Here is a 64,723-nt window from a genome sequence, read left to right on the forward strand (position 1 = left end):
CCATCCAAACACCTACTTCAGCTCAATCATAAAGCACAGCAGAGTTCAGTGTCCAGCCTGAGGAAGCAAAAATCCAGTAAGATTCTGAAACGAGGTCTGGTAGGCTGCTTCCTTGTCAGAGTCACACCACAGCAAGATCACACCTCTCCCACCCTTACACACCCCTAAAACAGAACAGAAGAGAATGGAATAGAGCAGACCCACCAGTGTTTAGTTATTTTGTCTTGCTCAACACCAACAACTTTTATGGAGAAGTTAGCAGGAAGCCCTGGGAGCTCCCTGTGACCCTCACATTCCTGACTCCCCATCCCCCTCAGAGGAATGAGGCGACCACCAGTCACCCTTGCCTACCATCCTGAAGGAGGGAAGGCATCCATTCCAGCCTGGGGTGGCAAAGAAAGGAGGAGGCCTGCACTGAGCCAGGCCTGAGGCCCTGGGAGCACCTAGTGGCTCCAGCAGGCTCTGGGACATGGCGGGTGCAGAGGTGGGCATTCCTGTGGCCTCGGGGACTCACAAAGCTCTGGTGACTGCTCCAGCTGAGACATGGTGGCAAGGAGCCTGACTCCTTGCCCATTTTTCACTTGGGATTTTCGCTGAAGCTTTTTCCTCAATTTTAAGACTTCTATATGGTAGGGTGGAGTATGGTGAGTTGCGATCTCCTAAATGCATGGATTTTGTTGTGGGGTGATAGGGATTAGGAGGTTGCATTGTCCAACTTCCTACTTGTCTATCCTCTGCAGAACCACACATTGCCTCCTATTGCATATTTTTTCTTCATCATCCAGTATCCAAAGAATGGCCCCCTTTTTTCTTTCATGCTCTCCTCCCTCGGAAATGAAGACTTCTCGAGACGGTCACCAAGGGTCCCTAATGCTTTCGTGTCCTTTTCCTGTCATCAAAGTTTTAATCTTCGAGGACTTTTTCTCAGAATTTTCATATGCAATGTAGACCGTCTCTTCCTGGGCATACATTTAACTCATCTGTAGGCCATCCATAGTCCTTTTCTCTTTCCCTACACTGCAGAACAGTTCTCTAGATGGCCTTGGGCTGATTCAGTTCTCCTATCATGTCTCTCCTGTAGATCTCAAGAATAATTGTAGCATAGTATACTGGGAATGCAACATCTTGAGACAGGGAGGAGCTGGCTGGGACAGCCCAGGCTCTGTTCCCATGCCCCCACCTCTAGAACAGGATGTCCTTCAGTCTTTAGCCCAGTATGTCACGTTGCCTTCAGGTATGAAACCCAGGCTAGGCTGCTTTCTGGGGTCTCTCATCTGCTGTGCAAGTGTGGCACACTAAATGGAGATTCCGTCAACAATGGGCAGCTTTCCTGAGCTATGGGGAATCAGCTCCCAGTGAATCTAGGCCTCCTTGCTGCCTATTTGTAAGTAATAAACCCACTTCATGTCACTTGCTAGAGGTGAAGGCTGGATTCTGTCTCACTGGATTCAGATAAGTTACTAACCCGTGCACAGTGAACCTGTTTAACAAAGTTGGCACAGCAAGCATGGTTCAGTCTGACAGAAGCATGGCTTATTAGTGAAACAGGAGGGGTGATACCCCACAGTTTCTAACACACTGGTGGAAAGGCCAATCCGGGTTGCAGGGTCTGAACATGCATCTGGAAGTTTTCTGAGGACGGAACAGTGAGAAGCGGAACAAAAGTCACCCACAAAGATGTGAACGACCTGGCTGCATGAACACAGGCACCAGAAAGGGATGTGGAAACATGACTGCAGCTCATAATCCTCTGGTTTGGGGACACTTATGTAACCACTCATTACTGGGGCCAGCAACTTCCAGGAGTGGGAACTCAGCAGCAGCCTGAGGCACTTGAGAGGGAACAGGAAAGAATCTCAAATGATCCCTGAGGTCTCTGAGTGAGAACGCACATGAGATGTGGGACCTGACCAAGAGGGAGACTTTCTTTTCAAAAGGCAGATACGGAGAAAGTCCAGGGAAGTCCCACACAGCGTGGTTAGTGTGGTTGTTTGATAAAGAGATAATGCAGACCCAAATGTCTGGCTGGATGGTGCAATTAGGGGTAAGGTTAAGGTCTCCAGGTACCCACCAGACAACAGTGGTCCTATACTGCTGTCAAGCATAAAAGGAGGAAAGAAAGAAAAAATTAAATTGATGACATGAGGGAGTTTTAGGATGAACACAGTGACTGAAGGTGCTTATCTGCTTTGGATGAGGCTTTTTGTGCCATTTTGTGTGGCAACGACTGCGGTTCCTACCCCTGAGTGCATTATTATAGGCATTGACATGTTGGCTGCTCTGGTACAGAACATCACTGCTGCCTGAGAGGCTCTGCCCCTCACAGCCAAGAATTTAAGCCATAACAATGGGACATATCCACTCCTGCCTGTCACCTAAGCTACCCAAGTCCCAGTGTGTTATTCAACAAAAGCCGTACTGCATAGTGAGTGCAGAATTGCACATTGCTTTGTTAATTCTGGATTCGATACAAAACATTCTATTGCAGTGTAACAGCCCAATTTGACTGGTCAAAAAGGCCTCAGGGCATGAAGACTAACAGTGGACTGTCGCAGGCTGAATGCCAAGGCTACTTGGCATTTCTTGGTTTACAGATGGCTCTGGAAAACTACAAGCAGACAGGGTCTCTTGTGGTTTCCCAGATGTAATTTACAGATGGCCAGCCAGTGAATGGCCATCTCTTGACTTATATAGGACATAGATGTTCTGCCCAGGCCAACCTCACACAATGGTGATGGCCATGCCAGTCACCCCTGCTACCATATCTTAATACATACTTTTTGACTGACGGGCTGTTCACTACCAGGTCAGGAAAATGGCAACTGAGTGACTGAACTATTAAAGGACCTCTGCGTGGGAACAAAGAGTACAACCAGCTCGCTGCCTAAAAGGGAGAAATATCTGTCACTTGTGTGGATGCTGGGACTATCATGGCCACCCATGAAAAGAATTTATATCATCTTTTTGAATACACTGCAGGACTTCACTCTGACCAGGGAACAGTCTGATAGTGGGATAGCACCCCATCTGAGTAGGGCAGTAAGGACACCAAACACTGCTCTCCAGTGCCAGGGAAGCACAGACCTGGGTGCATGTTGGGAGACACTGGGCTTGGTGAGGGTAGAGGCGGATCAGGCAGCTGCTTGATTAGGCTGCACCTGTGAAATCCCAGTCACAATATTCTCAACCATTCTTTTTCCTTTCTCCCTTTAATCCCTTTAGAATGCACCTCCCAGGGGTGGATTGTGGTTTGGGCCTCCATAATACTCCAGACAGGGCTCACAAAATCTCACCTGGAGCTGATGCTCCCCCTGTTAACTTCCCTATATGGAGTCTCATAGAGTAATGGATAGGACCAAGGAATACCACCGTGCACAGGTCCCTCTATTGGCTCCAGGGACATCTGATCTTTCTAGTCAGGTGAGTGGTGTTTTCAGACATGTCAAGTTTTTACAGGGTGTTTCCTCCCTTTCTGGACTGGAAAACAGAGGCTGACAGGTCTGAGTTAAGCAACAAGGGCAGTGGGTGCCAAAGAGATAGTAGCCTCTGGACTGGGTGCTGCACCAACTGAGACCAACTCCTATCCAATAGGTAGAGAACATGAGATACTCCAGAAGGGGTGGGGGTGGGGCACCAACCTGTCATTCTATTTTCTCCACAAGGACATGGCAGCAGAGGCCTGGAAGCACAATGCCTTCTTTAGGTCCTCCCAAGCTGTGGTCACCATGGGTGATATGGGTTGGATCTGTGTCCCCATCAAATCTTATGTTGAAATGCAATCCCCAGTGTTCAAGGTGCCACCCAGTGGGAGGTGTTTGGGTGTTAGGGGATGATCCCTCAAGGCTTGGTGCTGGCCTCACGATAGTGAGTGAGTTCTCATAAGATCTGGTTGTTGTCGAGTGTGGCACCTCCCTCCACCCTCTCACTCCTGCTTTTGCCATGTAAAGTGTCTGCTCCCGCTTCAACTTCTGCCCTGAGTGAAAATTTCCTGAGGCCTCCCCAGAAGCAGATGTTGATGCCATGTTTCCTGTGAAACCTGCAGAATCATGAGCCAATTACAATTTTTCTTGTAAGTTACCCAGTCTCAGGTATTCCTTCATAGTGATGCAGGAATGGCCTAATACAATGGGTCAACTGATGAACTGTTGGATCAGCCACGCTGTAACTTATTCTCTCACAGACCACAGAGGCCCTCTCATCCTGCCATGAAAAGGAACCAGAGGTGCCCTGTTTTAACTTAATTGGCCTAAAGTGGCAAAATGTCATGACCACAATTAGTAAAACCTTGGTGGGTTAATAATTTAATACACTACTTTCTTTTTTTCTTCTTTTTTTTTTTTTTTTAGACGGATCTTGCTCTGTCACCCAGGCTGGAGTGCAGTGGCATGATCTCCACTCACTGCAACCTCTGCCTCTTGGGTTCAGGCGATTCTCCTGCCTAGGCCTCCCAAGTAGCTGAGATTACAGGCACCACCTGTATTTTTAGTAGAGATAGGGTTTCGCCATGTTGGCCAGGCTGGTTTTGAACCCCTGACCTCTGGTGATCCACACACCTCAGCCTCCCAAAGCGCTGAGATTACAGGCATGAGCCACCGTGCCCAGCCTGACACACTACTTTTATTTGATTACACGAAAGATAAGTGTCCCAGTGGCAATGATGAAAACAAGGACTGCAATAATGCTAGCCCTTTCTGAAGGGACCTTATAAACAATAGTGTAGGGGTGAAACTGAGCTCATGCAACTATGACTTAGCTGCAAATGGCTGTGCCTCCATACCCTTGAGTAGGCCACTGAACAATAAAATGGGATAAAGGGTGCTATATACACCTGAGAGCTACATATTTCTTTATGGGCGGTCTGAAGGTGACCCAAGAATGGGATGAGCAATGTCTGTGCCTGGAAATCTAGTGGATGGTGGGGTCCTGCATGCTGGGGGTGCCCCTATATACCACTCCTGGGAATGAGATTCATCACTGGGCCGGCAGACTAAAGCTGTACACCTGGCCAACTAGAGATATATCAGAAGGTATAAGTGACTCTGGGTTTACATTATGAGATCTTCAATAGCATGCATAGGAGTCAGCACTCCTAAATAAATCATCATAAGCCTGTCCCTGACAATGACAGATGTTGCTTCCTTTCCTGCCACTGTTTTGGTAGCTCAGCAGACATCCTTCAACTCTCTTGGGAAGATTATTTTAGACAACAGAATCGCTCTAGACCACCTTTTAGCCCAACTGGGAAGAGTGTATGCAACTGCCAACACCTCCTGCTGTACCTGGATAAACAACTCAGGTACTGCTGAAATGCAGATAGAGAAGATCTGATTGCAGACAGTGGGGCCACTGAAAGAATTTTCTCTGAGCCCTTTAGCAACTTCTAACCTCGATGCTGGGATCCCAGGCTGTTACTGCCCGGGCAGGCCTGCTCGTCCTCCTTGTGGTATAGTCCCCTCGGGCATAGTGAAAAGTATTGTAGCTACGGTTTGCAGGTCACAAGAATAATGCAGAATGTGCTGGATCAGCTACATCTGGATATAGGGAGGGTCTGGCTGAAACAGCCAGGGCTCTGTTCCAGTCCCCCCAAAACAGGAGATCTTTCCACACTGTAGCCCAGTATGCCATGCTGTCCCTGAGGTATAAAACCAGGGCGGGCTGCTTCCCTGTGTGCCTCAGTTGTGGTGCAAGTGGGGCACAGGCAGATGAGATGTCATCCACCCTGGGGAAGTCCCTGAGCCTTGGGGGATCAGCTGGCAATGAATCCTGGACTTCTGTTGTCCCTTGCTGGTGATCTATAATAACAGGTGCACTTCATCTAACTCGTGTGTGGAGAAATGATCTGTTTCACTATACTCAGAAAAACTGGGAACCAGTACATAGTGAGCCTGCTTCACAGGCACAATATTTACAGACTCATTAGTGCTCATAAAAGCTGGCAGCAGGATTTTGGGAGAGAGCTCCGCTGCAATCTGGTGTTTCATCTCTTGGGAAGTTAGGGTTCTGTGGGTGTTATGTGCTCTTCTTGTTTATCACACATACAGCATTTCATTACATGCAGATTGTGGAGGCCCCAGAAGGGAAAAGTCCCCATGGTGTGCTCCTTCCTCCATCCTGATACCAACCTACACATTTTCTAAACCTTAATGTCAGTCAAAAGGGAGGAGGTTAGCGAAGAGTGGGAAGGCTTCACATGGAAACAGTAAACATGAATGCTAAGATTAATTCTAGCACCTATTAGTAAGCCTAAAGCCTCCATTCTCCCATACACGTGGGGCCATTTTGATGTGGATACATACCTCCTACTCATTAGTACAAAATCCTTTGCACCAGCCAGTTACGGTGGCTCATGTCTGTAATCCCAGTACTTTGGGAGGCCGAGGCAAGCGGATCACCAGAGGTAGGAAGTTTGAGACCAGCCTGACCAACATGGAGAAACCCCGTCTCTACTAAAACTACAAAATTAGCTGGGGGTCGTGGTGCATGCTTGTAATCCCAGCTACTCGGGAGGCTGAGGCAGGAGAATAGCTTGAACCCCAGAGGCAGAGGTTGTGGTGAGCCGAGATCATGCCATTGCACTCTACTCCAGCCTGGACAAGAGCAAAACTCCATCTAAAAAAAAAAAAAAAAAAAACCTTTGCACTGAGGACTTCAGAGCCACACTGGCTGAAAAGAGTCAATTTGCAAATCACATTTTCTACAGAACACTAAATAGGGTATCTGTTACTCTTCTTATATTACTTAAGGTTTAGTGCCCATTGGTTTGTGTTAATGGTCCCTCAGGGAACAACACACAGTCCTGTCCTTGGAACCACAGCTACAATTGCATTCCCCCTTCTTATCTACATGGACCTGGGGCTCCATGATTGAAATCATCTGCTCTGGCTGCCTGCCTCGGCATCCCTATCACACTTAGAAAGTCATTGAAGCCAATTCAGTGATTCCTCAAGTCCAGCCAGAGACTGTAACCAGGAAACAGAAGTGTTTCTTTATCAGCCCGCCCATGATTGCTTGCTGCTTATGTGCATGAATATAGGCCAAGACTAAATAGCAAAACAATCTGGTTCAACAGGTCAAGCATTCTGGAGGATTGTAGGCCACTTTTCCCATTCTTCAGACCCTACAGATTGGCTAACCCTCCACCCACTTCCCACTGCCTTCATCCTGGCCAGTGCCAGTGTACAGACGTGCCTCATTCCCCAATAGCCTTGAGTAGCCAGATGACAGAATTCTGGGCAACTAGAACAGTAATCTCTTGGTCAAATGTTTAGTGAGGCTGCAAGGAGATAATTCTGTGAACTTTTACTTTTCAGGAAATCTGGAAACCTACAGTCTGCATGCCTGATCAGCAAAGAAGGAGCTCTCTGTGGGCACCAGAGACAGGGACCCAATGTGGAGACCTGCAAGCACAGGGCAGGGTTCCTGAGCATTGAAGAGAATATGCAGGAGAACAGAACAGAAATGGAAAGAATATGCGAGTTGTCTTTCTCGGTGTTATTCCTGTGACACATGGTGACTGAAAGAGGCTGAGAAGATCTGGACAGGAAGTCTGGAATGGTCAGGCTGTGATTCAGAGAGGCGCATGACAAGGAAGGTGGATTTTAAGGCTGGAAATCTGAGGGTCAGTCGTCCAAGTCACTTAGAGACAGAATCACAGCACAGCCCTGGCTGATGGCAAACTAAGGAGGACAAGAGGACTGGAAAGAATTCTGCTAACAGGCAAGAGCTAGTAAGGATGAATTTGTAGCAGAATTAGCAAGTGGAGAGGATGATTTTTGGCCATTTTTCCTATGCTTCAAGAAAACAGGAGATAACTAGAAGGACTGGAGAACAGGGTTGCCAGAACTAGTGGGAAGCCCCCTAGAAATGGTGACATCACCCACCAAACAGACTCCACCAAGGCCACACCTGGCCTTATGTCTCCTTCACCTTTCTGGCCCCACACAGCCACCAGACAGCTATACCCAGCAGCTTCCCACAAAGCCATAGAGTGCCCAGAGTGAGCCCCAGCAGAAACACAAAAACATCAAGCAGGTACTGCTCATGCCACGGCTGCTGGAAGACATAGGGCTTGAGGTGAGTCGCCCCCCCTGTCTGGAGGACGTGGTCAATCCAGCCCACCAGCCGCTGTGTGGGGCTGAGCGGGTGGGAGCGCAGGATGACGCTGGCAGCCACTGCTGCAGACTTGTACCTGTTGAGAGAGACAGAGAGCGGGCATTACTAATGTGATCTCACAAGAGTTAGACTGTGTGATCCGTTCTATATGCTGCACGCAAGACTAAGTTTCAAGGAAATTTTGTTGCCTTTGACGTCATTTATCTGGGTCCCCTTGAAGTTTAATCATGACACCTACATGCAAAGATCCATGCATAATGCTGAAAGTCTTAAACTTCAAAAAAGTGACTAAGTCCACAAAGACTAGTCCCTACTCCAAGGAGGTTTATGATGTACCCTAGGAAAATTATATATGATGTAATTATTATATATATACATGTAGCACCTCCATTGTGCCAGTCTCTAGATGGGGTGACAAATCTCACTGTAGGGAATGTCAGGCACAGGCTAAAGCCTACACATTCCTGCAGCATCAGAACGTCATGTTGACCACGGCTGACTTCCTGGGCTGCAGGCTGCATATTTGTACCACATACTTAGTAGCACCCTGTACTTGGTTTCACCATGTCGAAGTTCTCAAACTTTATAATAGGAGGCTCCACATTTTTATTTTACACCATGTCCCACAAATTGTGAAGCTGGCCCTAGTTATGTACAATGTCTAAGGACCATCCCAGCTCAGAATGGTCATTTTGGGTCTAGGTCATTGAAAAATCCAATGAAAGTTACAAACACATTTTTCAGAAAATGACCATCAGCAATACATAAAATTGCAAATATATACAACTGATCTGAAGTTAACCAACCCATGGAAATTAATGACTCTTCTAGGGCTAAGAACCACGAGCTATGTGGTTGTTTTAAGTCACCTAGTGAGAATTGCTGAGTGTCTCCTAATACATGTTAAGCTTTGAGGTCTGATTTTGGTTTGTGCCTTTGAAACTCCAATAAATTATTCACTTATTACATGAGGTGTATTTTTCTCTTCACATGAGATCACTGTGCTGGATATGTAGTTAGTTACCTTGGAGGTCACTGGGCCCCTTCTATTGCCTCACTTAACTAAAACTCATTAACCATTTACTTTGTGGCACACCATGTGCTAGGCACTAAGAAGACAGCAGAAAACAAGAGACACATGCTGCTGTCCTCATTAAGCTAACTCTCCAATCTCTGGTTGGAAGGTGAGGGGGACAAATAATAAATGAAAACATAAGCCAGGCATGGTGGCTTATGTGATCCCAGCTACTCAGGAGGCTGAAGCAGAAGGATCATTTGAGCCCAGGAGTTTGAGACCAGCCTGGGCAACATAAAGAGACTCTGTAAACAAACACATAAATAGCTGAGGTAATTACAGACCTTAAGAAGTGTTAAGAAGGAAATGATATAATGGGGGTGGGTGAGAGAAGAGGTTACTTAGGACTGTCGGAGGTGAACTCTAAGAAGAAATGGGTTGGAGATGAGACTGGAATGTGACGAAGGAGCCAGTATGTGAAGAGGCAGCACCACAAACAAAAGGCCAAGGGGGAGAAGAGTGTGGAGTATTTGGGGAACAGAAAGGCAATCACCTGCCTCAATTGGAATCCCGCTGACCTGAATTCCAATTGACCTGAAATACAACTCACAGAGACCCTGTATACATGGTCCAGGTTCTCCAAAATGAAAAAGTAGGAAATGATTCTTAGCATCTAACTTAAATGCTCTAGTCTTGCTCTCAGAGGACACAGGTCAGCTGTTGGCATCACACACATATTATCCCATGTCCCAGAAAATACAGTTTTAATCTAAAACAAAACAAAGCAAAACCAAAGAAACAGACTCCCACAGTACCCTTAGTGTTTTTGCCTTCATTCATCATTATGACCACAACCCCAGAGAGCTGCATACCTCTTGTCTTCCATGATTTGTTTCATCTTAAGAGCCAATGTCTCTGCCTTGAGCTTCTTTAACTGAATAGAGACACCAAAGTTTTTGGCTTCTACTCGGACCATGTTTTCAGGCTGGTCTCCAAAGAGAGGGATCCCCACCATGGGCACACCATGCTGAATGGCCTCCATTATGCTATTCTGCCCACCATGGGTGACAAACAGACGGATGCTGGGGTGAGCTGTTGTAAATAAGAAAGAGAGTGGGACACTTCAGGATGAAAAATTCAAGATATCAGGCAGAGATGAAGGGGATAAGAAGGTACCAAGCGGATCTAGCAGTGTGTTGGAGACATTGTATCTAATGACTGTGCTTGGGACACATCCAAGGTTACAGTTCCAAGATACAAGATTCCAAGCATTGTTATTAAATGGAAACATCTTCCCTCAGGCAGAAACTCAGCTAAGGCTTAGAATTGAGTGACTTCTGTAGAGAAGAGTGCTAAGCAAGGCATCCATCTCTATCTGTCCATCCATTCTTCCTTCTCTCTGTCTTCCCTGTGCCTCTCTTTGCTTCTCTCATCTGTATTCTGTGTGTCTCTCTGTTTCTACCTCCTCTGTCTATATTGAGCCCTCTTTTATCCACTAACAGCTAATTTCCCTTTTCTTGTATTCCTGACATATTTGTTGACAACACAACTCATGTGTCACTCATAAAACTTGTATTGACTGTATGGTGTCCTCAATTATAAGAGAAGCCCCTTGAAAGTAGACTAGATCTTTCACCTCTGTATTTCCAGTTCCTGTCTTTCCATGCCAGCATTACTTAGAGCTAACTAAAGTGATTGTTGATAACGACAAGCACATCTCAACCTGGGTCACTCAACTGCAATGTGCATCAGACTCCTTGTCTCTTCTTTGAAATGGGAGGCATATGCCCTACCCCAGAATTTTAAAATATATATTTACAGAAGTAGGACCAGGAATCTACTTCTTAAATTGCCCAGATTCTTTTGAGCCATAATCTTGGTTATGAATCTCTGCTCTAGTCAGTGTCTATGGCAGCACTTGGCATGGAGAATACCTGTTGGGGGTGAGGCAGCTCTCTAGTCCCAGACAATTCGGTAGACCAAATCACCAACTGTGAAGTTGCTAAGCCTGGCACACAGGTATGTTGGCACATCCTAAAAACATCATTGGCATTAATCTTGTGATGGTAGAAATTGCTCAGACCCTTAGTAAATTAAGAGAATGTGTCCATATTTATGTGTGGATGTGTGTTTGTGTAAGTCCATGTGGCCAAACTGGTGCTCACAAAGTCACTAAAGTGAGTGGCAACTCTCCCAATCCCTGGTATATACATTCAGAGTTGATAGGTTGTCTTTAATCTTATTTGGGTGACCTTGTCCAAGACCAAATGCAGTAGGGTTAAAGAGACTTGACAGGAATATCACATAGGACTGCAAACATCAGGTCTGGGATAGAAAAGAATGAAGGAAAGATGGCTGCTTTGACATCTGATCCCATTGGAAGTATAGCTTTGTTTCCCAAGAACTCCCACTGGCTGCTACTTTTCTGTCCACTGAGCCTTACCTGTGCCATTCAACAGTGGGTACAAATGTCCAGCTAAAGGTCAGAGCCCAGATGAGCCCCAAAGACAAGTCAGTGGAAGGAGAGGGGCAGTCCTGGGCAGCCCTTACCCAGGAGGTCACTCTGAGGAAGCCAGTCCACAATTTTCACATTTGCAGCCAGGTGGACATCTTTGGGCCAATGAGAACACTGGCACTTCCATATCACCCCTTGGGGTAGGTAGGCAAAGGCATTGTTCATCTCCTTGAAGATTTCCGGATTCTGACAGGTGTTCACCATGGAACCCAAGGTCACAAGGACAAATCCAGAGTCCCCAAACTTGGCAATGAAGTTCTCCAAGTCCTGGAGAAAGATTACCAAGGTAAAGAGGTGACAAAATTATTGGTAAAAGTCTAGTTGACCAGAAAATGAAAGCCAGACTATTTACTAACACAGTGCCCTGTCCTCACTGTCCCAAAGCTATTATTATAGCTCCTAAGATAGCGCAATACTAGCTGCACTGTGGTCATGTCCTTTGTGTTGGTGAGAACATCTTTCTTCTTGAAATTCTGACCCTACTATCAGGGCCTTTCTTGACCTTCCACCCATTATAGGCTCAGGGACTCACAGGAGTTTTCCAAGGTCAGACTCGAGGTAATAGTATCTGGAAGAGTACTAGTAGGTGGCCAGGGTCCAACATGAGGAGTGGGATTTCTGGAGGCTGGAATAGAGAAGCTGGGAGAATACCTCCACTGCAGGCAGAAACGGTGGCAGAATAGGGTAAGGCTCCTCTCCATCTACACAAAATGTATTATTTTAGTGTGTTTTCCTCTAATGTTTTATGATAGTCTAGGTCACTGATCTTTTTGTACATACTTCATCCTCTACCTCAGTAGTTCACCCACAGGACTACAGATTATAACCACAGAGAAAGATTTTTTAAAAGCAGCAATGCCATAGGGAGGTGGAGCCAGATGGCAGAAGAGAACCCTGAAGTGATTGTGCCCCCCACAGGAATACCAAATTAACAACTATCCACAAGAAAACACCTTCAAAAGAACAAAAAAAAAAAAATCAGGTGAGCAATCACCATTCCTGGTTTTAACATCATACCGAGGAAAGTGGCACTGAGAAGGTAGGAACGACAGTCTTCAATTACCATGTGGTGCAGAGAGAGAATCTGTGTGCTTAGGGGATGCAGAGCACAGAGGCTATAGACTTTGCACTGGAAGTCAGTGCTCTGCAGTCACAGAGCAAAGCAACACAGGGAAGAATTTAGCTGGCACCCATGCATGGAGCATTCAGATGAGCCCTTGCTAGAAGGGAATCATCCACCTCAGCAGTAGGGACCTCAGTGCTGGTTAGACCAACCACCGCAGGCTAAAATGCTCTGGAGTTCTAAATAAACTTGAAAGGCAATCTAGGCCACAGGAACTAAAATTCCTTGGTGCACATGACCTGGTGAGACACCAGCCAGGGCAACCAAAGGAGTGCTTGTGTCACCCCTCCGCCAACTCCAGGCAGGGCAGCCCACAGCTCCAGGAGAGACTCCTTCCTTGAGGAGAGGAGAGAGAAGAGTTAAAAAGTCTTTATCTTGCAATTTGGGTACTAGTTTAGCTACAGTAAAATTAAGCACCAAGGAGAATCCTAACATCTCCACATCTAGGCCTTAGCTCCTGGACAACATTGCTAGACATGCCCTGGGTCAGAAGAGAACCTACTGCCCTGAAGGGAGAGACCTAAGCCTGGCAGGATTCACCACCTGCTAATTCAAAAGCCCTTGGGCCTAAAATAGACATCAGCAGTAGCCAGGCAGTACTTCTCACAGGCCTGGGGTGGGGTGGCCACAGGTGAGACTTCTGCTTTAGGAAGGGAGGGAAGAGAGTAAGTAGATCCCTACAATTCCCAATTCCAGGACCCAGTTCCCAGACAGAATTCTTAGACTCAACCTGGGCCAGAAGGGAACCTGCTGCCTTAAAGGGAAAGGTATAGGCTTGGAAGAATTCACCACCTGTTGACTAAAGAGCTCTAGAGCCTTGAATAAACATCAGCAGTAACCAGGCAATAGTTATCATAGGTCTTGGACGAGGTCCAGTGCTCTGTTTGGTTTCAAGCATAATCCAGCAGAATTTCAGTGGAGGTGGTCATGAGAGTTTGTGTCACCCCTCTCTCAACTCCAGGCAGCTTAGCACAGGGAGAGAGAGAACCTCTGTGGGTATATAGGAAAGTAAGAGAAGAGAATCAGAGACTCGGCCTGGTAATCCAAGAAATTCTCCTGGCTCTTACCTAAGACCACCAAGGTGGTATTTCTACAAGGCTGCAAGAGTCAGCATGACTGGGCTTGGAGTGCCCCCTAATGCAGACACAGGTGCAGTGACCAAAGACTTAGATCACAACACTCAATTCCCTTTGAACACTTGGAAAGCTTTCTCAAGAAGGATAGGTACAAACAAGCTCAGACTGCAAACATTAGAATAAATACTTAACTCTTCAATGCCCAGACATTGATGAACAAGTTACAAGCATCAAGACCATCCAGGAAAACATGTCTTCACCCAATGAACCAAATAAGGCACCAGCAACTAATCCTGGAGACACAGAAAAATGTGACCTTTCAGACAGGGAAATCAAAATAACCGTTTTGAGGAAGCTCAGTGACATTCAAGATAACACAGAGAAGAAATTCAGAATCCTATCAGCTAAATTTAGCAAAGAGATTGAAAGAATTAAAAATAAAAAAGTAGAAATTCTGGAGTTGAAAACGCAATTGACATATTGAAGAATGCCTCAGAGTCTCTTAAGAGAAGAACTGACCGTGCAGAAGAAAGAATAAGTGAACTTAGACAATATAATAAGATATAAATAGAAACAACAAAAACTTAGCGAACTGGGAGATAAAGTGTAAAATTTCTTTACTGTTCTTTTTTGCTTAATTGTTTGTTTCTTTTTGCAATCAAAGTTAAGTTGTCATCAGTTTAAAATAATGGGTTATAAGATGTTACTTGCAAGCCTTGTAGTAACCTCAAATCACAAAACTTAAAACAGATACACAAAAAATTAAATTCAAGAAATTAAAACACACCACCAGAGAAAATAATTTTCACTAAAAGGAAGACAAGAAGAAAGGAAAGAAGAAAGAGAAGATCACAAAACAACCAGAAAACAAATAACAAAATGGCAGGAGTAAGTCCTTACTTACAAATAATAACGTTGAATGTAAACGGACTAAACTCTCCAATCAAAACAGAAAGAGTGACTGAATAAATAAAAAAAGAGACTTAACATGTTGCCTCCAAGAAACACACTGCCTATGAAAACACAGACTGAAAATAAAGGGATAGAAAAGATATTCCATGAAAGTGGAAAGCAAGAAAAAAGAAGGAGTAACTATACTCACATCAGATAAAAGAGATATCAAGACAAAACCATGAAAAGAGACAAAGAAGGTTACTATATAATTTTATAAAGGTTGATTCAGCAAGCATATATAACAATTATATATATAGGCACTGGAGCCCCCAGACATATAAAGCAAACATTATTAGAGATAAAGAGAGAGATAGACCCCAATACAATAATAGATGGAAAATGTAACACTTTCAGCATTGGACACAGCATCCAGACAGAAAATCAACAAAGAAGCATTGAACTTAATCTGCACTACAGATTAAGTGAACCTAATAATATTTGTAGAAATTTTCATCCAATGACTGCAAAAAAGACATTCTTCTCCTTGGTACATGGACCATGTTTAAGTGTAGACCATACATTAGGCCATAAAACAACTTTTATGAAATTCAAAAAAATTGAAATTATATCAACTGCCTTCTTAGACCACAATGGAATAAAACTATAAGTCAATAACAAGAGGAACTCTGGATATTATACAAATGCATGGAATAAAACAATAGGCCCCTGAATGACCAGTAGGTCAATGAAGTAATTAAGAAGGAAATTTAAAAATTTATTGAAACAAATGATAATGAAAACAAAACATACCAAAACCTATGAGATACAGTGAAAATAATACTGAGGAAATTTTATAGCTATAAGGGCCTACATCAAAAGAGTGAGACTTCAAATAAACCATCTAAGGATGCATCTTAAAGAATTGAAAAATCAAGAGCAAACCAAACCCAAAATTAGTAGAAGAAAGAAAGATCATAGCAGAAATAAATGAAATTTAAAATTAAAAAATAAAAGATCAATGAAATGAAAAGTTTGGTTTTGAAAAGATAAGAAAATAGACAACCCTTTAGCCAAACTAAGAAAAGAGAGAAAATCCAAATAAAGTCAGAACTAAAGAAAAAAGACATTACAACGGATGCTACAGAAATTCAAAGGATCATTAGAAACATCTATGAGCAACTGTATGCCAATAAATTGGAAAACCTAGAAGAAATGAATACATTCCTAAACACATAAAACTTACCAAGATTATTCCATGAAGAAATCCTGAACCTGAACAGACCAATAACAAGTAACGAGACTGAAGTTGTAATAAAAAGTCTCCTAGCAAAGAAAAGCCCAGGACCCAATGGCATCAATGCTGAATTTTACCAAACATTTAAAAAACTAATACCAATCCTACTCAAACTATTCTAAAAACCATAGAAGAGAAGGGAATAAAAGGCCTGTATTACCTTTATACCAAAACCAGACAAATACACATCAGAAAAAGTAAACTACAGGTTAATATCTCTGATGAACATTAAAGCAAAAATCCTTGACAAAATATAGCAAACCAAAATCAACAACACATTAAAAAGATCATTCATCATGACCAAGGGGGATTTATCTGAGGGATTCAAGGATTGTTCAACATATGCAAATCAATCAACGTGATTCATCATATCAACAGAACGAAGGAAAAAAACCATATGATCATATCAATTGATGCTGAAAAAGCATCCAATAAAATTCAAAGTCCCTTCATGATAAAAACCCTAAAAAAACTGAGTATAGAAGAAACATACCTCAACACAATAAAAGCCATATATGACACACACAAAGTTAGTATCACACTGAATGGGGAAAAACTGAACACCATTCCTCTAACATGACAAGGATGCCCACTTTTACCACTGTTATTCAACATAGTATTGGAAGTTCTAGCTAGAGCAATCAGAAAACAGAAAGAAATAAAGGGCAGTTAAATTGGAAAGGGAGAAGTTAAATTATGCTAGTTTGCAAATTATATAATCTTATATTTGGAAAAACCTAAAGACTCTACCAAAATAACTATTAGAACTGATCAACAAATTTAGTAAAGTTGCAGGACACAAAATCAATATATGTAAATCAGTGGCATTTCTATATGCCAACAGTGAATAGTCTGAAAAAGAAATCAAGAAAGTAATTTCATTTACAATGTCCACAAACAAAATAAAATACCTAGCAATAAAGTTAAACAAAGAAGTAAAAGATCTCTCCAGTGAAAAAGGATCGATGCAATTATTTGAAGAAAACATTTTAAAAACTGGAAAGCTATTCCACATTAATGCACGGGAAGAATCAATATTGTTAAAATGTCCATACTACCCAAAGCAATCTACAGATTCAATTCAGTCTCTATAAAAATACCAGTCACATTCTTCACAGGAGGAAAAATAATCCTAAAATTTATATGGAACCACAAAAGACCCAGAATAGCCAATACCATCCCAAGCAAAAAGAACAAAACTGGAAGAATCACATTACCTGACTTCAAGCTATACTACAAGACTATAGTAACCAAAACTGTATGGTACTGGCATAAAAAAAGAAACATAGACCAACAGAACAGAATAGACAACCCAGCATTGAATCCATACATCTGTGGTGAACTTATTTTTGACAAGGGTGCCAAGAACATAAGGACAGTCTCTTCAATGAATGGTGCTAAAAAAAAACTAGATATGAATATGCAGAAGAATAAAACTAGACCCCTATATCTCATCATATACAAAAATCAAATCAAAATGGAATAAAAGACTTAAATGTAACAGTTTGGGAGGCCGAGGCAGGTGGATCACCTGAGGTCAGGAGTTCGAGATCAGCCCAGCCAACTTGGTGAAACCCCATCTCTACTGAAAATACAAAAACTTAGGTGGGTGCCTGTAATCCCGGCTGCTTGGGAGGCTGAGGCAGGATAATTGCTTGAATCCAGGTGGCAGAGGTTGCAGTGAGCCAAGATCACACCATTGCACTCCAGCCTGGGCAACAAGAGCAAAACTCAGTCTCAAAAAAGGAAAAGAAAAGAAAAGAAAAGAAAAGAAAAGAAAAGAAAAGAAAAGAAAAGAAAAAGACTGAAATCTAAGACCTCAAGCTATTAAACTACTAAAAGAAAACATTGGGGAAATGCTCCAGGATGTTGATCTGGGCGCACTTGTTTTTCTTGCGTAATATAGGCAACCAAGGGAAAAATGGACAAATGAGATCACATCAAGTTAGAAGGCTTCTATACAACAAAGGAAAACTATCAATAAAGCGAAGAGATAACCCATGGAACGGGAAAAAATATGTGCAAATTCTTCCTCTGACAAAGGATTAATAACCAGAATACATAAAAGCTCAAACAACTCTATGAGAAAAAAAAAATCTAATAACCTGATTAAAAAATAAAAGATCTGAATGGACATTTTTCAAAAGACATACAAATGACAAACAGGCATATAAAAGGTTTGCTCAACATCATGGATTACCACAGAAATGTAAACCAAACTACAATGAGATATTATCTCACCCCAGTTAAAATGGCTTTCATCCAAAAGACAGGCAATAACAAGGATGTGGAGAAAGAAAACTTGCACACTGTTTGTGGGAATTTAAATCAGTACAACCACTATGGAAAGCAGTTTAGAGGTTTATCAAAAAACTAAAACTAGAACTGCCATATGATTCAGCAATCTCACTGCTAGGTATATACCCCAAAGAAAAGAAGTCACTATACTGAAGAGATACCTGCACTTCAGTGTTTATTGTTGCACTATTCGCTGCAGCCAAGATATGGAATCAATATAAATGTCCAACATCAGATGAATGGATAAAGAAAATATAGTATGTGTACATAATGGAGAACTCATCAGCCATAAAAAGAAAGGGATCCTGTCATTTGCAACAATATGGATGAAACTAGAGTACGTTATGTTAAGTGAACTAAGCCAGACACGGAAAGACAAACTGCATATTCTCACTCGTTTGTGGGAGCTAAAAATTAAAACAATTAAACTCATGGAGACAGAGAGTAGAATGACTGTTACCAGAGGCTGGGATGGGGAAGTGGGTATAGTTAATGGTACAAAAATATAGTTAGAATGTATAAGGTCTAGTTTTGATAGCACAACAAGGTGACTACAGTCAACAATAACTTATAGTACATTTTCAAGTAACTAAAAGAATATAATTGGGATGTTTGTAACATAAAGAAGTGATCAATGCCTTGATGTGGTGGATTTAAAAAAAAAAAAAAAAAAAAAAAGCAGTAATGCTGTGTCCCGAAAGCAGGCCTGGGCAGCTTGTATCTTAAAGTCCCCCAGGTAGTTCTTAACAAAGTTAGTGTTGTGAAAGGAAAATAAATCTCAGGATCCCCAAATCTAAGCTAAAGAGAAAAGTCAAGCTGGGAACTGCATCGAGCAAAACTGCCTCCCATTCCATTCCTAAATAGGATAGCCATAGCCACAAAGATAAAAAAAAAAAAAAAGCTGCATACCCCCCTCACCATTTGCCCACAAGAAAATTCCTTGTGGACAAAGAGCAGACAGAACTCAAAAGCATCCGTCTGCTCGCCTGAGACAAATGTTGGCTTGATTCCTCTGCCCTATTGTTTCACGAACCCAGACTAAGGTATAAGTGACTGTTTCTGTAAATTGTGCACTCAGTGAAAAGCTAATCAGAGACTCAAAAAAAATGCAATTGTTTGTCTCTTGTCTACCTATGACCTAGAATCCCCCTCTCCTGCCTTTCTGGACCAAACCAATGTTTATCTTACACATATTGACTGGTGTCTCATGTCTCCCTAAAATGTGTAAAACCAGCCTGTGCCCCAACCACCTTGGGCACATGTCGTCAGGACCTCCTGAAGCTGTCATGGATGCATCATTAACCTTGGCAAATAAACTTTCTAAATTGGTGAGACCAGCATCCTGTATTTTGGGCTCACAGTATCCAATGTCTTAATTTTGTGTTTAGCAAAATTTTGTCAATTCTTACTTCCAAATATTTCTTTGAACTCTGTCTGATTCTCTCTGCCCTACAAGGGCTCACTCCACCTCCCAACCCATCATTCTACTACGTGGTTCAGACTCTACTGGATTCCAGCCAGCATACCACTTACCATTCCTAAGGACTTCTTTAAAACAGCCTTGTCATCATTTTTATAATTACAAGGCAACATAAGACCATTATATAAAAATTGGAAAATGCAGAGAAGAAACTTTATTTTTTTTAGTATGTTGTTTCACAGTCATTACAACCCTTATTCCCATTGTTATCCTCTTAACAACGTCCTCTCCCTACTCCATGGTGGAGGCCTGATCCACCTACCTGCTAGCTAAGGTTTCTGGTAAATCCCCACAGTTTTACTCATGCAATTGAATCTTCTACTCCACTAGTGTAGCCAGCGCCACCCAGGGAACCCAGCCTTATTGCCATCTCAATTACATCTCCACATATTGGGACCCCTGCTCCCCAACCTGGGGTGCTTTCCCTCTCAGCTCCATTCCTAAAACTTCCTGCCACCAATGCAAAGCCCATATCACCTATAGATCATTCCCCACCTCTTCCTGCTCACTCAATGCAAGTTAGAAGAGTGGACACTTGGGTGGCTGGAAAGCCCAGGCCCTCAGGGCCTCTGAAATACATGGTGGTGGGAAGGTCACCTACATCACCTGAGCTTCTGTCCTCCTCCGTTTATAAAAATGAAGATGATCACACCTCCATACAGATAGAAGGATATTAAATATGATGACTTCTGTAAAATGGGAACCCAGTGCTCAGAGGCAACAGGCAGCCAACTCATCCTAGCTCTCCTCCCTTTGAAAAATTTCTGTAGCAGAGGTTCTGAGTTGTGAAACTGTGCTGTGCATTCAAATCACCTGGGCAGCATTTGCAAATTACAGTAGCAGGGGTCCACCCCAGAGAAATCAAGTCAGAAGATCTGGGTGGAGCCAGGAACCAGGGCTCTACAGGCAGGGAACACTGGAGATACCACCGGCAGTTCTTGCTGTTGGTCCCGTACAGACCCACCCTGCTTACTCCGAATCCATAGTGTTGTCATTTCACTGTGAGCATCTTATCTACTTAACAATTATTGCATGTAATGGGCACTAACTACATGTTTATTGTACACATGATCATGCAAAATAAAAATGCAAACAAAAAATTGAAACTTTAATACAGGGCTTATTTTATCAAGGCTAGGACTAGGGTGTGGCAAGATAGGAGCCAGAGGAACCCATACAAAGATGTCCTTGATCTCAGGATGGTGCAAGGCCTAACATTATACTTGCACAACCCTGAAACTCATCACTTCCTTTAAAAGCATGCCCTAGGTGCCTCCCTTGCCTATCCCTACTTCAGCCTCAGGATCCTACTGGCAGGTGGCAGCCATCAACTATGCACTGAAGACCTCTGTGTGAATCCCAAACTGAATGCTGAGGGTTTACTTACTTGTGGTACTGGTTTAATAGGTTTTTCCATCAAGCCTCCAACATAAACAGTGTTGGGAAGCAGAGGTCGAGCAAAATCAAAGGCAAAGTCAGAGTTAATGAACCACAACTCTGCTTTCAGTAGAAGAAGAGACAAAACTGGCCTAGAGCCTTCTGTGAAATGCTCCTTGATGGTGTTGTCAAATGCAGACTGCATGTGCCATTGCCTCCTGCAGAAACTAAAGAACATCAGAAAATTCTTCACTCGGCCCCAGAAGTCCATGTGATCAGTCAGCAAGGAATGGAATACTGGAACATAAGACAAGGGGATTGGTAGCCCAAATTCCAAAGAGCCGAATGAGGTGGAAAGAATGGCCACAAATGGCTTACTGAGCTTCTCAGCAATCAAGAAAGGACAGTAGTCAAAAGTTTCAAGTATCACCATGTCGAAGTTCTCATTCTTTAAGGAATCCATGATATCCTTTCTCCTTAAAAAATGACTGCACTGCAACGCCAAGTATTCTAGAACTTTTAATAAGTTTTCAAAATTTCCTCTGTAAGAAAAAAATAATAATAAATATTCATGGGAAGTGTTAAATTTACAGTACATAAAAGTATCTTGAGATACAAAGAAAATATCCCAGGGAAGCAACAACCTTTCTAGCAGTCACCCACAAATTCAACCCGTTTCCCACAAATGCCCTCTGCCGTAATTATCCTGGCTTAAATGTTTCTACTCCCTAGCGTGTACCCTTCTCCCTTCCCCTTTTCTCCCCTTATCCAAATCCCAACCACCATCAATGCCAACTCAAGGTCCTTCTACTCTGGGAGCCATCTCTCAGAGCAGCAGATCTCAGAGTTCCGTCTCCTTGATAAATTAGGTGACACTCTATTTAGCCCTCATTTACATACGGAGTGTTTATGAGTGATTTTCTTATTTATCCAACCAAATTGTGTAAGTAACTTGTCGAAAGAGTTTATCCATATTGATTATATGTGCTATGTTTTAGCACTGTGTGCTTGCATACGAGAGATTGCCTCAGTCAAGTTACTCTTTGATTATATTACAGCCGAATATTTCAGCTGAAAATGAGAATTCCACCTTTCTATCCCTAGGAGTTAAGCAATGGAAAAAATAAAAACAAAAGGAACCTGGTTTTTGAAACACATTGCTTTTTTCTTTATTATTCTTTCTTTATTATTTACTTTTATTTATTTTCATTTTACATATTTTTATATATTTATTTACATATTCGTTTACTTATTTATATTATTATCTTTATTTAATTATTTATTATTATTATTTCTTTCCACCTCAATGCAAGCTGGGGTATTCAGGTAAGATAATGTCAAAGCTTTACTGACATATGCAAAGGGACGATTCTTTTGCAACGTATTCCCAATAATGCCTGCATAGAATATGATCCTATTTTACAGAATTTGGGGGAAATAGATGAGGATGCCTAGGCCAGTTGCAATAAGTGCAAGAGCTCTAGATATCAGAAACCTACTGGCTGTATGGAAGACTGAGAGAATCAATTCCCTGACACACCTGTAACCTGTACCATTGCCCTCCAGTTAGAGAAGGTCCCTCACTAATGATATGCAGACTGACTGAAGTCATCCTCTGTTGTATATTTTTAAAGATTCACATAACAAAGGAAAAGTTGTCAAACATTTTTGAAAATTTCAGTAATGAACTGGGTGCAGTGGCTCACGCCTGTATCCCAGCACTCTGGGAGGTTGAGGAGGGTGGATCAGCCTCAGGTTAGGAGTTTGGGACCAGCCTGGCAAACATGGTGAAACCCCGTCACTACTAATAATACAAAACTTAGCTGGGCATGGTGGCACACTCCTGTAATCCCAGCTACTTGGGAGGCTGAGGCAGGAGAATCGCTTGAACCCTGGAGGCAGAGGTTGCAGTGAGCTGAGATCGCGCCATTGCACTCCAGCCAGGGCAACAAAAGCAAAACTCCATCTCAAAAAAAAAAGAAAGCCAGTAATGTAGTAAAAATTTTTAGACTGTAGTTCATTAATCATATTTGAAATTAAGCTAATAAATTAAAATATTTTAAGAATGCACTCTTAACTATACCTGTCCTTAAAAATATTAAACTGGGAAAGAAGAGAGAAGGCATATGCTCAAAATATATAACTAACTCTGCAAGATGATATAGGCTAAGTGTCAAATGGGTGGATTAGATCAGACACATAGAGGGGTGTTCCAGCTTGGGTGAGGAGGGAGGCTTTATGGAAGAAGTCAGATTTAAGCACTACGTTGACTACTGAGTGGAATTTTCAAGGAAAGAAGGGTAGGTAAGGCCACTGTGATTAATCAAGATAGGCATGGATTTCTGTGTTTCCTCTTTTATGTCTGAGATCAAAAAGTTATGTGTTCCTTCCCATCCAGATTAAGCAAAAGGAGTCAGTTTCATGTTTCATTTGTACCAGGTTGATTGCTTTTTAAAAGAACTTTGCATGGCTGTATGTTCAACTTCTACAAACCCTAATGTTCATAAGCCTTCCCTTTATTCATGAATATATGTGAGAAGAAGGGAAGACAGTTAAGTGGGAAAAGGTGACTCTAATTTTCCCACCAACAATGAAAACTGGAGGAGCCTATCCCAATTTCTGTGTTGGGGATATTATGGGCAATGATTGTAGGTGAAGTGTTGCAAGGAAGTCCCAGAAGAAACAATTTCCCACTTTCTGCAGGAAAGCACTCATGCTTATAGTGTAAGAAAGATGGTATAAAGAAGAATGTCCAGGGACTTTACTGGATGATGTAGTATGTAGTACTCATCTACTCCCCCTATTATCTGTCTCTCCATCTATCAATCCATCCATCCATCCATTTGTCACTTTCTCTTATTAAAATAAAATCTCATTAAAATAAAATCCAAGTATCCATGCATCCATCCATTCATTTGTATGACGAAAATAGTGACCCTTTGGTTCAAAGAATAAAAAAAAATTACCTGCCACCTAAAGTTTCTTCCAGAAAGAAATCAAAACTCTTCTTAAATTCTCTTTGATGATCTTCAGGTGCAAGCCAACTGATAACTTGATATGATTTTTCCTCCTTTTTAAAATCTAAGAAAACAGAAACAGATTTTAAAAAGTTAAATATGCTACACAAAAGAGTAACATTAGCATAACAATATCGAAACTTATTTCAAAGATTATGTATGTATTTGAATGATTGCTTCTTTAAGTATTTTTAATGTATGCATTTATTTATTTTTGAGACAAAGTCTTGCTCTGTCATCCAGGCTGGAGTGCAATAGCACAATCCTAGCTCATTGCAGTCTCAGCTCCCTTACAAACCACTGGGATTACAGGGGTGAGCCATTGGTATAATTTGTATTTAAATACAGTACACATTTGTTCGATTCCAGAGTCGCTGTTCTTTCCGTTTTACAAAACAATAATTTTTATTATTTAAAGTGATACATGCAAATAATTTTTAAATTCAGTTAAGAAGTACTAAAAGATTTCACTAAAAGAGTAGTCTCCTACATCCTGACTTGCCAGCTTGGCCCCTTCTTCATTACCCATGTGTAATAAGAAGTCTGACTCTATTTTCACTGTTTGCCTCTTGACAAATGTCAAGCCCCAATTCCCCTTCCCAACCCCATACTTCATCTGAGCAAATTGGTAAGAAAACGCACACATACCTTCTCTCTTATACCTGGTAGGAGTTTCAATCCATGCAAGTCAGGACAATGAAGGGAAATCCTCAGCTCATCCTACCTCTCCTCACAGTAAAAACTCAAGCCAGTCATCCCTCCCTGCTCTCTAAAGCCATTTTTCAGATTTGCCTGGGAGCCTGTCCTGCTATTCTGAAAAAAAAGAAAAAAAAAAAAAAACCTCACCCTATGAGTCATAAACCTCTCATATCTTCTTAATACATGTGTGCCTTCATCACATCCAAATCAAATTTTGTGTGCGGATTGGGGGTATATTAACACATAGTCCCACATATTAAGGCTGTCATACTCAACTTAATTGAAATGAAAGACTCTATCCAAGTATCTACTGGCAAATACTTTGCAGTCGTAGACTTGGCTAGAATGTTCTCTTCCCTGCTGATTTTTACAGGCTCTCAGCCACAGTGTGTCTTTACCTTGGAAGAAACACAATGCATGGCTACCCACAGTGTACTTCAACAGCCCTACTATTGCCCACAATCTTTGCCAGCAAGAGCCACTGCTTCCAGCTTTCTTCAGGAGTACAGGTATAACATTACATTGAGGGTGTCCTCCTCTAAAGAAATTCATTCGCCACACTTATTTAGGACACAGAAACATTCAAAAAGGAGCTCATAAAGGGGATAAGCCATTGTCCCATGCAAAGTAGCAGACCCAGTCCCTCACTTAAATTCCAAAGGATCAATTGGTTAGCTGAAGGCCTCTCTATCCCCAACACTACTAAAAAACAACTATTGAGCCTCCCTGTGCCCATAATGTTAGAAGCCAAACCTCTTTTAGGCCTTTTTGCATTTTAAAGACAACATATTCCTTATTTATAAATTTTACTTAGGTCCACTCATGTTTATTACTTGAAAATCAGCCCACATTGCATAGCATCCCCTGTAACAGAAGGCTCCAGAATCTATCTAAGTTGCAGTACAGCAGGCTCTCTCATTAGTGCCCCCCAGGAACACCTGCAATGTAAAGGCGTTAGCATCCTCCTTTCATGCCTCCTGGAGTTCTTCTGAGCACCTATCATGGCCGTTTCAGTTTCCTATTGCTGCTTTAACAAACTACAACAAACTTAGTTGCTTAAAATGACACAAGGTATTATCCTATAGTTCTGGAGATCAGAAGTCCAAAATGGATCTCATTAAAATAAAATCAAGGTGTGGGTGAGCTGCATTTCTTCTGAAGGCTCTAGGGAACAATCTTTTTCTTGCCCTTTCCAGCTTCTGAAGGCTACCCGCATCCCTGGCTCATGGCCCCCTGCCAACAGGCAATCACATTGCTCTAATTTCTTCTTCCATCATTAATTCTTTAACTCTCCTACGATCTTCTCTCCTTTATAACAAGGGTGTCCAATCTTTTGACTTCCCTGGGACACATTGGAAGAAGAAGAATTGTCTTGGGCCACACATAAAATACACTAATACCAACGATAGCTAATGAGCTTTAAAAAAATTGCAAAAATAATCTCATAATGTTTTAAGAAAGTTTATGAATTTGTGTTGGGCCACATTCAAAGCTGTCCTAGGCCACATGCAGCTGGTGGGCCACCAGTTGGACAAGCTTGCCTTATAAGAACTCTTGTAATTACATTGGACTCACCTGGGTAATCCATGATAATCTCCCTGTCTCAAAATCCTTATATTAATCATATCTGCAAAGATCCTTTTGCCGTGTAAAATAGCACACTCCTAATTACAGGAATTTGAAGATATATATCTTTGCGGGGCGGGGGGAGTGGCATTATTTGCCCACCGCAGTGTGTTCTCTAGATCCCAGACATTCATATACATCCCCCATGGAATGAAAATGTATTCATCCTGTCCCAACATCCCCCAAAGTCTCAAACAATTATATCATCAATTCAAAGTGAAAAACCTCATCTAAAGCTCATCAGCTCAGAATTCCCGAATCACGTCATCCAAATAATCTACTTCAAGTATGGGTGAGAGTCTGGGTGTAATCCATTCAGTGAAAAATTGCTCTCCTTCTGTGGATCTATGAAACTAGGAAAAAATGACCTGCTCCCCAAAACCAAGAGTGGGACAGGCATAGGATACCAGTTATAGACATTATTCTAATGGGGTCAAAAAGGAAGTAAAAAAAAAAAAAAATGAGGTGCCAGTCCCAAGACATTTGACTACAACTGGGCAAACAAAATTAGGTTTTAAGGACTGGGAATAATCTTGTGGTTTGGCTCAGCCTTCTGGGCTAGAAGCTCTGCCATCTGGGCTCGTTGCTTCACCTTCAGAGTTATCCTTTGTTTTTCATGAAGCGTTGCATGTGGTTACAGCTGAGTGGTTTGTCAGTTTAATTCCTACTTGCAGATTGGGGAGCTCAACAGCCCTCCTTCCTGTCATATTCTCCTCATACCTTTTAATCCAAATTGGCAGTAATTCTGAAGGTGTAAAATTCTTGGGTACTGGGAGGCTGAGGCAGGAGAATTGCTTAAACCCGGGAAGCGGAGGTTGCAGTGAGCTAAGATCATGCCATGATACTCCAGCCTGGGTGACAACAGCGAGACTTAGTCTCAAAAAAAAAAAATTCTTGGGTACCTTGTGACCCTCCTGGGTATGTCATAGGAATTCATTCCACTAGACAAGAAGTTGCTCCACAGATTTGTTTTGTTTTGTTTTTGTTTTTGTTTTTTAGACAGAGTCTCGTTCTGTCACCCAGGCTGGAGTGCAGTGGCACAATCTTGGCTCACCACAACCTCTGCCTCCCAGGTTCAAACAATCCACGTGCCTCGGCCCTCTTTGTAGCTGGAAATACAGGCACGAGCCACCATGCCTGGTTGATTTTTGTATTTTAGTAGAGACAGGGTTGCACCACATTGGCCAGGTTGGTCTGGAACTCCTGACCTCAGGTGATCCGCCTGACCTCCCAATGTGCTGGGATTATAGGTGTGAGTCACCATGCCCGGCCTAGGATCCACTGCCTTTTAGAACAGCAAGACCACCAGCTAGTGTCTAGATGTTCACCTCATCATCCTTTTAATATGTTGCCTCTGTAATGTGGACCATTAAAATCTTTTATCCGGCTGGCTGGCTTGTAGGAATACCCCGTCAATTATTTTACTCATTTACTTCTTTTCCTTTATCCTCAACTCAGTGTGCTTCCTCTGTACCTTGCTGATCTAAGTAGCAATAACATTTTACTTCTATTCCTTTTCCTTTTGATTTCAACCTGTTTCTTTTGCACAAGAATAAATATCCTTTCAGGGTCGTTTTCTCATTCCTTTTCACCAGGTCTGTGAGACAGTCATGAGCCTCTATTTATGTTTATTTACAGAAATTGATATTTTATTTTATTTGTAGACTAGTCATTATCTTGTCCCACCCATCTTTTCCTTTGTTTGATTCATTTCCTTTTCCTTTGTTTCATTTCCTTTCATATCCTAGGATTACAGGCATGAGCCACCATGCCCAGTCTCCACATATCTTTATAAGAGTTTCATCCACATATCATTATGAGATAGTTTCATCTTGATTGGTGGCTTCTGCCATTATGGGTGAAGGAATCTGTGAGACAGACACCTGATTGCAGGACAGTTCTCAGGGTGGCCTTGGGCTGACTCTGTTTTCCTCTCTGCTTGTCACTTGTAGTTATCAAGAATAACTGTAGAATGAGCTGGGAATGTAACACTCTGAGATAGAGAGGCACTGAGTGGAATAGCCCAGGCTTTGTTACAGTCTCCACTAGAAACACGATGCCCTTCAACACTTAGCTTAACACATCATGTTTCTCCAGGTTTTATACCTAAAACCCAAGGTGGTCTGCACTTCATGGTCCTTTATCTGCATTGCAAGTGGGGCATGTACAGTTGAGACTCCATTCATCCCAGGCACCTTTCTGAGCCTTGGAGGACCAGCTCACAGTGAATTTTAGGTTTCAGTTGTTGTCCACATGTAAGTAGTAAATCCACTTCATGGAATTTGTTGCATTATGTGGGTGTTCTTTCTTAGCAGACTCAGGCAAGTTGGTAACCAGTGCACACCAAACCTGCTTCATGCTAATCTCTTCAATGAGCTTTCTGTGTGACTGAATACTCTGACCGTTTAATCCTTCAGAGGCAATAGCAAAAGGCTGTCCAGCCATACAATTGGCTTTCTCTACAAGACAACAGGATACACTGCTTTTCTGACATTTGAATTCCCTATTTTTTAAATATTTTCCATCCTAATAGGCTAAGAATTTCCAAAACCATAAAGTGCTCGTTTTCTGTCTCATAGTTATTTTCTCAATTTATCTTTCCTCTCACATTTTACTATAGACAGTAAGAACACTTGAACATCTATATTTCTACAAAAAGTCTGTGTATGATGATTTATAGTCTCTAAGACAATACAGATTTTCTCTATCATGTTCCTTTCTTCCTTCTGAGTCATCACTAGCAGAGTTCTTAGAATTCCCAGTCTACTCACAGTCTGTTCAAAGCAATCTAGGCTTTCTCTCTTATGCTCTTGAATAGTCTTCTAGTCACTGTGTATAATCCAATTGTGATTCCAGATATTGATGGGTTGGAACAGTAGTACATGTGAGTATTAGAAACCTTTGCTTCTTCAGTGCCTCTGATGTCATTTATTAAAGTTGCAAATAAATAAACAGTATGGGAAAGTGTTTCCAAATAAGGAGTTAATAATTGGCTCAAATGTTTCAATTCATTAAATTGGGCATCTGATCAGAAATAATAACCCAATCATGTGTTTCCTTGTTTGCAGACCTTCAGCCAAGCTCCTACGGATGAAATGAAAAATGGGAATTCTATTTCAAAGCTTCAGAGACATCCATGATGAGGGAATTATTAAAAGAAACTCTAGACTCCTAATCTTATGAAAAAACAGAAAGGATCCACACATTCCTTGAATTGTTTATAGATTTTGCTGTGCTTATATTTGTTAAAGAGTAAAAGCTCTGTAGCTTTCAGTAGTTTCTCTCTCTCTCTCTCTTTTTTTTTTTTTTTTTTCTCAGACTGGGTCTCACTTTATTGGCCAGGCTGGAAAGCAGTGGTGTGATAATAGCTCATTGCAGCTTCGGCCTCCAGGGCTCACACAATCCTCCTGCCTCAGCTTTCCACGTAGCTGGGACCACAGGAGCATGCCACCATGCCCAGCTAATGTTTTATTTTTATTTTTAGTAGAGATGAAGTCTCACTGTGTTGCCCAGGCTGGTTTTAACTCCTGGGCTCAAGTGATCCTCCTGCCTCAGCCTCCCAAAGTGCTGGGATTACAAATGTGAGCCACTATACCCGGCCAGTAGTTTCTCAAAGTTTATTGGAAATGCCATCATTAATTTTTCATCTAAATTTTAATTTAAATCAATTGAATTTAGTTACAGTTTTTGAAATTAAGAAATAATTGTCTTAAAATGAAAATACTACAACTATTTAATCAGATATCCAGTTTAGGCAGATACAAAGGCAGCGAAGAATATGAAAACAAATGTAAAAGATACTAAAATGGTTTTAAGTGGAGACTCAGAAAGATATTTGTATACCAGTGTTCATAGCAGCATTGTTCACAATAGTCAAAAAGTGGAAAAAACCTAAATGCCCATCAATGGATTAATGGATAAACAAAATGTGATGTATCCATAAAATTGAATATCCAGCCATATAAAAGGTCTAACACATGTTAAATATGAATGAACCTTGAAGATATTATGCTAAGTAAAGCAAGACAGACACAAAAGGACAAATATTGTATTATTTCACTTATACGCTGTACCCAGAATAGTCAAATAATAGAGAAATAGAATATGGTTATCAGGGGCTGAAGGTAGAGGGTAATGGGGAACTGTTGGAGGCTGAAAGAGTGAGGGTCGAGATCAACTCAGTATACCACTGGAGACTATATGAGTAAACAGCAAACTGTTTCTCATAATCGCAGAATGTTGGCAAACTGACAAACTGCGTCTGCCACCCAGAAGGAATGCTGAGGGCAGTCACGCCGCAAATACAGTGTTTCTTGTGATTAGGCAAATCTGAAGCCTGTTAGTAATAATATGAACCTGTGATCAATCAAGCAGCTGACCAATCGTTACCTCCTCCTCCACTCTTTCTACCCAATAAATACAAAGTGTTGTGGAAGCTCAGCAGCTGCGTTTGCTCACTAGAAGTGGAGCGCTCTTTTCTTCTTCCCCTGACCCCCTTCTTTATAACAGTTTCTTTTGTCTTAGGTTTTCATCTCTATGGTTGTCCTCCTTCATTCAGTCTCGTAATGACAGTCTCAAATAGTAAGAGTAATGTCCCTCGTAGTGATAGTAACAAGTAGTAATTGTGGCAGTCCGCCACAAGTGGTGCCTGAACAGGAATAAATAGGGACATTCAGGGACAAACAGAGACCTGAAGAGACCTGCAGGGACAAACAGAAATAAGTAGGTATAAATAGAAATAGAGACAAATAGAGATAGGTGGGGAAAGACAGGGACCACAGGGCCAAATAGGGATAAAGACTAGCAGAGACTAGCAGAAACTTGCAGGAACAGATAGGGACACATAGGGTCCTATAGGGACTCGAGCAAGGAAGGTCTGCTGGAGCAGAAAAAAACTAAAGCCCAGAAAAAATTAAAACCAATCAGATGAACGAGAAACCCCATTACAAGTCTGCTGGCAGCAACATAAGGTCAGTGCCCTAGAGGTACAAAGAACGGGAAGTTTTTGAATCAAAATAACATGGGGAAGAATTTGGTTATTTCTTTTCTCTTTTTTGTTTGGAGTTTAGTACGTACCATCTTTTTGTTATTATTTCAGGGTTTGAGAGAATTTTTTGCCCCACCTACAGCACCTATTGAGGGTGGTGAACAGGAGAGGGAGGATGAAAATTGGCTTGTACCGTCTTCTGTGGCTACAGAAAGGCTAACTTTAGCTTTGGCTTTCATGGATTGTAAACATGTGCTGGCGCCTGTGAGATGTGCAGAGGACTTGGGAGGTTTTCTCGGAGCTTAAGATGTGGGAACTGAGCACGAGAAGGATAAGCCTCAGATTTGCTTTCTCTGTGTCTTCTGTTAATCAGAAAGAGCCTCTTTCTCGTTGGCAGTGGAAAGTTTTACCCCGCAGCAATTAACTAAAAGAGGCAGAAACTGAGTGCAGCTTGTGGAGCAGATGCTTCAGCAACAGCATGCCTCCTGGCTACAGCTACAAAATCCTTTGCTTTTGTTTTGGTAGATTTACTAATGTGGGGACCAGGATATGTTTGTGTTCTCACAAAAAATGAACAAACCGTGTGGGTGCTCCCCAGGTGTGTGCGACCATGGAATGGGAGACTGGGGGGACCCATGGATTCCAAACACAGGCCTGGTTCCCCCAGTACAAGCCATGAGCCAGTTGAATCTGAATGTGAAGACGGAACAAGGACTGACTGGAGTCACACTCACATCAACCCCATGACATGCAGACAGATCAAGAAAACCACACAGGAAGCTGAGAATCTGTTAGAGCATCAAGGTCAGGCAAAAGCCTCTGACTCCATGTTTGTGGCCATGCTGGCCACGGTTTCCTGTGCATCTGTAAGATCAGCTGGACCACCAACTGGCAATGGAGGGCTGCACAGACTGTAATTGCCTTTCTCAATTAAAAACAAAAAGGGAGAAATGTTGGAGGCCAAAAGAGTGAGGACTGTGATCAACTCAGTATACCACTGGAGAGTATATGAGTAAACAGCAAACTGTTTCTCATAAATGCAGAATGTTGGCAAACTGACAAACTGTGTCTGCCACCCAGAAGGAATGCTGAGGGCAGTCACACCCCAATTGCAGTGTTTCTTGTGATTAGGCAAATCTGAAGCCTGTTAGTAATAATATGAACCTGTGATCAATCAAGCAGCTGACCAATCGTTACCTCCTCCTCCCTGTTCATTGTACCCGATAAATAAGAAGGGTTATGGAAATTCAGCAGTTGCCTTTGCTCACTAGAAGCAGGGAGCTCTTTTCTTCTTCCCCTGGCCACTTTCTTTATAACAGCTTCTTTTAAGTTTTCATTTCTACGTTCGTCCTCCTTCGTTCAGTCTCGTAATGATGGTCTCAAGCAGTAACAGTAATAACTGTCATAGTGATGGTCTCAAGAAGTAAGAGTGGCTGTCAGTCACAGGGAGTCACTGTTTAATAAGTAGAGTTCCACTTCGTGATGATGACAAACTTCTGAAAAGGGATGGTAATAATGGTTCTACAACAATGTGAATGTCCTTAAAACCTCTAAACGGTACATTTGAAAATGGGGCCAGGTGCGGTGGCTCACTCCTGTAATCCTAGCACTTTGAAGGCCAAGGCAGGCTGGTCACCTGAGGTCAGGAGTGTTCAAGACCAGCCTGGCGAACATGGCGAAACCCTGTCTCTACTAAAAATACAAAAAAATTAGCCAGGCGTGGTGCCGCACACCTAATGGCGCCTGCCTGTAGTCCTAGTTACTTGGGAGGCTAAGGTACAAGAATCACTTGAACCTAGGTGATGGAGGCTGCAGTGAGCCAAGATTGTGTCACTGCCCTCCAACCTGGGAGACAGAGCGAGACTCTGACTCAATTAAAAAAAAAATGGCTAAAATGGTAGATTATATGTTATATATATTTCACCACAATGAAATTTTAAAATTTAAATGAAAAAATGTAGATTAAAAAATGGTTTTGGCTGGGCACAGTGGTTCACACCTGTAATCCCAGCACTTTGGGAGGCCAAAGCAGCAGGATTACTTAAGGTCAGGAGTTTGAGACCAGCCTGGTCAAGGTGATGAAACCCCGTATCTACTAAAAATACAAAACTTAGCCGGGCATGGTGGCACACACCTGTAATCTCAGCTACTTAGGAGGCTGAGGCAGGAGAATTGCTTGAGCCCGAGAGATGGAAGTTGCAGTGAGCCAAGGTCATGCCACTGTACTGCAGCCTGGCCAACAGAGCAAGACTCTGTCTCAAAAAAAAAAAAAAATGGTTTTAGAAATCTGAACAATAACAAGGCCTGATGTTACCTTCAAAGGCTGAAAATATCTCAGAATTTTCTTCCTCAAAGATGCTTGCTTTTGATTTTTTTTCTTTTTTTAAATTATAGCTTCAGGAGGTGCATGTCCAGGTGTGTTGCCTGGGTGTATTACATGATGCTGGAGTTTGGGCTTTTCCCAGAGCAACACTTTCATATTGAGCAATTTAGAGCATAAATTCCTAATCCACCCAACTCTGTTATCAAGCAAGTCTGTTAAGTTCTCAGGGTTTCTGTTTCAGAGGAGTTCATAAGATTTATGAGCTTCATTTTGGCTAAAATTCTTTGGATTCAATGACTCCATTAAGAACATCTGAAATCACTATGCACAAACTAGTGGGCAGCCACTTATTTTTCAAGAATGCAAAACCATCTCAGGCATAGACTCCTAACTTAGCTGTATAAATAAGGGGCTCCCTGCGAGAGCTTACTTACATTCCAATATCATAAAAGGAGGAAAAGTAATCTATAAAAAGAAAAGTGATTCTTACATGTAAGAAGTGTTAAATAAGGCCGAATATTTCTGTTCTATGTATATACAGAGTCTTTGAGATGGAGCCTCACTCTGTTGCCCAGGCTCTAGTGCAGTGGTGCATTCCCAGCTCACTGCAACCTCTCCCTTCTGGCTCAAGCAATCCTCCACCCTCAGCCTCCCAAGTAGCTGGAATTACAGGTGGGTGCCACTATGTCAAGTTAATTTTTGTATTTTTTGTAGAGACAAAAATACTTGTGTTGCTCAGGCTGGTCTCAAACTACTGGGCTTGAGTGAGCCACCTGTCTCAGCCTCCTAAAGTGCTGGGATTACAGGTGTGAAGCCACCTTGCCCAACCCTGTTTAATATATTTTTTAAGCCATCTTATTAAGTAGTATTTGTTAAAATAATCCATAATAATGAGTGGATGGTTGCTTGGGATGGAGTAGGGATCAAGTAAGGGGAAAAGAAATATGGGAGTATGGAGTGTCAAGTCCTGGTAATTAGAGCCTAAGAAGCTTTTTGGCACTTTACATACACACACACACACGCAAGCTTTTCATCTTTCCAATTGAATTAGAATTTTAAAAAAATTTTTTTACTAAGCCTTTCTATGCAAACAATATTTTGCTCTTTGCTTGGAGTAGAAGAAATCAAGAAAAGTGAGAAAAGATACCTGGCATAAAAGGACCTCTTTTGTGGTTAAGCATGGTGATATTATGACCGTGATCTTGAAGAATCTGAGAAACCCGGTCCATCAGTAGATAATGGCTTCCACCTAGGAACAATGCACAATTTCAGTTCTGGAATGATGAGAACACCGTGTCTAAAGTCGATAGTGATCAATCCAGGAGAGGAAAGGTAGGGGAACAGGAAGTGGCTAGTGAGTGGAGGAAGATGAGTTTTGCCAGTCTCCTCATGTCCCTCTGGGTAAAACCCAGCCCACTCACCCAGAGCATGACCACCCAAATTTTTACCTGTGGCTCTGGTCCGTGAGAGATTGCCTCTTGTGAATCACAGTATCCATGTCAGTGTAATGAGTTACTATGTGCTTAGGCCATGGGAGTTCCTCATCCTGAGGTACATGTACATTTTAACTAAGGCCTTATGGAGACACAGAGTCCAAAAGAAATCACAGCATTGGTGGAAATACAGGTATGGTGTTGTGCATATGAGTGTGAATAGTTCCTAAAAAACAATGAGAACTGTTTCTGGGATCCTGCTCTTTGGACATTTATGCTGCTATAGGAGATAGAAACCTTAAGAGACCTGTCCAAGAAATCACTGGAAGGGAAGGAATGAGGGACCACTACTTAGAATCCAAATCTTTAAGATTCTAATGTATTTAGAAAGGATGTACTTAATTTAGGCCAAACAATGATCAAGTTCTAATTAAGACATTTGAGGACAAATGTGGGGCCCTTGGGGTGGGCCTGCTGGATCCTGGTTGCCCAACAGTCTAGAGAATCACTGATTCCAGAAAAATCCTACCATCCCAAGGAAAGAGAAGCTTGATCCTCAAAAGAGGTACAAGTTCTATAAAATCAATGTCTTCTCAGTATATGTTCTAATACACAGCCTTTGCTTGAATCTAAAGTTCTCAGCAGCAGAGAAAGGAAGATCAGAAGAGAAGGTAATGTAATGATAAATACCAAAAGTTTGGGGGTGAAGGTGGAAGGGAGTAGAGAAGTAGTGTGCAGCTCTCTGCGTGACTCAGTTTACTTATACCCAGACTTGAATAGTCTAGAGCAACAAGTGATGTATAAAGTACAAATCTGCAACAGATCTTGCTCACATTTTAATCTGTGTAAGAACAGGGAGCCAGGAAGAAGGGGTCCCCACAGAAACAGCTGTTAGTGGTGGATCTTGGGGAGTCTGGTGACTTTCTGGGGCAAAAATCAGGATTCCAGCACCTCAGAAACGACACCAACTCCTTCTTGGAGCCTGAGGAAGGAGGACGGTGTACTTTCAAGAAGTTAAGAAGCTCTGTTGCTTCACTGAGACTAACACTCAGAAAGGGGGTGGGGGGAGTCTTCGAATGGACTTGACCGTTTCTTGAACAGTGATTTTTGAAAATCCCCAGTGAAAAGGGCTTCAGAATGGAAGTTGTGGTGAGCGTTGTCCTGCAGTAAGAAAACCCTGAGTTAATTCCTCATGGGACATCAGGGAGGCCACATGTGCTCTTAAGGAAGGCATCTCGCTCCCCATCCCTCAGTTGCCGTCTCAGGAAATCAAAATGGGCACTAAATTAGATGATCTGTGGTTCCTCCCAGTTCTAGGAGCCCTGATTCTCCGCGATAAAAGGAATCCATTAGAACCCACTATGGGTTGAAATAAAGTCTTGGGGAAGCTCGATCCTGGGATGATCCCTTTATGTTCATATATGCTTCTCTTTTGTCTCCTATTCCCTTTGGGGTAAAAGTAAAAGAAGTAAAACTGCGACCCAAAATGCTGAATTAACAGTTCCATGAATCCCTCAGAAACGGTCAGCGGCACAGGTAAAAGGAAGGAGGCTCCAAAAGATCCGAATGACCTGGGTCCTCTCCTTAGCCCTAGGCAGTTCTCCAGGTTTCCCGTGGAGGAAAACACTCCACTGGCCTTGCAGCCATGAAATACCTGCCTGCGCCACCCTGGCTCCGAATGCAGCTTCACAACATTTGCAGTGCTGCCCTCAGGAGTGCCTTTCCCTGGTCTCCAAGAGCTGAAAACGCTCACCACCGTTTCTCTTGGAAGCTACTGTGCACCCCCGCCCCATGGAGCTTAGGGTGAGCCTCTGAAAGTCCCACTGCGCTCTGGAGAAGGCAGCCCGGGAACTCAAGCTCTGGTCCTGGTCTCAAATTTCTGGCCCCAACCCTGCGGGATGGGGAGCGCGTCCTGAGCAAGAAGAGAGAGGAAAGGAGAGTCTCTTTTCTCCAAAACTATCTTCCTCACCTCAGCAATAGAGGCCCCTCTCTGCCCCACAGCTGGATGGGTTTCTCCCTCCTCCAGCCCGGTCCGCAAGCCCAGCCTGGAAAATCGCCTGGATGACTCTGATCAAGCGCAGTTCTCTGCAGCCCTTGCAGTGCGGGTATCCGGGACGCCCCTGTCTGGGAATTCTCCGGCCAAGCACTCACCTACTGTAGATATTGTCAGGATTTGGGCAGCCTCTGAGAGCAGGACCCCAGGGAGAAGGAAGCCCACTAGAAGCAGCACCCGCTGCCCAGCCATGCTCACTTCCACAGAAGCCGCAGACCTCAGCCTGGTCTGCGCGCCCTGCGCCCGGCTAAGGGACCCTGTGCACCTCAGTGCTCCAAAGGCACCGGCTGTGGGAAGAGGTAGAAGTGAGGATCCTGCCAGTCTTCTCTTCTGTCCATCCCCTCTTGCCCTCTGCACCTCCTCCCTCGTGCTCCATTGGATAATCTATCCTTGCTCTACCGAACTACCAGCAGTCAGTAGGAGGGGCTGGCGAGTCCATCCTTAACCCTGCTCTGTCCGTGTGATCACAGCCCTCCTGCCTGGAAAATCCTTACTGTAAGCCAGGAATGGCAGGGACCTCAGTAAATCGCTCTGACGAACGCTCGATCTCCATGGGACTCATCTCTCTTTTGCCAAGGCTGTGTGAATTTACCTACTCTAGTTCCCTTCTAACTGCCTCCACTACCTCATACTGCCAGCCCCGTGATCTGTTTCCTGAGAGACTTGCTTAAAATCTTGAGCTGATGTTCCAAGCCCAAGACCTCCCTGGAAGGGGATCCTCAAGGGAAATCAGTATACCATCCCTGGAATCTACCTCTTAGTGTCTCTTTAGAAGGTAACATTCCTGAAGAGAGGCTAGAGTCCTACCTCTGGAAGTCCAGGTCTGTCCCTGGAGGACTGAAATTCAAAATCTGAGCTATCATTCCGAATGAGTATCCTGAAATAGGACTGGTGAATCTTTCCATAATTTCCAAGAGCACATGCTGAAGACAGGTTGTAATTCTACCTCCGTGCAACGTCAGCCCCAGTGAGGGCAGGGATCACTAGGTCCGGTAGTCCCCTTTACACTCTCTATCCTCAAACTAAGACTTCCTTTAGGAAAGGCTTTCAGTGCAACTCTAAACAAGCAGAGGAATCCTTGGTTGCAGTGGGTCCTTGAATTCTGCTTGTACTGTTCCTGCCTTCTTCAGTCTATAGGTGTTATTTTTTCTCATTGGAATTTAAAGCATTACATTCCTATGCATTTGTGCATCCCTCACCTAGCCATACCTACTGTGGAGGAAGAGAGAAGAGAGGAGAGAGAGAGAGAAGTGTGGGAAGGGCCAGGTTTACCAGACATCACAAGGCTCCAGTTCGTCTTAATCTTGTACTTTTCATAATGCATTAGCAAAATAAAGGATTTGTTATCAAACTCCAAGATTTTCATTTATTCAACAATTATATTGATAGCATTTATTTATTTATTTATTTATTTATTTATTTATTTAATTTTATTTTATTTTGAGACAAAATCTCACTTGTAACCCAGGCTAGAGTCCAGTGGTGCAATCTCAGCTTACTGCAATCTCTGCCTCTCAAGTTCAAGCAATTCTCCTGTCTCAGCCTCCTGGGTAGCTGGGATTACAGGTGCCTACCACCACACTCAGCTGATTTTTGTATTTTTCAGTAGAGACGGGGTTTCACCATGTTGGCCAGGCTGGTCTTGAACTCCTGACCTCACAAGATCCACCCCCCCTTGGCCTCCCAAAGTGCTGGGATTACAGGCATGAGCCACCACACCTGGCTGATAGCTATTTATTATGCCAGGCAAAGTGATACTAAACACACTAAGAAATAAAATATATAGTACATTAATGGCAAATGTTACTAAGAAAAATCAAATGGAAAGAGATATGAAGAGTCAGGTATCAGATGCGTTAACGTTTTAAATAGCATGATTCCAATGGACTCTAAAACATTATAGGAGTATCAGAGATATTTGAACCCAAATTTTGGTTGTATTAAGTAGTTATTGTTGCTTTGGAGAAGAGTTCTATGTAATTGTGGTTATAAGCATCTTATAAAGAAATTCTGGCCAGGTGCAGTGGTTCAAGCCTGTAACCCCAGCACTTTGGTAGGTGAGGTGGGCAGAACATGAGGTCAGGAGTTCAAGGCCAGCCTAGCCAACATAGTGAAACCCTGTCTCTACTAAAACTGCAAAAATTAGCCCGGCATGGTGGTGCATGCCTGTGGCCCCAGCTACCCGGGAGGCTGAGGTGGGATAATTGCTTGAACCCGGGAGTTGGAGGTTGCAGTGAGCCAAGATCGCACCATTGCACTCCATGTCAGGAAACAGTGAGACTTTGTCAAAAAAGAAGGAAGGGAGGGAAGGAAAGGAAGGGAGGGAAGGAAAGGAAGGGAGGGAAGGGAAAGAAGGGAGGGAAGGGAAAGAAGGGAGGGAAGGGAAATAAGAGAAGGAAGGAAGGAAGGAAGGAAGGAAGGAAGGAAGGAAGGAAGGAAGGAAGGAAGGAAGGAAGAAGGAAGGAAGGAAAGGAAGGAAGGAAAGGAAGGAAGGAAAGGAAGGAAGGAAGGAAATTGGCTCTTAAGGTACATTCTGAAACATTTACAGATTCAGTCTTATGATTTCTTAGATTTGCTTCAAAATAATAGGTTGTGGGGGTAAACAAGGTTAAATGTGGGTGGCAGCATAAGAAAAGAGACTTTTGCCAGGAGTTAGTAATCAATGAAGCTGAATCCTGGGCATAAAGAAGCTCTACTTTTGTGAATGTTTGAAATTTTTCATTAAGATGTTTTCATAGTTCTTCTACTATAATTCTATTTTTCCTTGGTGTTTTAGCAATTTTTCCTCTATACCCCCAAGGCTACTCATTAAATGCATATATATGAACAACTGTAGTTTCAGGTATTATACCTTCCAGGGAAACAGTCGGTCCTCATTTTATAATGAGGACCTGTTTTGTCTCCGGTGATACTTTTCACCTAAAGTCTATTTTGTTTGCCATTACTACTAACCATTCAGATTTCATCTTCCACTGTGTGAAAAGATCTATCTTTTCCTATCCTTTCATGTTCAACACCCCTGTATCCTCATATTTTAGGTGTGTCTCTTGAAACAGCAATCAGCTTGAAATTTTTATTCAAGTCTGTCAATCTTGTATTTCAGTCCGAATGCATGTGTTTAAATCTACCAGGTTGCTATTTCTCCCATTTATTATGTTACATTTTCTCTACTTTTTGGCTTTCTTTGAAGACTTGATTATTTTAGGCCAATAATTCACTTCAATTAACTTGGAGCGGGGGGTGCTGCTCCATCTCACTGGACTCAGACAAACTGATAACCCATTCACAGTGAACCTGCTTCCTATGCACAGTATTTCCAGACTCATTAGGTCTCCATAAAGGCTTGCAGCAGAAGTTGAGGAGATAGCTTTTCTACAATCTGGTGTCTTCTTTTCTACTTACGGGAAGCTATGGGTTCTGTGGGTGTTATGTGATCTTCTTGTTTATGTTTATCTTACATGCACCATTTAATTACATGCAGATTGTGGAGGCCCCAGAAGGGGAAACTTCCTATGGTGTACTCTCTTTACTCCATCCCAATACCAACCTATGCATTTTCTAAACCTTAATGCCAGTCAAAAGCAAAGAGTGGTACAGACGCCACAAAGGAACAGTACACATGAATACCCAGATTAATTCTAGCACCTATTACTAAAGCCTAAAGTCTCCATTCTCCTGTACATGTGGAGACATTTTGATGTGGATACATACCTCCTACTCATTAGTACAAAATCCTTTGCCCAGAGAACTTCAGAACCATATAGACTGAAAAGAGAGTCCATTTGCAAATTACATTTTCTACAGAACCCAAATAAAGTGCATTTCACCCTTTTTATATGACTTAAGGTTTAGTGCCAACTGGTTTCTAGCAACACACAGTCCTGTCCGTGCTGTCCTTGGAACCACAGCTACAATTGCATTCCACCTTCTCATCTACATGGATCTGGGGATCCATGATTGAAATTATCTGCTCTGGCTGATTGTCTTGTGGTCCCCATCACACTTAGAAAGTCACTGAAGGCTGGGCGCAGTGGCTCACACCTGTAATCCCAACACTTTGGGAGGCCGAGGTGGGCAGATCACCTGAGGTCAGGAGTTGGAGACCAGCCTGGCCAACATGATGAAACCCCGTCTCTACTCAAAATACAAAAAAATTAGCCAGACGTGGTGGTGGGTACTTGTAATCCCAGCTACTCAGGAGGCTGAGGCAGGAGAATCGCTTGAACCTGGGAGGTGGAGGTTACAGTGAGCCGAGATCGTGCCACTTGCACTCCAGCCTGGGCAACAGAGTGAGACTCCATCTCAATTAAAAAAAAAAAGAAAGAAAGAAAAAGGAAAGTCATTGAGGCAAACTCAGTGGTTCCTCAGATCCAGCCAGAGACTGTAACCAGGAAACAGAAGTGTTTCTTTATCAGCCCGCCCATGATTGCTTGCTGCTTAAGTGCATGAATATAGGTCAAGACTAAATAACAAAACATTCTGGTTCAACAGGTCAAGCATTCTGGAGGATTTGGGGCCACTTTTCCCATTCTTCAGACCCTACGGGTTGACTAACCCTCCACCCACTTCCTGCTGCCTTCATCCTGACCAGTGCCAGTGCAGACTTGCCCCATTCCCCGATAGCCGTGAGTAGCCAGATGACGGAATTCTGGACAACTAGGACAGAAATCTCTTGGCCAATCGTTTAGTGAGGTTGTGGATAGATGATGTTGTAAATTTTTAGTTTTCAGGAAATCTGGAAACCTACAGTCTGCATGCCTGATCAGCAAAGAAGGAGCTCTCTGTGGGCACTAGAGACAGGGACCCAATGTGGAGGCCTGCAAGCGTGTGTCTGGCCCTGAAATCTCAAGCATAGGACAGGGTTCCTGAGCATTGAAGAGAATATGCAGGAGAACAGAACAGAAATGGAAAGAACATGCAAGATGTCTTTCTCAGGTGTTATTCTGTGACAGATGGTGACTGACAGAAGCTGAGAAGATCTGGACAGGAAGTCTGGAATGGTCAGGCTGTGATTCAGAGAGGTGCATGACAAGGAAGGTGGATTTTAAGGCTGGAAATCTGAGGGTCAGTGGTCCAAGTCACTTAGAGACAGAATCACAGCACAGCCCTTGCTGATGGCAAACAAAGGAGGACAAGAGAACTGGAAAGAATTCTGCTAACAGGCAGGAGCTAGTAAGGATGAATTTGTAGCAGAATTAGCAAGTGGAGAGGATGTGGAGAACAGATTTGCCAGAACTGGTGGGAAGCCCCCAAGAAAATGTAACACTGTCCAACAAACACACCCCTCCCAAGGCTGTACATGGTCTCACATCTCCTTCACCTTTCTGGCCCCAGGCAGCCACCCAACTGCCATGCCACGCACATCAGTGTCCCACAAAGCTACATAGTGCCCAGAGTGAGCCCCAGGAGGAACACAAAGACATTGGGCAGGTTCTGCTCATTTCAGGGCTGCAGGAAGGCATAAAGTTTGAGGTGTGCTGCCCCCTGTCCCCACCCCATCTGGAGGATGTAGTTGATTCAGCCCACCAGCTGCTGGTGGGCTCAGGGTTTGGGAGCACCCGATGACGCTGGTGGCCAGGGCTGCAGACTTGTACCTGTTTGCAGAAACAGAAGGGTGGAAGCAGCATTCAATGACAGCTCTCAGCAGCTTAGGCTTGACACAGAAGGCTGGTTTTCAGACAGTTGTAGCCTGGCTCTGAAATTTACTAGCTAGGTGCCTACAAACCGTTCAGTTTTCTGAAGATTCCTATGTTCATGAAATTGAACTTAATGCTGAAAGGTAAGGATGTGCATGAGTCAGTCCCCACCTTCATGGAACTTATGATCTACTAGTCGAAGAGACACCTACGTGGTTGTTATGTGTGCTCTTGCTAAGGAAGCACTGCTGTTTGTAGTTCTCTCAGTGGATAGAGCTAGGCCATATATACAAGCAGATGTGCATATAGATATTCCATACATAAATCTCTATGTCTCTATCTCCATGTCTTTACTATTGTGAATAATGCTAAAATGAACGTTCAAGAACTTGTGTCTTTTTGGTAGAATGATTCATTTTATTTTGGGTATGTACCCAGTAATGGGATGACTGGGTTGAACAGTAGTTCTATTTTTAGTTCTTCGAGAAATCTCCAAACTGCTTCCCACAGAACCTGTAGTAATTCGCATTACCACCAACAGTATATAAGTGTTCCCATTTCTCTACAGCCTTGCCAACATCTGTTATGTTTAGAGCTTTTAGTAATAGCCATTCTGACTGGTGTGAGATGGTGTTTCATTGTAGTTTTGATTCAGATTTCCCTGATGATTAGTGATGTTGAGCATTTTGTCATGTTTGCTGGCTGCTTGTATGTCTTCTTATGAGAAGGGTCTGTTCATGTCCTTTCCCACTTTTTAATTGGGTTGTTTTGATCTTGTTGGGTTCCTTATAGCTTCTGAATATTAGTCCTTTGTCAAAAGCATAGTTAGCAAGTATTTTCTCTCAATCCATAGGTTGTCTGTTTACTCTGTTGATAGTTTCTTTTGCCGTGCAGAAACTCTTTGGTTTAATTAGGTCCCACTTATCAATTTTTGTTATTGTTACAATTGATTTTGAAGACTTAGTTATAAATCCTTTTGCTTTGTTCATTAGAAAATGTTTTTTCTTTATTTTTGTCTGACTCGGTTGATTCAAGGGATCCATCTTTGAGCTCTTCAATTAGTTCCCCTGTTCCAACTAGTCTGTTGTTAAGGCTTCCAAATATGTTTTGAAATTCCTGTAGTGGTTTTCTGTATTCCAGAAGTTCAGTTTGGTTCTTTCTTCTAGCTATGATGTCTTTCATATATTGGGTCAGTTTTCTGGCTTCCATGGATTGAATTTCAACCTTCTTTTGGATCTCGTTGAACTTTTTTATCATCCAGATTCTGAATTCTGTGTCTATCTTTTCGGACATTTCAATCTGGTTAGGATTCATTGCTAGGGAGCTAGTGCAATTCTTTGGAGGTAACGAAACACTCAGACTTTTTGAATTGCCAGAGTTCTTGCACTGGTTTCTTATTATCTGAGGGACCTGGGATTTCATTTTCTTTTTGAATTTGGATGGGCCTTTTTGTTTTCATACTATTTTTTCCCTTGAGGGTTTGACTGCGGTTAATGTTGTGTTTAGCTGGTTGGCTTCTTTGCTGGGTGCTTTCAGAGGGCGGAGGCTCTGAATGAGTTCCTAGGTTGTAGATTCCTGCCGTGGGTTTCAGAGGCATTGCATTGTTTGGTGGTGTAATTCAAGCTGCAATCCAGTAGATGGCACTTAATGTAAGGCCCACAGATAGGCTCTTCCTCAGCCAGGTGCCCCTTTGGTTTTGCAGTACATGTGCAACAGTGCCCTGCAGAAGAGAGGCAGGGGCAAGAATTGATATATTTTCTGAGTCTGCTCCCAGGCTTTGGTGACATATCCTTCAACTACAGGCACTGCGCCCACATTTCCTTTGCGTCAAGGGGGCCTTTGGAATTTCCTCATACCTTATACCTTAGGGCTAGTCCCAGCTAAGGGTTAAGTCACCAGGAGACTCACAACACCCCGGTGATATACCAGTCCCCTGTAAGAGTCAGAGTGGGCTGTGGAATGTGTCTGGCTGGTGATGCAATGGGTCAAGGGTGGAGTCTAGGTGCCTAAGCAGGACAAACTGCTTTCCACAGGGACTGAAGTAATTTACATCCTCAACAACAGCTTTCCATTTCTCCATAGGCTGATCAACATCTGTTATTTTCAGACTTTTTAGTAATAGCCATTCTGACTGGTGTAAGATAGTATCTCATTGTAGTTTTCATTTGCATTTCTCTGATAATCAATGATGAGAATTTTTCCATATGCTTGTTGGCTGTTTGTTTTCTTTTGAGAAGGTCTGTTCATGTCATTTGCCCAATTTTTAATGAGGTTATTTGTTTTTTTTCTTGTTGATTTGTTTAAATTCTTTGTAGACTGTGAACATTAGCCCTTGGTCAGATGAATCATTTAAAATATTTGCTTCCATTCTGTAGGTTGTTTGTTTACTCTGTTGATAGTTTTTGTTGTTGTTGTTTTGCTTTGGGTTTTTTGCTGTGTAGAAGTGCTTTAGTTTAATTAGGTCACAGTTGTCAATTTCTGTTTATATTGCATTTGATTTTGAGGACATGGCCATAAATTCTTTGCCTAGGCCAATGTCCAGAAGTTTTATCTAGGTTTTTATCTAGGATTTTTATAGTCATAGATCTCATATTGAGCATCTTATCCATCTTTAGTTAATTTTCATACAAAGTGAGAAGTAGGTGCCCAGTTTCATTCTTCTGCAAGCAACTAGCCAATTTTCCAGCACCATTTATTGAATAGGGTGTTCTTCTCCTTTGTTTTTGTCCACTTGTCAAAGATCAGTCGGCTGTAAGTATGTGACTTTATTTCTAGATTCTCTGTTCTGTTTCATTTGTCTATGTGTCTATTTTTGTACCAGTCCCATGCTGTTTTGGTTTCTATAGACTTGCAGGATAGTTTGAAATTAGGTAATGTGATGCCTGGCTTTGCTGTTGTTTTGCTTATGATTGCTTTGGCTGTTTGGGTTCTTTTTTTTTTTTTTTTTTTTTTTTTTTTTTTGGTTCCATATGAATTTTAGAACAGTTTTTTTCTAATGCTGTGAGAAATGATGTTGGTAATTTGATAAGCATAATGTTGAATCTGTAAACTGCTTTGGGCACTGTGGACATTTTAACAATATTGATTCTTCTAATTCATGAGCATGGAATGTTTTTCCATTTGTTTTGTGTTGTCTATGATTTTTTTTCAGCAGTGTTTTGTAGTTCTTCTTGTAGAGATCTCTCATCTCCTTGTTTAGATGTATCCGTAGGTATTTTGTGGGGTTCTATTGGTGATTGTGAATAGAATTGCCTTTTTTTTTTTTTTTGAGACTTATGCTGGAGTGCAGTGGCATGATCTCAGCTCACTGCAACCTCCGCCTCCCAGGTTCAAGCGATTCTCCTGTGTCAGCCTCCTGAGTAGCTGGGATTACAGGTGCTCACCACCATGCCCAACTAATTTTTGTATTTTAGTAGAGACAGGGTTTCACCATGTTGGCCAGGCTGGTCTTAAACTCCTGACCTCAAGTGATCTGCCCCACTCGGCCTCGCAAAGTGCTGGGATTACAGGTGTGAACCACTGTGCCCGGCCTAGGACTGCATTTTTTTAATTTTTAAATTTTAACTTTTGTGGGTACATAATAGGTGTATATATTTATGGGATACATGAGGTATTTTGGACAGGCATTCAGTGCATAATAATCAGGATTGCATTTTTGATTTGGCTCTCAACTTAAACACTGTTGATGTGTAAAAATGTTAATGATTTTTGTACATTGATTTTGTATCCTGAAACTTTACTGGGCATTTATCTAGTCTAGGAGCCTATTGGAATAAGCTTTAGGGTTTTCTAGGTATAGAATCATATCATCATTGAAGAGAGACAATTTTACTTGCTTTTTCTAAATTTGGATGTCTTTTATTTTTTTTCCCTTCCCTGATGGCTCAGGCTAGGACTTCCAGGGCTATGTTGAAGAGAAATGGTAAGAGTGGATATCCTTTCCTTTTTCCAGTTCTTAGGAGGAATGCTTCCAACTTTTGTTCATTCAGTATGATGTTGGGTGTGGGTTTATCATAGATGATTCTTATGTATGCTTCTTTAATGCCTAGTTTGTTGAGTGTTTTTATCATGAAGGGATGTTGGATTTATCAAAAGCTTTCTTATATATATTGAAATAACCAAATGATATTTGTTTTTAATTCTGTTTATGTGGTGAATCTCATTTATTAATTTGCCCATCTTGAAGCATCATTGCTTTTCAGGAATAAATGCCACTTGATCACGGTGAGTTGTCTTTTTGATGTGCTGCTGGATTTGGTTTGCTGGTATTTTGTTTAGGATTTTTCCCTCTATGTTTGCCAGCAATATTGGCCTATAGTTTCCTTTTTTTGTTATGTCCTTGCAAGATTTTGTTTCAGGATGACACTGGTTTCTTAGAATGAGTTATGAAGGAATCCCTCCTCCTCTACTTTTTGGAATAATTTCAGTAAGATTGTCACCAGCTCTTCTTTGTATGTTTGCTAGAATTCAGCTATAAATCCATCTGCTCCAGGAGTTTTTTTGTTCTTTTTGTTTTTGTTAAAAAACAAAACAAAATTAAAAAAAAAAAAAAAAAAAACGGTCTCACTCTGTCACCCAGGCTGCAGTGAAGTGGAGTGGTCACAGCTCATTGACGCCTTGACTCCCTGGGCTCAAGAAATCTTCCCACCTCAGCCTCCCAAGTAGCTGGGACTACTGGCAAACACCACCATGCCTGGCTAATTTTTGTAGTGTTTGTAGAGATGAGGTTTCACCATGGTGCCCAGGCTGGTCTCAAACTCCAGGGTTCAAGTATTCCACCCAGTTCAGCCTCCCAAAGTGTTGGGATTACAGACATGAGCCACTGCACCTGGCCCAATTTTTTATAGTGGGTAAATGTTTATTACTTATACAACTCCAAAACTCATTTTTGGTCTGTTCATGGTTTCAATTTCTTCGTGGTTCAACTTTGGGAGGTTGGGTATTTCCAGGAATTTATGCATTTCCTCTAAATTTTCTAGTTTGTGCACATAGAGATGTTCATAGCAGTCTCTCAGGATCTTCTGTATTTCTGTGGAATCAGTTGTAATGTCACCTTTGCCATTTAGGATTGTAGTTATTTGGATCTTCTCTCTTTTTTCCCTATATCTAGCTAGTGGTCTATCAATCTTGTTTATCCTTTCAAACAACTAACTTTTTATTTCATTGATCCTTTGTGTGGCTTTGGGGGTCTCAATTTCATTTATTTCTGCACTGATTTTAGTTATTTCTTTTCTTCTGCTAGCTTGAGTTTAGTTTGTTTTTGTATATTTGTTCTTGTTCTTTCAGGTGTAACATTAAATTGTTATTTTAAGATTTTTCTGTCTTTTAGATGTAGGTATTTAGCACTACAAACTTTCCTCTTACCACTGCTTTTGCTGTATTCCAGATATTTTGGTATATTATACCTCTATTTTCATTCATTTCAAATAATTTTTTATTTCTCCCTTAATTGTATTATGTACCCCAAAGTCTTTCTGGAACAAGTTGTTTAGTTTCCATGTAATTGTATGGTTTTCAGAGTTTCTCTTGGTATTAATTTCTAATTTTATTCCACTGTGGTCCATGATGATGCTTCGTATAATTTCAGGTTTTTAAAAATGTATTGAGATTCGCTTTATGACTGAGCATGTGGTCAATCTTTGAGAAAGTTCTGTGCACAGATGAGAATAATATATGTTCTGTGGTTGTTAGGTGGAGTATTCACTAGATGTCTATTAGGTCTGTTTGGTCAAGTATCAAATTTAAGTCCAGAATTTCTTTGTTAATTTTCTGTCTCTGTGATCTGCCTAATGCTGTTATTATGTTATTATATGGCTGTTTATCTCCTTTCTTATTTCTGGAAGTAATTGTCTTATAAATCTGGGTGCTCCAATATTGAATGCCTATATATTTAGGATAGTTAAATCATGTTGTTGAATGGAACCATTTATCATTACATAATACCCTTCTTTGTTCTCTTTTTTTTTTTTTTTTTTTTTTATTATACTTTAAGTTCTAGGGTACATGTGCATAACGTGCAGGTTTGTTACATATGTATACTTATGTTCTCTTTTAATATTGTTGGTTTAAAGTCCGTTTTATCTGATACAAGAATTGCTACCCTGCTCCTTTTGTTACCCATTTCAGTGATAGGTCTTTCCCTATCCTTTTACTTTGAACACGTGAGATGCATGTGTTGAAGGCAGCAGAGGGTTAAATCTGTTTTTTATCCATTTTGCCATTCTGTGTCTTTTAAGGGGCACATTTAGGCCATTTACATTCAAAGTTAATATTGATATGTAAGGTTTTGTTTCTATTGTGGTATTGTTAGCCAGTTGCTAGTTGTTAGTTGCTTTGTAGTTTCAATTATGTAGTTGCTTTATATAGAGTCTATGGGCTTTGCTTACACATGTTTTTGTTGTAGCAGGTATTGTTTAGTGGTGGAGTTCAGATATAACCCTGTAGATGGTGATAAAGAGTAAGAGCTACCAGGTAGGCTGATGCCCAGTGTACATGCCCTCCCTGATGGGGGTGGCAGAAAGAGTTCCTGTTGGAGTATGCTGAAGTCTCAGGGGAAGATGAAGCAGGAAGTGCACCAGATCCTTGTCCTGAGCTGGCAGGAATGTGATCTGCTTCCATATCATGCCCCTGTCACAGGGCTCATGACCTGTTTACAAAGGCTTTGTTCTTTGGTTTCAGGCCACAGTGTGGCTATACATCACAGATTGACCTCTCTGATGGCTACCACTAGTAAGGGGGTCAGGGAAGAACTTCTTCCCCCAGCCGGGGCAGGAAACTTCATGGTCTGTCCTCAGTTGCCAGGGCACCACTGCTCTATGTAGGAAGGGAAAGTTGGACCCCACTCTTCATCCCATTGTATTGTTAATGGGAATCTGGTTGTTACCAGCTCTTACCATCATAAACAAAGCTACAATGAACATTCTCATGCATGCCCTTTGCTGGAAATCTGTATTCATTTATCTTGGTATAAATCTAGGAGTGGAATTCCTTAATCACAAGATAGGGCAGGTTAATCTTTCTTAGATATTACTGAAGAGTTCTTCTAAGGATTGTACCAGTTGCCACTACCACCAGCAATGTATGAGAGTTCAGATTGCCCTACAACCTTCCCAACTCTGGAATTGTCAATCTTTTTAGTGTTAGTTATTAATATCTTTGTTTTAATTTGCATTTTCCTGATTACTAATGATTTTGCATACTTTTGAAATATATTATTGGCAATTTGGGTAGCCTTGCTTATGAAATGCCTAATCAGGTATTTTGCCATTTTTAAAATTATGTGGAATTTTTTTGTTTTGTCTAATTTTTTTGTAGGAATTTATATATATTCTGGATCAGAGTCCTTTGTCAAATATACATTGGGCACTGTCTTCTCCCAATATATGGCTGGCCCTTTATTTGCTTAATGATGTCTTTTGATTAATAGAATTTCCTAATCATAATTCTAAGGTAGTTATTTTTATTTTTAGATTAGTTCTTTTTATACTGTCCATTGAAAAGTACGTTGCGTATTCTGAGTTCAAAAGTATATCACTTGTTCTTTTCAAGACTCTTTATTGATTTATCTATTATACTTTGGTCTATGATTCATTTCAAATTCTCTGTGTATAGTGCTGGGTATTTTTTCCACATGGATATGTAATTGCTTTAGCAACATTTATTGGGAAAAATTTTTTAACTTTTATTTCCACATTTTATTGGGGTTTTGGTCATAAAATGAAAGATCTTTTTTTTTGTGGGATTATTTCTGAATACTACTATTCTGTTTCATTGATCGACCTGATAGCCTTACTCTAATATCATACTGTCTTAATCACAGTAGCTTTAAAGTAAATCTTAAAATCTGGAATTCTAAATTTTCTGAAGTTCTCCTATTTCACATTGCAAACAACTTGTTAATTTTAACAAAGATGTTTATAGTAAAATTATATAGTAATGTTTTAGTTTCCTTAATATTTAATTGAATCTAGAGATCAATTTGGGTGAATTGATTTCTTCACAATATTAATTCTTCCAGTCCATCCCCAATTAATTGCATCCTCTTCAATTTTTTCCAATACTTTATAGCTTTCAGTGTACAGATCATTTAATTTATTCCAAAGATTTTGTTTTATGATTATTATAAAATGTACTATGACATTTTATGTCAATTTTCAATTGTGTATTTCTGGTATGTAGAAATACAATTGATATTTGTAAGCTGTCCTTTTATCCTATGACAAGGTTGAGTTCATTTAGTAAGGGCTGTAAAACCAGAGCTGGTACTGAGCGCTTACTGAACCATTTCTGATACCTTTGGTTTTTCAATGTACCTAAATGCATAATCTGCAAACAGTTTTATTCTTTCTTTTTTATTTTATTTTTTGGCCTAATTGCACTCCATGGACTTCCATATAATGTTGAAAGGAAATGGTGAGAGTGGACTTGCCTGTCATGTTCCTGACTTTAGGGAAAAGAAAAGTTATCTTTTCACCATTGAATGCTGCATCAGTTTAGGATTTGTAAATACTTTTTATTAGATGAGGAATATTTCTTTATATCTAGTTATATTATAAAATAGACAATTTTTGATTACAGATCAATAAATTAAAAATGCATATTATAATCCCTAAGGGAACCACTAGATACACATACACATACACCCTCCCCCGGCCCCCCCCCACACACAAACTAAAAAGTCAATAGAGGAAATAAAGCGGTGTAATAACAATATACCTGCAATTCATCCAAAGAAGAAACAAGAATAGAAGTTAAGTAGCAGGTGGCACAGCTCAGTGCCCAGGGAGTCCTTCTTAGCCCTCAGTTTCTCCCAAAGGAGAAAATGAAAAGTGAATCACAAGTTTTCTCAGCCTGTGGTACACCACCCACCCAGAACATTAAGGGGATCAGGAAAACTGAAATGTCTGGGACAGCTAGAAGCAGTGAGAAGGGGAGGAAGTACACAGCAACTGGTGTGTGATTCTTAATAGCTGGACATGGATTCTGCTAAGTGGCTTGAGGATTCTAGCAAAAGGCCCACCCATAAACTCCACACAAGGACAACTTGCTGGCAGACTCCCCCTTTAACAAGCTAGTGCATGCCTTAAACATCCTGTGTGTCCATCCATGGATGTTGCCCTGTGCATCCCTGTGCACAAGGCCTATGTACTCCTGCAAATGGCACATGTATCTGAATAGCAGATGCAGATTTTAGCAGCAGGTTCAACTCCATTGGAATGTGAGAAGAAGCACACAACCTTGAAAATTTTGGGACATTGTTGGGTAAAATAGATAAGCTCTCAGTACCAGGTCTGGTTTTACAGGATTGAGAGACAGAACATAATCCTAAAACTTCCTCCCTTAGAGGGAACAAGAGGAGTGTAGCAGATGCATCCATAGAAAAGGTCTGAGAGACCCCAGAATCTCTAGTGGGACTTACTGAGGAAGGTCTGTCTCTTGCAATGCTAGAAAGTAGACTGTCATAGGTGACTACTTTTGCAAATGCAAACAAAGAAACAGAACCCTTCAAAGAACACAAAGAATCAATGAATTATGGTATTACAAAAGGAACAATAGAAAGCTCTGGTGGCTGACCCAAAAGAAAGAGAAATCTACACACTGCCTGACAAAAAGGAAAAAAAAACAGAAAATAATCATTTTAAAGAAGCTTAGTGAGTTACAAGAGAACAGATAGACAACAAAGTGATATCAGAAAAACACTACATGAACAAAATGGAAAGTTCAACAAAGGGACAGAAACCATAAACATAAGCCAACAGAAATTCTATACAATATCTGGCTGAAAAACTCAATAGAAATCCTCAACAGCTGACTCTATCAAGTGAAAAAAAAAAGAATTTGACAGCTGACCTGTGAAAACCTGTACAGACTGCTTTTCAAAATGGGTCCCCAATCCCGTTCCTCCTCAATGGGCAGGACCTCCCAACCAGGGTCTCCAGCCACCCTGCCAGTGCTTTCTGGCCAACAGAGATTTGAAACCTCTCTAGGATGGAGCTCCCAGAAGGACAATGTGGCTGCCATCTTTGTTGTTTGGGTGACTTAGCTGTTCTGGCCTTCAGATTTTGGAGAGTCCAAGGCGATCAGGGGCTGAAGTGGACCCCCAGCACGGCACAGCTGCCCTATGAAAATGTGGCCAGACTGTTTTTTAACCAGGACCCTGATCCTGTTCCTCCTCACTAGACAGGGCCTCCCAACCAGGATCTCCAGCCACCTCCTACAAGTGTGTGTGGGCCAGCAACAGGTCCATACTTCTCTGGGACAGAGCTCCCAGAGGGATGGGCAGGCTGCCATCTTTGCTGTTCTGCAGCCTTCAGTGGTGATACCTCCAGGTACTAGAAAATCTGAGGTGACGACAGACTGGAGTGTGCCCCCAGCATACTTCAACAGCCCTATGGAAAAGTGGCCAGACTGTAACAAGGGTGCCCATTCCCATATCTCCTCATCAGGCATGTCCTCCAGCCCTCTGCCTCCAGCAACTGCTCCCAACCCCAGAGCTATCAAACCAGTAGTAACTTGGCAACTCTCTGGACAGAGTCTCTAGGGGCAATTGAAAGCCTCTCTGCCACTGCCTCTGCAGTAGAACTGCCTTTGCTACCCTTGGACTAACAAACAAGCAAAGACCCTAAGTGCTTTAGTCACACCTCCAATAAGCTGCAGTTGACCTAAGGAGAGGAGGCCAGTCCATCTCCCATGAGTCCCACACACCCCTCACTGCTCATCTTAAGAGAGGGAACTCCCGGCTTGGCTCCACAGTACAGAACCTTCATCCTGAGCTGATTGCACTCAGCAATTGCTCACCTGCATCTCTCTGGGGTGGAACCCCTAGGAGACAAGCAGAAGACCCTTGGCCACAACCACTACTAAGATCCCTTCTTCTGCTCCTTTCAAGTTGGGAAAGGAACATAAAAACTGAGATCACCCCAGAGCTGTAGTGGAAAGCCCAAGAATGCCAAGCCATGATCTACAGCCAGAATTACTCAAGGGGGAGAGAAACCCACACCCTCAGAGCATTGAGAAGGAACACAGTTGCAACTGTGAGGAAACATAGCGGAGACACATAACCAAGTAAGAGTGTACCAACTGACCAATAAGCCTAAGTGCCACCTATTGGATCACACCCTAAAGCTTCAACACCAAAAACACTTCACTAATATACCCCCCTGAAACCAGAGACACTACAAATAAAGACCATGCACAAAGCCATGGCCCAGTGAAAACATCCAGAAAAGAATTCAACGTACACTGCAGTTAAAGGAACACCCACATGCAGAGATGAGAAAAAACCAACGCAAGAACTCCAGTTACCCAAGTGGCCAGAGTGTTGTATGAATTTAGTAATTCTAGACATTGTGATTGAAACAAGATTGAGGAGTCAACCTTGTCCTCCAAACAACTGTACCAGTTCACCACCAACGGTTCTTAACCGGGATGAACTGGCTGGAATTACAGAAATAGAATTCAGATTATGGATAGGAATTAAGATAATCGAGATTCAGGAGGATGGAAAAACCCAATCCAAAAAATAAAAAATAAAAATCACAATAAAGTGATACAGGAACTGAAGGACAAAATAGCCAGTATAAAAAAAGAACTTAATGAGTCTGACAGAGCTGAAGAACACAGTACAAGAATTTCACAGTGCAATCACAAGTATTAGCAGAATAAACCAAGCTGAGGAAAGAATCTCAGAACTTAAAGACTGGTTCTTTGAAATAAGACAGTCAGACAAAAACAGAGAAAAAAGAATGAAAAGGAATGAACGAAACTTCCAAGAAGTGTGGGATTATGTAAAGAGGCCAAATCTATGAAAATCATTGGCATCCCTGAATGGCGGGGGGGGCAGGAAGCAAACAACTTGGAAAACACATTTCAGGATATCATCCATGAAAACTTCCCCACCCTTGCTAGAGAAGTCAACAGCCAAATTCAGGAAATACAGAGAACTCCTACAAGATTCTACAAGTAGATCATTCCCAAGACATAATTGTCAGATTTTCCAAGGTCAAAATGAAAGAAAGAATGTTAAAAGCAGCTACAGAGAAAGGGCAGTTCACCTACAATGGGAATGCCATCAAGCTAACAGCAGATCCCTCAGCTGAAACCTACAAGCCATAAGAGATTGGGGGCCTATAGTTAACCTTCTTAAACAAAGAAAATCTTTGACCAAGAATTTCATAGCCAGCCAAACTAAGCTTCCTAAACGAAGGAGAAATTACGTCCTTTTCAGATAAGCAAATGTTGAGGAAGCCTTACAAGAGATCTTGAAGAAAGCACTAAATATGAGAAGAAAATACTGTTACCAACCACAAAAAAACACACATGAAGTACACAGACCAGTGACACTATAAAACAACCACATATCCAAGCCAACATAATAGCCAGCTAACACCACAATGACAAGATCAAATACACACATATCAATACTAAAATTGAATGTAAACAGGCTAAGTGCCCCCACTTAAAAGGCACAGAGTGGCAAGCTGGATTTTAAAAAAAAGCACAATCCTATGGTATGCTGTCTTCAAGAGACCCATCTTACATGAAATGACAGTCACACACTCAAAATAAAGGGATGGAGGAAAATCTAAAAAGCAAATGGAAAACAAAAAAATGGGCTGCAATCCCTAATTTCAGACAAAACAGGCTTCAAGTCAACAAAGATCAAAAAAGACAAAGAGCATTTTATAATAATAGTCAAGAGTTCCATTCAACAAGAAGACCTAACTATCCTAACGATATATGCACACAACATAGGAGCACCCAGATTCTTAAAGCAAGTTCTTAGAGACCTACAAAGAGACAGACTCACGCACAATAATAGTGGGAGACTTTAACATTCCACTGACGGTATTAGGCAGATCACTGAAGCAGAAAATTAACAAAGATATTCAGGAACTAAACCCAACATTGCACCAAATGGATCTAATAGACCTCTACAGAACTAGCTACCCAAAAGCAACAGAATATACATTCTTCTCATTGCCACTGGCACATACTCTAAAATTAATCACATAGTTGGATATAAAATAATCCTCAGCAAATGCAAAAGAACCAAAATCATATCAACTCATGGATTAAAGGTTTAAATGTAAAACCCCAAACTATAAAAACTCTGTAAGACAACCTAGGCAATACCCTTGTGGACATAGGAATGGGCAAAGATTTCATGACAAAGACACCAAAAGCAATCATGAAAAAAGCAAAAATTGGCAAGTGGGATATAATTAAACTAAAGAGCTACTGTACAGCAAAAGAAACTATCAACAGAGTAAACAGAAAAACTGCATAATGGGAGAAAATATTTGCAAATTATGCATCTGACAAAGGTCTAATATCAAGCATCTAGAAGGAAAGTAAACAAATTTACAAGAGAAAAACAACTCCATTAAAAAGTGGGCAAATGACATGAACAGATATTTCAAAAGAAGACATACATGCAGCCAACAAGCATATGAAATAAAAGCTCAATATCACTGATAGTTAGAGAGGTGAAAATCAGACCGACAATGAGATACCATCTCACACCAGTCAGAATGGCTACCATTAAAAAGAAAAAAAAATAACTGATGCTGGTGAGGTTGCAGAGAAACAACACTTATACACTGTCGATGGGAGTATGAATTAGTTCAACCATTGTGGAAAGCAGTATAATGGTCCCTCAAAGAGCTAAAAGCAGAACTACCATTCAACCCAGCAATCCCATTACTGGGTCTATACGCAGAGGAATATAAATCATTCTATGCCCTTTCTCTACCTTTTGATTCCTGCTCTGCTCTGCTGACCTCTTATCTTGACCTGGCCTAGAAGCCCTGGATTGGCAGGTCTCTGTGGAAATCACATAGGTGACAGGCCTTTTGTTGAAGTGGGCAAGCAATGCCCTGACCAGCACGGACACAGTACACCAATGTGAGGTACACAGAGTCCACCTTCAATGTTCACGTGTCTCCCTTTCTGGACCTTCTCTCGATTTTTGGGTGCCCCATAACCCTTCTTACTAATTCTAACTAATTCTGTACTCCCAACCTTACCCCAACTCACAGGGAAGGGACAGAGAGGTGGTGAGGTTTAAAAAGCAGCACGAGGTTCTCCCTGTCTAGTATACTAATGAATACACCTGTACCTATTATAATGCAGTAGCCCAGATCAGGGCAGGGTGGTGACTGACTAAATTACCTCATTTATACCTGGTCGATCCTGCCAGTTAAAAAAAAAATGCACCCATTTATCTGTTGAGTCAACACAAATTTGTTGAGCATCTACTATGAACCAGGCAGGGGTGATTCTGCAAATAAGACAAACAAAAATCATCCCTTGTGGAGCTTGTATTTGAGTAGAAAGGTGGGCATTAGTGTATAGTATATTAGGCAGTGTTAGGGAGAAAAAAAGCAGGAAAGGCCCCTCAGAGAAATGACTAGCCAGTAAAGACATGAAGAAAGAGGGTGAGCTAACCATGTAGATGTTTGGTGTTTCTTAACAAATGAGTCCCTGCTATGGGGCAGCATTATGCTCTGCATTTGCAAGGGCATTATCTTATTATAATCTTCACAGCAACTCTGAGAACTATTATATTATAAGCCACCCCTTTCTCTTTTTTTAAACAAATAATGAGTTTGAGGTTCAGGTTTACTGACTTAACCAAAGTTCCCAAAAACCATATTAAGAGATACCACTTTCTTATCAATTTTAATAATTAGTAGTTTTTAAATTTTTCACCTACATAACCATGTCATAAGAAATAAATGCTTGTTTCTTTTTTTTCCTCATTCTTAGGTCTTTTAGTTCTCTTTTCTTGTATTATTATTTTGGGGCATACAATGTTGAACAGAAGTAGTGAAGGCAGAGGAAGAACAGAAGGAAGGGAAGGGAAGGGAAGAAGGGAAAGAAAAAAGAAAAGAAAAAAAGAGAAAAGAAAGAACAAAATGAAAGAAAGGAAAGAAAGGAAGGAAGGAAGAAGGAAGGAAGGGAGGGAGGGAGGGAAGGAGGGAGGGAGGAAGGAAGGAAAGAAAAGAAAGGAAAGAAAGGAAAGAAAGGAAAAGAAAGAGAGAAGTTCCAAGATGGCCAAATAGGAACAGCTCCAGTCTGCAGCTCCCAGTGTTAGCGACACAGAAGATAGGTGATTTCTGTATTTCCAACTGAGGTACTGGGTTCATCTCACTGGGTCTTGTCAGACAGTGGGTGCAGCCCATGGAGCAGGGCGGGGCATCACCTCACCTGGGAAGTGCAAGGGGTCGGGGAATTCCCTTTCCTAGCAAAGGGAAGCCATGACAGATGGCACCTGGAAAATCGGGACACTCCCATGCTAATACTGTGCTTTTCCAATGGCCTTAGCAAACAGCACACCAAGAGATTATATCCCGCACTTGGCTCCGAGGGTCCCACACCCGTGGAGCCTCACTCACTGCTAGCACAGGAGTCTGAGATCGAACTGCAAGGTGGCAGTGAAGCTAGGGTAGGGGAGTCCACCATTGCTGAGACTTGAGTAGGTAAACAAAGCGTCTGGGAAGCTCGAACTGGGTGGAGCCCACCACAGCTCAAGGAGGCCTGCCTGCCTCTATAGACTCCACCTCTGGGGGCAGGGCATAGCTGAACAAAAGGCAGCAGAAACTTCTGCAGACTTAAATGTCCCTGTCTGACAGCTTTGAAGAGACTAGTGCTTCTCTCAGCAAGGAGTTTGAGATCTGAGAACAGACAGCCTGCCTCCTCAAGTGGGTCCCTGACCCCCAAGTAGCCTAACTGGGAGACACCTCCCAGTAGGGGCCGACTGACACCTCATACAAGTGGATGCCACACTGAGACGAAGTTTCCAGAAGAAGGATCAGACAGCAACATTTGCCGTTCTGCAATATTTGCTGTTCTGCAGCTTCCACTGGTGATACCCAGGCAAACAGGGTCTGGAGTGGACCTCGAGCGAACTCCAACAGACCTGCAGCTGAGGGTCCTGACTGTTAGAAGGAAAACTAACAAACAGAAATGACATCCATAACAAAACCCCATCTGTACATCACCATCACCAAGACCAAAGGTAGATAAAACCACAAAGATGGGGAGAAACCAGAGCAGAAAAGCTGAAAATTCTAAAAATCAGAGCACCTCTTCTCCTCCAAAGGAATGCAGCTCCTCACCAGCAATGGAACAAAGCTAGACAGAGAATGACTTTGACGAGTTGAGAGAAGAAGGCTTCCGATGATCAGTAATAACAAACTTCTCTGAGCTAAAGGAGGATGTTTGAACCCATCGCAAAGAAGCTAAAAACCTTGAATAAAGATTAGATGAATTGCTAACTAGAATAAACAGTGTAGAGAAGTCTTTAAATCACCTGATGGAGCTGAAAACCATAGCACAAGAACTACATGACGCATGCACAAGCTTCAGTAGCCAATTTGATCAAGTAGAAGGAAGGGTATCAAGTTCATTGAAGATCAACTTGATAAGAAAGTGGTGTCTCTTAATATGGAACAGAACCAGGTTGGAAAACACTCTTCAGGATATTATCCAGGAGAACTTCCCCAACCTAGCGAGGCAGGCATGAATTCAAATTCAGGAAGTACAGAGAACGCCACAAAGATACTCCTCGAGAAGAGCAACTCCAAGACACATAATTGTCAGATTCAACAAAGTTGAAATAAAGGAAAAAATGTTAAGGGCAGCCAGAGAAAGGTCGGGTTACCCACAAAGAGAAGCCCATCAGACTAACAGCGGATCTCTCAGCAGAAACTCTACAAGCCAGAAGAGAGTGGGGGCCAATTTCAACATTCTTAAAGAAAAGAATTTTCAACCCAGAATTTCAAAGCCAGCCAAACTAAGTTTCATAAGTGAAGGAGAAATAAAATCCTTTAAAGACAAACAAATGCTGAGAGATTTTTGTCACCACGAGGCCTGCCTTACAAGAGCTCCTGAAGGAAGCACTAAATATGGAAAGGAAAAACTGGTACCAACCACTGCAACAACATGCCAAATAGTAAAGACCATCAATGTTAGGAAGAAACTGCATCAACTAATGAGCAAAATAACCAGCTGACATCATAATGACAGGATCAAATTCACACAAAACAATATTAACCTTAAATGTAAATGGGCTAAATGTTCCAATTAAAAGATGCAGACTGACAAATTGGATCAAGAATCAAGACATCAGTGTGCTGTATTCAGGAGACCCATCTCGTGCACAGACACACATAGGCTCAAAATAAAGGGATAGAGGAAGATCTACCAAGCAAATGGGGGGAAAAAAAAGCAGAGGTTGCAATCCTAGTCTCTGATAAAACAGATTTTAAACCAACAAAGATCAAAAGAGACAAAGAAGGCCATTACATAATGGGAAAGGGATCAATTCAACAAGAAGAGCTAACTATCCTAAATATATTTGCACCCAATACAGGAGCACCCAGACTCATAAAGCAAGTCCCTAGAGACCCACAAAGAGACTTAGACTCCCACACAATAATAATGGGAGACTTCAACACCCCAGTGTCAACATTAGACAGATCAACGAGACAGAAAGTTAACAAGGATATCCAGGAACTGAACTAAGCTCTGCACCAAGTGGACCTAATAGACATATACAGAACTCTCCACCCCAAATCAACAGAATATACATTCTTCTCAGCACCACATCACACTATTCCAAAATTGACCACCTAGTTGGAAGTAAAGCACTCCTCAGCAAATGTAAAAGAACAAAAATTATAACAAACTCTCTCTCAGACCACAGTGCAATCAAACTAGAACTCAGGACTAAGAAACTCAATCAAAATCGCTCAACTACATGGAAATTGAACATTCTGCTCCTGAGTGATTACTGGGTACATAACGAAATGAAGACAGAAATAAAGATGTTCTTTGAAACCAATGAGAACAAAGATACAACTTACCAGAATCTCTGGGGAACATTTAAAACAGTGTGTAGAGGGAAATTTATACCACTAAATGCCCACAAGAGAAAGCTGGAAAGATCTAAAATTGACACCTTAACATCACAATTAAAAGAACTAGAGAAGCAAGAGCAACACATTCAGAAGCAAGCAGAAGGCAAGAAATAACTAAGATCAGAGCAGAACTGAAGGAGATAGAGACACAAAAAGCCCTTCAAAAAATCAATGAATCCAGGAGCTGGTTTTTTGAAAAGATCAACAAAATTGATAGACTGCTAGCAAGACTAATAGAAGAAAAGAGAGAAGAATCAAATAGACGCAATAAAAAATGATAAAGGGGATATTACCACCGATCCCACAGAAATACAAATTACCAGCAGAGAATACTATAAACACCTCTATGCAAATAAACTAGAAAATCTAGAAGAAATGGATAAATTCCTGGACACATACACCCTTCCAAGACTAAACCAGGAAGAAGCTGAATCCCTGAATAGACCAATAACAGGTTCTGAAATTGAGGCAATAATTAATAGTCTATCAACCAAAAAAAGTCCAGGACCAGATGGATTCACAGCCGAATTCCACCAGAGGTACAAAGAGGAACTGGTATGATTCCTTCTGTAACTATTACAATCAATAGAAAAAGAGAGAATCCTCCCTAATTCATTTTATGAGGCCAACATCATCCTGATACCAAAGCCTGGAAGAAACACAACAAAAAAAGAGAATTTTAGACCAATATCCCTGATGAACATCAATGCAAAAATACTCATTAAAATACTGGCAAACAATCCAGCAGCACATCAAAAAGTTTATCCACCACGATTAAGTTGGCTTCATCCCTGAGATGCAAGGCTGGTTCAACATACACAAATGAATTAACAGAATCAATTATATAAACAGAACCAAAGACAAAAACTACATGATTATCTCCATAGATGCAGAAAAGTCCTTTGACAAAATTCAACAGAGCTTCATGCTAAAAACTCTCAATAAACTAGGTATTGATGGGAAGTATCTCAAAATAATAAGAGCTATTTATGACAAACCCACAGCCAATATCATACTGAATGGGCAAAAACTGGAAGCATTCCCTTTGAAAACTGGCACAAGACAGGGATGCCCTCTCTCACCACTCCTATTCAACATAGTATTGGAAGTTCTGGCCAGGGCAATCAGGCAAGAAAAAGAAATAAAGGTATTCAATTAGGAAAAGAGGAAGTCAAATTGTTCCTGTTTGCAGATGACATGATTGTATATTTAGAAAACCCCATCGTCTCAGCCGAAAATCTCCTTAAGTTGATAAACAACTTGAGCAAAGTCTCAGGATACAAAATCAACTTGCAAAAATCACAAGCATTCCTATAGATCAATAACAGACAAACAGAGAATAAATTGCTTCAAAGAGACTAAAACACCTAGGAATCCAACTTACAAGGAATGTGAAGGACTTCTTCAAGGAGAACTACAAACCACTGCTCAACAAAATAAAGGAGGACATAAACAAATGGAAGAACATTCCATGCTCATGGATAGGAAGAATCAATATCGTGAAAATGGCCATACCGCCCAAGGTAATTTATAGATTCAATGCCATACCCTTCAAGTTATCAATGACCTTCTTCACAGAATTGGAAAAAACTACTTTAAAGTTCATATGGAACCAAAAAAGAGCCCGCATTGCCACAACAATCCTAAGCCAAAAGAACAAAGCTGGAGGCATCATGCTACCTGACTTCAAACTATACTACAAGGCTACAGTAACCAAAACAGCATGGTACTGGTACCAAAACAGAGATATAGACCAATGAAACAGAATAGAGTCCCTGGAAATAATACCACACATCTACAGCCATCTGATCTTTGACAAACCTGACAGAAACAAGAAATGGGGAAAGGATCCCCTGTTTAATAAATGGTGCTGGCAAAACTTGCTAGCCATATAGAAATCTGAAACTGGATCCCTTCCTTACATCTTATACAAAAATTAATTCAAGATGGATTAAAGACTTAAATGTTAGACCTAAAACCATAATAACCCTAGAAGAAAACCTAGGCAATACCATTCAGGCCATAGGCATGGGCAAGGACTTCATGACTAAAACACCAAAGCAATGGCAAGAAAAGCCAAAATTGACAAATGGGATCTAATTCAACTAAAGAGCTTCTGCAAGCAAAAGAAACTACCATCAGAGTGAACAGGCAACTTACAGAATGGGAGAAAAATCTTGCAATCTACCCATCTGACAAAGGGCTAATATCCAGAATTTACAAAGAACTTAAATTTACAAGAAACAATCAAACAACCCCATCAAAAAGTGGGCAAAGGATATGAACAGACACTTCTCAAAAGAAGACATTTATGCAGCCAACAGACACATGAAAAAATGCTCATCATCACTGGCCATCAGAGAAATGCAAGTCAAAACAACAATGAGATACCATCTCACACCAGTTAGAATGTCAATCATTAAAATGTCAGGAAACAACAGGTGCTGGAGAAGATGTGGAGAAATAGGAACGCTTTTACACGGTTGGTGGGAATGTAAACTAGTTCAACCATTGTGGAAGACAGCATAGCGATTCCTCAAGGATCTAGAACTAGAAATACCATTTGACCCAGCCATCCCATTACTGGGCATATACCCAAAGGATTATAAATCATGCTGCTATAAAGACACATGCACACGTATGTTTATTGTGGCACTATTCACAGTAGCAAAGACTTGGAACCAACCCAAATGTCCATCAATGATAGACTGGATTAAGAAAATTTGGCACATATATGCCATGGAATACTATGCAGCCGTAAAAAAGGATGAGTTCATGTCCTTTGTAGGGACATGGATAAAGCTGGAAACCATCATTCTGAGCAAACTATCGCAAGGACAGAAAACCAAACACTTCACGTTCTCACTCATAGGTGGGAATTGAACAATGAGAACACTTGGACATAGGGTGGGGACATCACACACTGGGGTGTGTCGTTGGGTAGGGGGATGGAGGAGGGGTAGCATTAGGAGATATACCTAACGTAAATGACAAGTTAACGAGCACAACACACTAACATGGCACATGTATACATATGTAACAAACCTGCACATTGTGCACATATACCTTAGAGCTTAAAGTATAATTAAAAAAAAAAAAAAAAAAAAAAAAAAAAAAAAAAAAACAGAAGAAGTAGTGAAGGCAGGGATCCTTGGCTTGCTCTGGATCTCAGAGGGAAAGAGTGTAGCATTAAGGATATTTGCAGTAGTTTTGTGTTCTTGTTTACAAGTACAAATTTACGTATAGGTAGATAGATAAATAGATAAACATTTATTAAAAAATGAATGTTTGCTTTTATTCCTTGTTTCCTAGGACTTTTAAAACACATAAATAAATATTGAATTTTATTTAAATGTTTCCTGCATCCATTTGTAATCCATAAATAAATATTGAATTTTATTTAAATGTTTCCTGCATCCATTTGTAATGGTCATGTGACTTTACTCTTTTCAACCATTAATGTGATTTATAATAATTTATTTTCCTTTTTAAAAACCTTTTAAATTTTGCGGCCAGTCACAGTGGCTCATGCCTGTGTTCCCAGTACTTTGGAAGCCAAGGTGGTCGGATCACTTGAGGTCAGGAGTTCGAGACCAGCCTGGGGAACGTGGCAGAACTCATCTCTACTAAAATGACAAAAATTAGCCAACGTGGTGGTGCACGCATGTAGTCCCAGCTACTCAGGAGGCTGAGGTGGGAGAATCGCTTGAACCAAGGAGGCGGAAATTGCAGTGAGCCGAGTTTACACCACTGCATTCCAGCCTGGGCAACAGAGCAAGGCTCTGTCTCAAAACAAACAAACAAACAAACAAAAAATATCTTTCAAATTTTGAAATATGAC

At 41.5% G+C, this 64,723-nt stretch overlaps 1 protein-coding gene across 2 annotated transcripts; it reads right to left on the reverse strand.

Annotated features, from left to right (window-relative positions):
* Positions 1-7,297: 7,297 nt before the first annotated feature.
* UGT3A2 (UDP glycosyltransferase family 3 member A2) lies at positions 7,298-37,600 on the reverse strand. Of its 2 annotated transcripts, XM_010362904.2 has the most exons (7): positions 37,421-37,600; positions 34,984-35,085; positions 24,151-24,265; positions 21,195-21,726; positions 11,678-11,909; positions 10,000-10,219; positions 7,298-8,188 (listed from the first exon to the last, which is right to left on the reverse strand). In XM_010362904.2, exons 1-7 carry the CDS (start codon positions 37,512-37,514, stop codon positions 7,912-7,914), a joined length of 1,572 nt encoding a protein of 523 aa, XP_010361206.1. In that variant the 5' UTR covers positions 37,515-37,600; the 3' UTR covers positions 7,298-7,911. The 2 variants fall into 2 exon arrangements, with proteins under 2 accessions (XP_010361206.1, XP_010361208.1); XM_010362906.2 differs by lacking the exon at positions 34,984-35,085 and having other exon boundaries at positions 37,421-37,586.
* Between the last annotated feature and the right edge of the window lie 27,123 nt (positions 37,601-64,723).

The sequence above is a fragment of the Rhinopithecus roxellana genome, chromosome 3 (genome assembly GCF_007565055.1).
Source record: "Rhinopithecus roxellana isolate Shanxi Qingling chromosome 3, ASM756505v1, whole genome shotgun sequence".
Taxonomy (NCBI): domain Eukaryota; kingdom Metazoa; phylum Chordata; class Mammalia; order Primates; family Cercopithecidae; genus Rhinopithecus; species Rhinopithecus roxellana.

What these genes read in the sequence shown, in the direction of transcription:
- UGT3A2 (XM_010362904.2), bottom strand. Translation starts at nt 37,514, where the DNA reads ATGGCTGGGCAGCGGGTGCTGCTTCTAGTGGGCTTCCTTCTCCCTGGG. An exon ending in AAGAGGTCCTTTTATGCCAG is followed by an intron (nt 24,266 to 34,983) that starts GTATCTTTTCTC and finishes CTGTTTTCTTAG; the next exon opens with ATTTTAAAAAGGAGGAAAAA. An exon ending in CTATTAAACCAGTACCACAA is followed by an intron (nt 11,910 to 21,194) that starts GTAAGTAAACCC and finishes ATCTTTCTCCAG; the next exon opens with GACTTGGAGAACTTCATTGC.